The sequence below is a fragment of the Moschus berezovskii genome, chromosome 12, assembly GCF_049115385.1.
Source record: "Moschus berezovskii isolate FMDL1 chromosome 12, NW_MosBer_1.0, whole genome shotgun sequence".
NCBI lineage: Eukaryota > Metazoa > Chordata > Mammalia > Artiodactyla > Moschidae > Moschus > Moschus berezovskii.
The window spans coordinates 84,933,378-85,005,055 of record NC_142471.1 but is presented as its reverse complement, the minus strand read 5'-3'; the positions used below and the strand labels follow the sequence as shown (position 1 = coordinate 85,005,055).

The 71,678-nt window shown below is 47.3% G+C and overlaps 2 pseudogenes; both read right to left on the bottom strand.

Moving 5' to 3' along the window:
- Window positions 1–38,516: 38,516 nt before the first annotated feature.
- LOC148776036 (microtubule-associated tumor suppressor 1 homolog) lies at window positions 38,517–39,756 on the bottom strand (annotated as a pseudogene).
- A 20,904-nt stretch (window positions 39,757–60,660) lies between these two features.
- LOC129555312 (glycine cleavage system H protein, mitochondrial pseudogene) lies at window positions 60,661–61,181 on the bottom strand (annotated as a pseudogene).
- Between the last annotated feature and the right edge of the window lie 10,497 nt (window positions 61,182–71,678).

Here is a 71,678-nt window from a genome sequence, read left to right as displayed (position 1 = left end):
AGGGAGATTTTAACACACCTTTCTGGAAAATGAAAGCTCTGGTGGACAGAACATTAGAACATTGTTATCAATCTTGATTGGATGAGTACATAGAGAACCCTAACCCTGTATTTATCATTTAAACATGTATTTTCAAGCCAACGTGAGACATTTACAGAAATCGATCACTTACTAACCCAGAGCAAGTCTCAACAAATACCAGAGAACTACCATCATACAAACCACATTCTCAAGCCGCAATCAAGAAAATTACAAATCAATAGTGAAAAGCGAGTCAAACAAGGAGAAGGATTATTCTCAGGATTTCCAACCACACTCACAACATCGTGACATCAGGCATGGGAGCTGGACTGATCGTTACTGCTGTGGGTTGATACCCTCTGTTATTATGAGGCAAACCATCCCTCCCCGGGCTGGTGTGTGTGTCCAAGGACAGAGACTGTGTTGTCAGCATAACTGAGCAGGCGCACTGGTTGGTGTGTTAGTTTCTGAGGTTGACCCTGCAGCAGCAGCAGCTGAGTCAAGGCACAGACTAGGGGTGACACCTCAGGAGTCTTATCTTTGGCTTTCTCCCTGGTTGCCCACTGACTCCGGATTCAGGTCTGAATGAAAAACCCATCTTCAGGCTGGGAGCGGCCTTTAACCTGAGTGCTATGCGGGTGGCTCTGTTTCCACCTTTGTTTGCCTGTGAGCCAGACCCTACCAGTTCTTGTGAAGCGGGTGGGGAATTGCTGAAGGAGCATCTTAGTCCGTATGTTGGCTTTCAGGTGGCTTTGGGTCTGGTCCAAAGTTGGGACCCCAGATGAAGGAGAAGAACAAGGCAGTGTGTCAGATGGAGGATGGTCTATGAGTCAGGCAGCTGGTCTTGGCTCTTTTACTAAGCAGCTCCACAATCTCAAGCAAGTTACCACCACCTTGAATCCCAGTATGTCTCTTTTTGAAGTACTCAATCAACCAGAGGGAAGTCTGGAATCTGGAAGTGTTATCCAGGACTCCCTGATGCGAGTGAGTCCAACCAGGACTCAGACTGGTGCAAACTGGCTCAGAAGCCTGTTTCAAACTGGCTCAAAGAGAAAGGGACTTGATTGACGGATGAAACTGAGACGCTCAAGAGGGGGATTCTGGCTTCATATGTGGCTGGATCCAGAGCTTCAAACAAGATCATCAGTACTTTGCTTTTCTCTACATTGCTTAGCACTGCTTTCCTCTGAACTGGCTTCAGCCTCAGGCACTGCTCTCCGTTCTTAGCGGAGATGGCCAGCTCCAGATCCAGGCTTCCATCCGATCAGCTTCAGAGCCCCTGTGGGAAGATCCATACCTCTTTTTCAACAGTTTCAACACAAATCTCAAGATTGAATCTCATTGGTCTGACTTAAGTCACATGCCCATCCCAGAACCAATCACTAGCCAGACCAATGGACACCCTGGTGGACCAGGGCTTGGTTATGGGCTGACTGCTCAAACGGATAAGGAGTGACTTCCCAAGACTTCCAGGATTTCAGCAAAGCAGCATCCTCCCCTTCCCTGCTCCCCACCCCCACCGAGGTAGCCGAGGGGGCTACCCTCCTCCCTTTCCACACCGTGGTTACTGGGCAGTTGGGCTGGGATGCTGATGTGGATTTGGATCTTAAATCACTCACACTCTGGGGAAGGCAGAGAAGTACACAGCGAACTGTAATATCAGCCAGGCTGTTTCAAAGGCTATAATTGCAGCACACGTGATGTGCTGCCAGAGTTCAAATGAGGCAGGAATTAACTGTGCTGGGGGGCCCAGGAAGGCTTCTCAGAGGAGGTCACGTCAATTTGTCCTGCATCTCTCCCTTTTCTTTACTTTCTGCCTGCACTTGTGGGCAGCCCAGACAGGCGGTGACTCAGAGCTGACCCTGGCACAGGATCCAAGCCTCCTGCCACCTTAGGAAATCGGTGGCAGCATTGCAAATCTGATTATTGGGAGTCGAGTGGCTTCTAAGCACTCCTTGAGGACCCTGGCTTCACGCGTCTGAATATGGAAATTTAATAACCATATTTGATATAACCCTCATCTCTGTCTGTACCATTCCAGAGAGAAAATTAGTCTTGGTGTTTGCAATTTTATAGACATTAGGGAATTGGTGCAAAAAAATACTAGTTTCTGAGTTCATGGGCCTGAAGTGATAGAACAGGCTGGTTGGGTTGCTGATAGAATCACAGAATGTGAGAGATGGAAGCCTGAGAGGTGATTCAGTCCAGGGGTACTTCATGCGGAGGCTGTGAAGTCTTCAAATGTGGAGACAGAATTATGCCTCCGTGTGTGTGTGTGAGAGAGAGAGTGTGTTCCCTAGGGAAAGCGTTCATAGCTCTCATCAGATTTGCAAAAGGATTTGTGACCACCAAAAACTAAGAGCTTTCAACTGGGGCCCCAGTCCTCATGTGACAATGGAGAAGAATGGAGCCCTGGGGCAAAAATATTTCCCAGAGCCCCGCAGGTCAGGGTCCGAGTTGATGATGAAGCTACTGGCCTGGGGGTGGGGGTTGTAGTTGCTTAGTCACTAAGTCGTGTCCAACTCTTCGTGACCTCATGGACAGTAGTCCACCAGGCTTTTCTGTCCATGGGAGTCTCCAGGCAAGAATACTGGAGTGGGTTGCCATTCCCTCCTCTAGGGGATCTTCCTGACCCAGGGATCGAACCCATGTCCCTTGCATCTCCTACATTGGCAGGCAGGTTCTTTACCTCTAGCCCCACCTGGGAAGCCCAGAAGAGCTCATAGGATGTGGCATATAGTTGTACTCGTGGCTGAGATCTATCAGAGCAGAAACATACAAAGTAGAGGGCAGAAGGAAAGGATGAAGCTGTGTGGGATGAAGTCCAGAGGAAGCCGGGTACCAAGGTCCAAGAGTCTCTCCCATTCGAGAGTCTGGGACACGCTAGAGTCCTCTAGCCTCAGATCTTGAGCACTGTCCACTAGGGGCACTTGTCTGAGCCTGGGAGTCTAGGGTTTTTATTGGGGGTCAGTTGCGTGGGCACCCTGTGTCTAGCACACACCCAAATCCCAAACCTTCAGAAGGAAAGCAGGTGTTCAGCATATACCACCGTTTGTACAAACATTGTGGTCATTGCCTAACTGTAAGCTGCTGAGCTCCTCTTCTCAGGGGGCCATGAAAACTGCCAAGGCCTTTGTAAAGGTAGCAGTCTCCTGCACAGTGGGGACACCAGCTGGCTTGACCGTGATGATGCACTGTGTCATTGGTGTTCTAGGGGAAGCACCAAAGGGTGACCAGGTGCATCAGCGCACCTGCGTCCCCAGCAGACAGATGGTCGTAGCAGCTGTGTACTAGGCAGTGTTCCTATGACCTCACCGACCTGGAGCCTCTGCTTCTCTGTGTCACCAGCGCCCACCTAAAGTCCCCGGGGAGGCCTCCATTAGACCGATTGAGGACTCGGATCTGGCATGTTCTGCTTCCGCAGTGGGGGTTGATCTCGGTGTCTGGTCTAGGCTCACAGATCGGTGTATCCACTTTCTTAGGCTGCCATAACAGGTCTTACAGGCTGCGTGGCTTAGACAGTAGAAAGTTCCTCAGTTCTGGAAGCTGGAGGTCTGAGATCAAAGTGTCTGCAGGGATGGATTCTTTTGAGGCCTCTCTCCTTGGCTTGTAGACAGCTGTCTTCCCTGTGTGTGTGTGTCCTACTCTCCTCTTCTTATAAGGACACCAGTCAGATTGGATTGGGACCCACCCCCATAACATGAATCCCCTCTTTAAGGACCTTATCTTCAAATATGGGGCTTCCCAGGTGGCGCTAGTGGTAAAGAACCTGCCTGCCGATGCAGGAGACAAAAGATGGAAGGTTCAATCCTTGGGTCGGGAAAATTTCCTGAAGGAGGGCATGGCAACCCACTCCAGTATTCTTGCCTGGAGAATCCAATGGACAGGTGAGCCTGGTAGGCTACAATCCATGAGGTCACAAAGAATCTGACATGATTGAAGTGACTTAGCAGCAGCAGCAGCAGCAGCATGCATGCATGTATCTTTAAATACAGTCATCTTCCTAGGTAGTCAAGGGGTAGGATTTCATGATATGAATTTTGGGTGGACACAATTCAGCACACAACTGTAGGGTTTTCCCCAAATGCAGGCAGGAGGCTTGGAAGCTGGGTGTTTCTTCTTGAAGGATAATACTGGTTGTCCTTCAAGGGTTTTAACGTCTGGGGGCTTCTGTGGTCAAGAGCCTTTCCCCTTGGTTAATGTAAATGACTTTCCTCTCACTGGAGTTTCACTGTAACCAGCCCTGGTTTACAGAAGAAGAAAATGCAGACTAGTTTCTGAACAATGAAGACAAATCCCTCATCAAATCTCCACAGCTGGCCAGGAGATTCTGAGCCTGCAGTTCTGCTCTCTGGAGTCCCAGCCACGGGGGAACTGTGGAAGAAGTCAGTGCCCCTCTCACCACCATGCTCACTGGCTGGTCCCTCCTGTTGCAGGTGCCCTGGGCTCTGACCTGCAGGTAAATGAGACAAGGGTCGGCACTCCCAGCCTCCACACAGTGCCATTTCTTACTTGGTTTCTTGAAGAAAGCACCCTGGTTATGTACATAAAAGTCCCTGGGGGTGAGTTAACAGCCCCAGAGGCATTTTAGGAGCAGTGTGTGGGGCTGCCTCACGGTCTGAGCCCAGGCCAGGGACTTCTGAGAGCCTGTGGCTACAGAGAGAGATACCATCAGGGAGGACACAGGTCTCCCCCTGCCCCTCCCAGACTTGATTCTGCTGTGTCAGAGGTCCCACAGCCTGCTGTGACCAGGAGACCCTCACCTCCTGGGTAAGTAAAGACAGGACACCTTAGTGAAGCCTTGCAAAGAGGCGATAGCTTCAGCTGCAGTGGGAGATAAGGGGATCATGAGGTCCCAGGGGAGGCCTGCCTGGCTCCATGTTCTCAAAGTTACATAGTGGTGACAGCTTGAGCATCCACCCTTCCGCACTCTGGCAGCTAGGTATCTCCCCTTTACCTTTGGCTGGGGCCCCAGGTCAACTCAGCTGGGCTCTGCTTACGTCTCTCTTCCAGAGGGCAATACTGCTGTAGGGGAGGAAAAAAAGTTTTCCTCTATCCTCTTAGGTTCAGTCCCCGAGGCCTGCAAACTAAACTGACAACTGCCATGTGAACGAGAATTCATACAAATATGAATCAGTGTTAATATTTTATCTTTTTGTGGAGAATCAGAGTCTGGGAGGAGCAGGGTGAGACCTGTGTCCACCCTGGTGGCATCCCTCTCTCTTTTTAGCCACAGGCTCTTCATAGAAAAGAAGTGAAGACTCAAGAAACAGTTAGACCTGACGACTTACATCCCATTTATATAAATTGTGTAGAAGATGAACTGTAGAAAGATAAATTTTATTGAAATGAAGGGAAGTTAAGGGTTATTTTGGTCAGGTTCGTTTGTGCAGATGTATCTCAGTGATGAGTGTCTCCAGTGATAGACTTGGTCTCCTGGTACAGGAATGGGGAGGGGGAACACCTTCACAAAAGGAAACTTCTGGGCTGCTTTTAGGCAGAAGGGGGAGGGCAGAAGCTTCTTTGTTTTTGCTGTTCAATTGCCTTCAGCTCAAAGTTCTCAGCGCAAAGTGGCAAATTTGGGGGTGGCATTTTCTGATCCCTTTCACTTCCCACCCTTCTCCCACCTCAGGTTCATGTATGTGTCCACACTTACGACTTTAAATGATGTAATCATGCTCCCACCGAACCTCCTGGAAGCTGGGATCCCATGAGCTGCATGAGATAAGCTGACAGAGCAGGGAGGTGGAGGAGGGCCTCCTGGGCACCAAGCCTGGCAGCTGGCTCTGCTGGTCACTGGCTAAGAAGCTTCATTTTACTTAACTACTGCCTTGGGCTTCTCTGGTGACTCAGAGGATAAAGAGTCTGCCTGCAAGGCAGGAGACCTAGGTTCAATCTCTGGGTGGGGAGATCCCCTGGAGGAGTGCATGAAACCCAACTCCAGTATTCTCGCCTGGAGAATCCCATGAACAAAAGAGCCTGGAGGGCTACAGTTCATGGGATCCCAAAGAATCGGACACGACTGAGCGATTAACACTTTTCAACCACTGCCTTATCCACAGTGCGGGGTAGCCCCGCTTGCGGGCAGCCCCCGCCCCGCCCCCACACAGCTGGCGTGAGGATAGAGTGTGGGTGATGGCATTCTGTAAACCGTGGGGTGTTGTGGGGGCACAGTGGTCCCTCAGTCTTTGCTCCTAGTTGCTGACCTCTCTGGGGAATTCTGATTCCGTCCCTGGGACAGCCGGGAAGCGAAAGGCTTGATCCACTCCAGCCTGCGCCGCTGGGCCCACTGTCTGAAGGGCGCCCCCTGGTGCCCATCACCTCAGCGCCTCGGGCCCTGTTTGGGAATGTCCTCGGGATGGTTCTCCCTTCCCTGCGGTTATAACCTCTTTCCCAGACGGAATTCCAAACTAAAATGTGAAGTGGGACTGCATCTGATGAACAAGCTCTTCTTCAGTAGCCTCTCACCTTCCCTGCCTACTGAGATAGTATATACACAGGAAAGTGAAGTTGCTCAGTCATGTCGACGCTTTGTGACCCCATTGAATGCAGCCTACCAGGCTCCTGGAAAGCATGGGATTTTCCAGGCAAGAGTCCTGGACTGGGTTGCCATTTCCATCTCCAGGGGATCTTCCCAACCCAGGGACTGAACCCAGGTCTCCCGCATGGCAGGCAGATGCTTTACCCTCCGAGCCACCAGGCTGGATAGGTAAATGACACCTGCTGCTTGTTCTGAAGTCCAGCCATATTTGTGTGTCCTGCTTTATTTTCATTGCCTAGGCCAGGGTCATGAAGATATTCTCCTAATTACTTTCTAGGAGATTTTGTTTTACTTTCCATGTACTTTCCAAGTACTTTTATATACTTTCTATACTTAAAAAAAAAAAAGCCTAGAATTTGCTTAAAGATTAGACATTGATTACTGAGGAGTGAAATTCAGTTTGGGGAAAAAATAGGTAATAACACCTAAGCTTTGTTTCCTTTGCCAGGAAATGAGGATAAGAATTTTCCCAGGGTTGTTGTGGCATTAAAAGAACATTTATTTATTTATCTGGCTGCATCAGGCCTTAGTTGTGGCCTGTGGGCTTCTCTCTGGTTGTGCCCAGGCTCCAGAGTGTGTGAGCGCAGTAGCTGAAGTTCTTGGGCTTAGTTGCAGCAGACATGTGGGATCTTAGTTCCCCAACCAAAGATCCACCTTGTGTCCCTCGAATTGGAAGGCATATTCTCAACCACTACACCACCAGGGAAGTCCCCTGTCCATTAAATGAGACAATGTGTGTCGAGTGCTCACAGTAGGAGTGGGCACACAGTAAGTAAAACAATGTTTTTGTTGTTCAGTCACTCAATTGTGTTTGTCTCTTTGCGACCCCATGGACTGCAGTATGCCAGGCTTCCCTGTCCTTCACTATCTCCTGGAGCTTGTTCAAACTCATGTCCATCAAGTCAGTGATGCCATCCAACCATTTCCTCCTCTGTCACTCCCTTCTTCTCCTGCCTTCAATCTTACCCAGCATCAGGGTCTTTTCCAGTGAGTTGGCTTCTTGTATCAGGTGGCTAAGTATTGGAGCTTCAGCATCAATCCTTCCAATGAATATTCAGATTGATTTCCTTTAGGATTGACTGGTTTGATCTCCTTGCACTCCAAGAGACTCTCAAGAGTCTTCTCCAGCACCACAATTCAAAAGCATGAATTCTTTGGTGCTCAGCCTTCTTTATGATACAACTCTCACATCCGTATGTGACTTCTGGAAAAATCATAGCTTTGACTATATGGACCTTTGTCAGCAAAGTGATATCTCTGCTCTTTAATGTGCTGTCTAGATTTGTCAACATAGGCTTTTATTATTGCTCTGGGCCCACCCATTTGTTTTTATGACTCTCCAGTATTCTACTGAACTTGACTGTGATGGTCATGGAGGTAATTTCTGATTTTCCACTCCTACAATCCACGCTGCATAAATAAGCTTGTAAACAGAGGTGCTTATGAGTATTTCTGCCAGACAGATTTTTGATTTCTTGTGCCTCCATCAAATGTCCCCACTAAATGCAAGAGAGGAAAAGACTATGAAGATTTTCCCAGGGTCCGTCTCTGTCCCTTTGGAAAGGATAGGTGAGGAGCGGTCTGCTGAGAAGCCGCTAGAGAGAGAAGACAAACCTGTACCATTTGCCCTCAGAAGAGGGGGAGCAGTTAGGATGCAGGTGTGCAATAAGAGCCATTTGCTACAAACGGTGAGAAAAATAGCTTGTGGGAGCCTTTGTTCCTTCAGAGGCGTAATTGCCTTTGCTGGGCTGTTAATAGGAGTCATTATGTGGTTATTAAGAAGGGAATGTGATGAGCCCAGCTCTGAATAGCTAAATTCAGGGGGCTCCTGGTTTAATCTTGTTTTTCCTCTGCACACAGGGAGTCCTGCTACTTACCTGGAATCCCCTCGAATCAGGGAATTTGAACTTTGAGTCCAGTAGGTTGGGACAATTCCTGAGGGTAGCAATTACTTCCTGGGGCAGCTAATGGTGGCGGGGAGGGGAAAGCGTAGGGCAGGGGAAAGAAAAGGAAAAGGAAAGGAAGAGATGAGAAGGGAGTTAGGAAGAGTGATCAAGAGATGGAGTGGAACTTCCCTGGTGGTCCAGTGGCTAAGACTCTGAGCTCCCAAGGCAGAGGACCTGGGTTTGATCCCTGGTCAGGGAGCCCATATGCCACAACTAAAGACCTGGCCCAACCAAATAAAATGCTTTTAAAAAGACAGAGCTGGAATGATGGAGAGATGGGAAGACAGAAGGCAAGGGGAAGAAAGAGTGGAACAGAGTGACGTGAGCAGAAAGAGAAGTGGGCGGGAGGTAGGCAGGGGGAAAAAAGGAAAATGAGAAGAACATTCGCCCGTAGGGTAAATTCTAGAGCCTGAATTCTGGCTCATGACCTGGAAATGACCTCCAAAGGCTGATCCTTGGGCCCACCCAGCCCTGCTGATTTCATTTCTATATTTAACAAGATCCCTGGTGATGACTCTGCAGGTTCAAGTTTGAGAAGCATTGATTTGAGTGTGGGGCTTGGAGTGGCTCATGCCAGGGCCTCGGGGACTTGCCAAAGAGGAGCAAGCTGGGTTTGATCTTGCTGAGAAGCTATGTTAGATGGAGAAAAGTGCCCAGGAGAAAAATGAAGCGGAAGGGGGTTTGGTGAGGGCTGGGGGTGATGGTGACGGTGGTGGGGGACTCTGGGGCAGGTGTTCAGGGGTGTTGCCAAGTCACACTTGCAGGAAGACCTAAAGGAAGCCTGGGGGATCTGGAGAAGCCATGTGGCTCTTGCGGGTCAGACACTGTTCCGAGTTCTTCACTGTGTTGGTTCATTTACCCTTGCACCCCCTGAGAGGGAGGCTCACACCTCCACCCCCGGGTGTTCGGTGGCAGCCACACCGAATTCAGAGCTAGGAGGCTGGTTGCTTGAGCAGTTCTGGCCTGTTATCCACGAGCGTGAGTCTCTGCCCTTCTCTGGTTCCGTCTGTAATACTTCCCAGTCTTCACCTGCGTCGTCAGGGCCTCAGCCTGACGCCCAGTCCTGGAAACTCTGGCTTTCTTCTTGAAGCCAGAGACACCCTTACACATCACCTAAGAAGGTGGCTGAAAACGGTTGGGGTGGGTCCAGGGCCTGGTGGCAGGACAGCTAAAACTTCTTGCACAGCCTCCCCCCACCCCCACTTTCATGAGCCCTGGCCAGGAGGGTGACCCGCTCAGGGTTCCTTGGAGACCAGTCAGCATGGATGAGATAGGCTGACCTCTGGTCCCACAGCCAGAGCCTGCACTGTCCAGAGATGAGTCCACAGCGAGCACAGTGGTTCTTTGCCTGGCGATTTGTGATGCCAGGTCACAGGAGTGACCGAGTAAGAGCCAAGTTGTTGGGGACTCAGGACTGGGGTTGTAGTTCCAACCAATGCCACTGACAAGCTGTGTGACCCTGAGCAAATTAGCTTAACTCCCTGGGCTTCAGTTTGCTTCTGTGTAAAATGGAGAGAATAAAAATAGTGCCTACTTGTAGGGTCGTTTGGAGCATAAATGGCATCAGCTGTCAATAATAAAATCAGTAGGAATGCATTTAACCTGTATCATCTTGTTTTTATTACTTCTCTGACTTCTGTCTCTTCTCTGACTTCTATCTGTGGCTCAGCAATTTGGTTCTGGGACTGTTTTCTGCCTGTGGAGGAGTCAGGGTTGCCTGAAGAATACCTCACCTGAGTTTGAGGAGTTTGCAGCCACTTTCAGGCCCAGGAGGAAGTCACTGGTCTCCTCTGCAAAGTTACAAAGTTCCCAAGCGCCTGCCTGGCCAGACTTTTCCTGGCTGCTCCTGGAGATGTTTGCAAATAAATAGCAGGTGTTGCGATTGTTTTGCAAAAGCACCTTGTGCAGCCCAGAAGAGAATCTTTACTTCCTCCACACCTTCCAGTCCAGGGCCATGGCAGTATGTGCAGACGATGCTTGGTGGGGACTGACCACAGACTCAGTCCCACACAGCTTTAAGTGCATTCAAAAGGTCATCTTGACCTTGGACCTGGGGATGGTTCAAAGCCTCTGCCATCTGTAGGGGGCTTCTCAGGCATCCATGGTTCAACTGACACAGGCAAAGTCCAGGTTCTTCCGTGTGGTGCCCTTGGCCTGGACCTGGACTGCCTGGCCTTCAGACCTCCCTGTACTGGCCTCAGAGGCCCTCTCTTCCCCCAGCTCACTGCCGCAGCCCCCAGGACCACAGTGTGCTGCGTCTCCAGGTATCCGGGAGAGGTGGCCTCCCTGCCTAGCGAGCCAGCTCCACCCCTCGCCCCCCTGAGCCCACCATGGGGCCCACGACTCTCATGCAGGTCTTTCTGTCCTGTCATTGTCCTAGTGGGCACCTGCCAGCAACTTACCACCCTCCTCCGAGAGGCTGCTGTAGGCTCCGGGTGTTCAGCATCTTTAGTTTCCGGAATATACAAGACACAGTGAGTGAAGGAAACTTCCTCCTTCTCAAAAGTCAAAGGGCTCCCTCCAGTCGTTTCCTAGAATTCAAAAAAAAAAGTATTTATTTGGCTGTGTCATGTCTTAGCTGCAGCATATGGGATCTTCATTCCATGAAGTCCGATCTTTCGTTGCAGTGCACCAACTCTAGTTTTGGCGCTCCGGCTCCGTAGCTCCGAGGCATGTGGGATTTTAGTTCCTGACCAGGGATCGAACCCAGGTGCTCTGCATCGCAAGTCAGATTCTCAACCACTGGACCACCAGGGAAACCCCTATTTTCTAGAATTCAGTCTTTCCCATTGCAGTTTTTGCTCCTGCTTTCGACCAAAACGTCTAGGAGTTCCGACTTCTTCCAGTGAATGGGGAGGAGAGAGGAAATGAAGTCCTGTGTTTGTCTTGTGTGATGGGCACGAAGCCGTGCTTTCTCAGACCAACGTTATCTCAATGAGAAAATCTGGCTGAAATTCTGTTTTTCTCTTTCTGCTCCTCTCCTCTCCCTATTCTGCCAGGGCTGCTCTACCTCACACTGAGGGAACCAGAATTTCTGGTGGGTGGGACCAGGTCTAGGTATTTTTAAAATTTGCCCCAGATGATTCTAATGGCAGCAGGGCTGAGAACCACTGCTGCTGCTAAGTCACTTCAGTTGTGTCCGACTCTGTGCGACCCCATAGACGGCAGCCCACCAGGCTCCCCCGTCCCTGGGATTCTCCAGGCAAGAACACTGGAGTGGGTTGCCATTTCCTTCTCCAATGTGTGAAAGTGAAAAGTGAAAGTGAAGTCGCTCAGTCATGTCTGACTCGTAGCGACCCCATGGACTGCAGCCTACCAGGCTCCGCCGTCCATGGGATTTTCTAGGCAAGAGTACTGGAGTGGCTTGCCATTGCCTTCTCCGGAGAACCACTACTTCAGGGTAAATATTGTCGTTACGACTAGAAATCTCAGAGGCCAGAAACATGGATGGGGCACAGTAATAGCTACAGTGTTATCGCTGGGACGTGACATGTCTCTCTTTCCTTTTTCTTATTGTCCTTCACAGTGGCTCCTATTTCAAGCCCTAACCTCAGAGGCATATAATGGCTGCAGTAGCTCCAGGTTTCACATCCCCTCAGCTTCAGGTCCTGAGGAGAGAATGTCCTGCTCATGGCCTACTGCATCTCACTGGTGCTTGCCTTTTCTCTCTCTGGTTAGTATATCCCTGGTTGTTTTCATTCTACAGAGAAGCTTTTTCCAGCAGATAGACTGGTGTAATTTTGGTTTGGGGGCGTGTGTGTGTGTGTCTTCAGAATGGGGGAACCTGTGAAGGAGTGTGGGAGCACAGTGAAGCTGAGGCAGGAGGCAGATGGGCACTCCAGGGTAAAACAATTGGAGATTCATTCCCTGTGGACTGAAACTCCAAGACAAGAATAGCAGGGCAATTAAGGAAGGAGCCTGGGCCCTACCCAGACCACATATTTCTTTTCTCCAACTCAGGAGACCTTCCTGATCACGCATGTGCAGAAAAGGCTCCTTGGAGGCCCAAGGGGAGTTATGTCAAGAGATGTTCCTTACCTAGACGCCTTTTAGGTAAAATCCACCTTGGCTAAGAGGTGCGTATGCACACATGGGAGAATCCTGAGATATACACAATATGGACCGTAAACTAGGCAAGCCGAAATGATTGTCCAAAGGAAACCCAGACGAAATGGCCCATAAATGTGATTCAAACTGCCATGAGGGTGCGACTCAGGGACTTTCCCTCTGAGTCAGCCGTATGCCTATCCACATGCTCTGTAGTCTTTTCCTCTTAATACTTGCTTCACTACTTTCCATCTTTGTGGAAATTCTCCTCTGCAAAAGCCAAAGGGCCAGGGTCTAGTGGCTAGGATCTGGTTCTTTCACCGCTGTGAGCCAGCCTCAGTCTCCAGCTGGGAACCCAAGCCCTGCTCCCAGCCGCTGTGGGCTGAGGTCACCCAAGATCAAGGTTACTGGCTGGGAGAGGGGTCAGGAACAGTTAACGGGAGGGCTAGAGGAGAGAGTGTTCCCAGCTGAGGAGCCAGCAAGATTTATATTAAGAAATATACAGTTAGTCTTCAGCCTGTTCCTGGCACCTCCTAAAACCCTTGGAATTTCTTAAGTGGTAAGGGGATAAAGGTGTCTTTTGTTATTTATAACAAGCCCCTTTCAACTGCAGCTGAGTTTATGTTAATGAGGGGCCTATTGGAAAGCCCCTAAGGATGGAGGTGGGGGTTGCCAGGGGAACCAATCCGAGGGTTGGAATTTTGAGTCTCTCCCATACACTACACCTGTTTCTCCTGGGGAGGGAAGAGCGGGATGGAGGATGAAATAGTCACCAATGGCCAATGACTTAATCAATCATGCCTATGTATATAAAACTCCTGAATAACAGGGTTCTGAGAGCTTTGAGGTTGGTGAACACGGCAGGTTTGGGACTTCCCTGGCAGTCCAGTGGTTGAGCTTCTGCACTTCCAATGCAGGGGTTGCAGGTTCAATCCCTGGTTGGGGAAGTAAGCTCCCACAGGCTGCATTTCATGACCTAAGTAAATAAATAAATAAAAAGAACACAGCTTGTGTCAGAGGGTTTCACACCCCAAACTCCCCTGAGATAGAAGCTGCTGTACTCAGGACCCTTCAGGAACTCACCCTGTGAATGTGTTTATCTGGCTGTTCATTTGCATCCTTTGTAATAAACCAATAGTCTAGTAAGTAAACTCTTCCTGAGTTCTGTGAACTACTGTAGCAGGCTTGTGCCGCGACACTTCAGTCGTGTCCGACTCTGCGACCTCACAGACTGTGGTCCATCAGACTCCAGTCCATGGGACTCTCCAGGTAAGAATACTGCTGTGGGTTCCATGCCCTCCTCCAGGCCATGGGGACCTCCTATTTACTGGTCTGTTAGAAGCACATGTGGCAACCGGGACTTGGAAGTGGTGTCTGAAGTGGGGGCGTCCCGTGGGACAGCCTTCCACCTGTGGGGCCTGAGGCTACTCCAGGTAGACAGTATCAGTATTGACTTCAAGGACACCCAGCTGGTGTTACCGGCTCGCTTGGTGCAGGAGACCACCCCTGACATTGTCAGAAGTGTCCCAAGTGTCCTTTAAGTAGAAAAGTGAAAGTGGACAGAACACAGGGGTGTTTCTGTACAGGAGGTAATACATGTGCGTAACTTAAAAAGGTTTTATAAGTTAAACGTTAAATAGTGCCCTGTGAGGCTTCCACTGTAAAAACGGCAAAACTGTCTCCCATTCTCGCTGCTCAGTGATAACGTTTTCTTTGTTCTTCTAGAAATGTCTTCTGGTTCTTACTTCCACGTTCCAGTGTTTACGCTGTTCTTTCATGATCTTTCCATTTTAGACACTAATGACTTCCTACGCTGGAAGATGGAGATTTACCATTCTTACATCTTTCTTGCCACAGTAGGCTTAATGCTGCACCCCTCCCCCAGATGTCCCTGCCCTAACCACCCCCCAACCTGTGAATGTTACCTTATATGGCAAAAGAGACTCTGCAGATGTGATTAAAGTTAAGAACCTTGAAATGAGGAGATTATTGTGGATTATCTGGGTGGGCTCAATTCAATCACGAGTCCTTAAAAGTGAAAAGCAGTCCAGTAGGTCAGAGAGGTGGAGGTGAGGCAGGAGAGGGTGGAAGCCCTGCTGTTGGCTTTGAAGGTGGAGGAAGGGGGCCGCGAGTCAAGGAATGTGAGTGACTCCGGAAGGCGACCTGCTCTCCACCGATAGCCCACAAGGAAATGGCACCTTCAGTCCTGGCCATGGCAAGGGGCTGAATTCTGCAACGACCTCCGTGGGCAAGGCGATAGATTCTCCCTGGAGCCCCGGAAGGCATGCTGCTTTGCGCACACCATGACTTAGCTGAGCGAGACCCACATCTGACTTAAGACCTAGAAAGTGAAAGCGTTAGTTGCTCAATCGTGTCTGCCTCTTTGGGACCACCAGGCTCCTCTGTCCATGGGATTCTCCAGGCAAGAACCCCAGAGAGGGTTACCATTTCCTCCAGGGGATCTTCCCGACCCAGGGATCGAACCTGGGTCTCCTGCATTGCAGGTGCATTCTTTACTGTCTGAACCACCAGGGAAGCCCAAGGACCCAGAGTGTTAAGATAATAAATATCTGGGGAATTCCCTGGTTCAGGCTTTGCACTTTCACAGCCGAGGGTGTGATCAATCCTTGATCAGGGAACTAAGAGCTCACAAACCTCATGGTGTGGCAATAAATAAATAAATTTCTGTTGCTTCAGGCCCCCAAGTTTGTTCAGCAAATAGCAAGAGAAAATATACCTCCCACTCTGACGCACACATTTCCTCATCACCTTTCCTTTCCTTCTGATACATTAATAACTATAATTCAAGTTTCACTGTTTATGTAAGATGAAACATTGTTCCCAGCTGATCTATGTAGAGTACCAGAATTATGTTTGTCGTTTTTTGTTTTCTTGGAGTTAATAATTGCCTTTTTTTTTTGGTTTAATTTCCTGTATATTTGTGAATTCAACCCTAAATATTTGACAACACTCTGTCAGGTGCTTAGTTGCAAAAAACAGATCACACTCTAGCCAGAAGTTGTTACAGGACGTTCACATGCAGTCACAGTGCTCAGACCACAGGGCTGGAGGTCAGGGAGAGGTCAGGCTTCCACCTCTGCTGTCCCTGAAGGTTAGATGCCTTCCCCTCTACCTGCTCTTGTAAAGCAGGGGTCTGTTATTGACACCTGCTTCTTACATTACTTTCCCCAGAAATGAAATGTCACATGGATCCGCTGGTCACCAGGGCTGAGGTCACGTGTCTACACTCTAGCTGTGAAGGAGCCTGGAAAGCTCCAAGTTCATCTGGGTTAGTTGCTCTCTGGATCTGCGGCATCCTGGAATCTCCCCGCCGCCTTTTCTGGATTTCTTCCTTGCCTCTCTTCTGGACCCTCTGCTTCCCCATTGGAGTGGATCATCGCTGGCTGGACTCTAAATGAGTGGGCTTTTCAACTGCAGGCTCCACTTCTTTAGTGTTTTTCACTTCAGTGGTTTTCAATTTTTGTTGCACATTTGAGTCACCAGGGAGCTTTTCCAATGAAGCTGTCTGACCCCTCCCTAACTAATTGAATCACCGGACGGCGGGGCTCTGGGACTGGTGTCTTTCTAAGGCTCCCCAGGTACTTCTAATTGTAGGTGAACTGGAGAACCCTGCTGTAGGGTGACTTGGTTCAGCTGTCTTGAGAACCAGTCATAGCTGACGTGGAAGTAGACTCTGTCAACTTGCAATCATTCCCATCAAACCCTGAATACGGCGCCCTCCTCTACAACAGAGACGGGGGGAAGATAACAGGAGGTGCAGGAAATCCTGTTTTCTCTGACAGAAGTTAATTCTAAATCAAGTATCCCTGAAAGAGAAGCAGGGAAAACATTTTTACCTGTCATGCCTCCTTCGAGGACACAAAACAACCATGTCAGCACCTGGAGCTCTTTTTCTCTTGAGTTGGTCAGACTCTCTCATCAAGAATTTTCCATTCTCTTCTTTTTATTTTCTTGCCAGCATCCTGAGATCTGAGTCAGGGAAGAAGACCGTGGGGGGTAGGGTCTCGATATCTGACAGGTAAACTTGGATTTAATTTCCTGTTTTGGGCATGGGTCCTCCCTCCGCAGAGGTCCTTGGTGTACCCCCAGTGTCGAGGTCCTGTTTTGCTTTTTCTAGAGCATCAGCCGGAGAAGGCAATGGCAAGCCACTCCAGCACTCTTGCCTAGAAAATCCTATGGACGGAGGAGCCTGGTAGGCTGCAGTCCGTGGGGTCGCTAAGGGTCAGACACGACTGAGCGACTTCACTTTCACTTTTCACTTTCACACATTGGAGAAGGAAATGGCAACCCACTCCAGTGTTCTTGCCTGGAGAATCCCAGGGACGGGGGAGCCTGGTGGGCTTCCGTCTATGGGGTCACACAGAGTCGGACATGACTGAAGTGACTTAGCAGCAGCAGCAGCAGCAGCAGCAGAGCATCAGCAGTCAGTCTTCCACCAGGGCAGAAGGGGCGTTTGGTTGACCGTGAGGAGAGGGAGAGGTGGTCAGGCATCATCTTGTCAACCCCAGCTCCACCCCCGCTGCTGCGGTGATGCAGCTGCCTGGGTGGGGTTCTTCTGTGATTACCAGGCTGAGCCCCGGGGCTCTCCGGGGCTCTTTGGGTTCTGCTCTCTCAGTTAGAGCTTATCCATTTGCTTCCTAGCTTCCAAAATCTTGTTCCTGCTCTTTCTCATTCTTCTTTGTTCCTGTGAGCTTATTCCTTTAAAGCCGCCCTTTACTACTTCAGTCTTAACGAGGTGTGGGGAGGAATCACGGGTGAATGCGTCCCATTTATCATCTTCTGTCAGAGGTCTTCACCACTGCCATCGTGTGAATTTACTGTATGGCTTTGTGAGGACAGGTGAGTTATTTTAACTTCAGGGGATGGCTAGTTTAACGATTGCAATGTGAACTGTTCAAATGTAAGTTATTTTCCATGAGGCCCAGATTTCACTGTGAACCATAGGTGTTGTGGAACCTTCTGGGGTGATGGGCTGCATGAGAGGAAAGGCTCTGTGTTGAACATCAATGGGACAAACTTTTATTTTTTCCAGAGACGAGCTGGTTCCCGCTTTGCACGGCGGTGTGGTGATGTGTATCGCAGATGCTGCTGAGCACCGAGCTTGGGAATTGACCCTGAGTTTCTGACTCTGTGTGGCTTTCCCTTCACAATTGCTGCTGGAAAGTTCTACAGACTTTCTTTCCCAAGAGCTCGACTTGTGTGTTTGATTTTGTTTGGATAGTAACATTTCTGCCTTTGTTGCCAAATGCCAGGATTTGTAAAGTTGAACTCTGAGCTGTGAACCAAAATACAGGAAGTCAGCGTTTCTAGGTGTTGGATTTCCAGGGAGAGGTCTTGAAATAGGAATCCATGAGGTTCTATTTTTGACCAGGTAGTTCAGGAAGGAGTTGGAAGTGAGCTGAGGGGTTAGGGGTCCCTGGGAGAGGCTGTGGTTTGTCTGCTAGTCAGGGAGGGACCAGGCTACTTGAGTCAGACCCCAGACAGCAGGTGGGGAAGGAGACGTCTGGAAATCTGGACTCTGGGCTGCAGGCAGGTTGCCAGCTCCACTGAACTTCGGACGAACTGTTTCAATGTTTTATCCTCCCCAAGGTGGAGGCAGCTCTGGGGAGCAGAAGGAGTCCATATTACAAGGAAGGAACCCAGACCTTGCTGGTTAAGACAGGCCCCCGCTTCCCGCTAACTCTCAACAGGAGTTGGCAAACTTCTCTTGTGCAGGGCCAGAGAGCAAACATTTTAGGCTTTGTGGGCTGGTCGATCTCTGTTGCATAAGCCTTTTCGTTTTTGTATGTGTGTGTGTGTGTGTCTCTTCAAAAATGTCAAACTGTTCTTAGCTTGCTGGCTTACAGAGGCCAAAGGCAGGCTTTGGCCCACCGGCTGTCGTTTGTGGAGCCCTGAATCACATCACTCTGTTTACTTCTCTCATAAAACCTCCCACAATTTGAACTATTTTGTTTATCTTCTCTTTCCTCTACTATGAACTTCACTAGGGCAAAGGAGGTGGCTACTTTATTCTCCGCTCTGACTTGAAGGCCCAGAGCTGTGCCTGGCACGGAAGGGGTGCTCTAGTATTGGTTGAATGATTGAATGCATTGTGAGTTCTAATTTCATCTCTGGTAACTCATCTGTAAAACAAGGGACGAGACCTTGGGGGTCCCTGAGGGAGCTTCCAGAGTTCAAGCTCTGAGATTCTAATTCACTGAGCAGTGTGGGATTTGGGTTCACATTATAGCTGTATGTGGATACTCCAGCTGCCTCCGGCTGCTCCTGTGTGCAGGGCAGAGGTAAAGCAGATAGGTCCTAGGAGCTGAGGGTGACTCTTGCCTCTCACCTGCATCTTTCTGCAGACGTCGGATCAGTCCGGCCTGGGCTCGAAGCAGGATTTTCCTCTGAAGATGACTCTCATTCTATTAATCCCTGTTGACAGTTTGCTGCTCCAGCCCTTGTCTAACAGACTCCATAGTCAAATTATGTAACAACTGATAAAGTGCAGATGCTGACCAGTCAGGGCAGGTGTTGGATGCAAACAGTGGGAGTTGTTATGGCAACGTGTACCGCCTTTCTCTCCACCTCCTCCCTCAGCCTAGCCCCCACGATTCTCCCCCTGGGCATGAGCATTCCACAGTGCCCTTCTTTGTTCAGGCTTTTTCTTGCACCTGGAGTGAACTGCCCTGAGTTCCATTTCCTTTGCCTGGCAAACTCCTATATGTCCTTTATGACCCAACTCAGCTATCTGCTCCTCGGTCCCCAGGCACACTTGCTCCCTTTCCTTCATGCCTATAGCACTTGGATGGCATTATTGTTCTGGACGGGTTTGTCTCCCCTCTGGACTCAGTTCTCAATGTCTGGCTCCTAAAAGCCTCAGAAAATATTCACAGAATGAAAAGGGATTGAAATCAGAAGAATGAAACTTATATGATGGATTTTAAACCATTAGTCGTCTCCTGGGTTTGGGCAGTTGGCTTCATCAACTGTTGCAAGAGAGCATTTTTGTGAGGCTCTTACACACTGAATAAATTGGGCAGCTGGGTGTTTAAGAATTGGCACTTGTCCTAATGTGGGTTAGCCTCAGTCAAGAAGATCCCCTGAAAAAGGAAATGGCAACCCGTTCCAGTATTCTTGCCTGTGAAGTCCCATTGACAGAGAAGCCTAGTGGGCTATCGTCCATGGGGTCGCAAGGAGTCAGACATAACTTTGTGACTAAACAACAACCACCTATCCTAGCGGTGTCCGAGGACATCAATGGTGTCCCAGGGTGGGCCATCTGCGGGGGGGGAGGGGGGTGAGCTGAGAGGCTGAGGAGGTGGGCACAGCCTCTCACCAGGGGTCCTCTCATGTTCTCTGTGCCCTGGTTCCCTTTTTTATTTTCCTAAGGAATCACTAGGTTCCCTCTGAGGTCCCTTCCAGAGGAAAAGTGTCAGGGGTACCATGAAAGAAGTATTGGGTTATCAGATCAGATCCTTTATCAAATATGACCCATTCTCTAAATACCTCCTTCTCCGGGAAGTCCCCCAGGTGTCAGATCCCTCCACCGCAACATCATGGGCTGTAGTCCTTGAAGCGGGCTGTCTGAGTGCCAGCACTTGACGCCTTCTGCTGCTCAGCCACCCCACACTCTGTGCTCATTTCACAGTGAGGCTCAGAGAGGCCAAGGGAACGGTGGAGAGTATGCTCAGCAGCCCATCCCTGTGGTCACCGACAGACAGCTCCTGCCTCTCTTCTAGGGATGTCCTTTGGTGCTGGCCCACGTGCATGGCCAGTCTGAAGGGTCAGGGAGTTGATACCCTAGAGCGGGGGAAGGGGGTTGTTAGATAAATTCCCAGCTTCCGAGCCCTAGTGGGACACCTCCAGGCTGCTCTGCCTGGGTTTTTGGGGCTCCCCCGCAGGGGTCCAGGCTCATTAAGGCACCTTTGGTTGGCTTTCATCCCTTCCCTGCCACACCTCCCCACGTCCAGGAACCAGGGCTTCCTGAGATCCTGTCCCAGATCATCTATAAGCTGCACCCAAATCCTCGCCTCATGGTTGGCTTTTGAGGATCCGTTCAGTGGTAAAGCCAAGATTTGACAATGTCTGGCTGACTCTGCATTCCCTTCCCCATAGGGGTGGTGTTTGCTCTGCATAAATTGTGGGGTTGAGGCCAGAAGCCCAGCCAGGGTCCAGATGCTGTTTGTTTAAGGCCCTGATGCCTGCTTTTAGCGTGGCTTGGATAACCTTTCAGTGGATGCTTGCTGATTGAATGTGCTTTCTTCCAGGAAGCAGGAAGTTGGAGCTTGAGGAGAATGATGTCCCCACTTTGGGTCTGGTTGTTGCCCCAAGCCAGGAGAGAAGGAGCAGGTGGTGGAGAGGAGGATGTGGGGGTGTCACCTCCCTACCTCACCTCTGGTTGCTCAAGCTCTGTTTCTCTTTCCCTGGCTTGCCCCAGCCCCACCTGGCCTCTTGGCCACTGCCCTTGGGTTCCATGAATTTGGCAGGGAGACAGGGATCTTCTGAAGGTGTGACTGGCCTAACCAGAGAACTGCTGAGCAGGCATGGCGTGGATAGAGGTGATGTGTATGGTGTGGAGGCTCAAAACTGGTTTGGCAAACCAGACCAGCCTCCAGAGAACAGTTGTGTTTATGGCAGTTCAAGAAAGGATGCTGGAGTTGTCCAAGGACAATTTCTGGAGAAGGTATGATCACTTAGGTCCTCGTAGGGAATAGAGGGGACCTTAAGTGGGGTCCCCGAGGAGAGAGAGCTCTGGGACTGCTCACAAAGGAGAGGGCAGAGACGAAGAAAGTCCCCCTAGGAGGGGACCCTTACGCTTGCTGGCTAGAAGGGGCAAGAAAGGAAGGGATGGCAGCCTGGAGCCAGAGCAACCCGCCCCAGCTAGCGCTGTTGGCCAGAGGTGGTGACTCTGGCCCTGCTGATCTGTGGCTGAGGACTCGCTTCTCTTCTCCCATCTCTCTCTTCTCTCCCTGCCCCAACCCCTTGCTGGGATCTTCCATTCGATGAGCCCAACCGGAAACTGAGTTGCTGGACCAGGTGGAGAGGCTGAAGAAAGTAACCAACCAGTGGGGCTTCTGTGGATGCAGCCTGCATTTCCCTCTGAGCAACGTCTGGTACAAAGCCCACTAGCCCATTTTCACGATCCTGCTGCCTCTGTTTAATCAGGAAATGTCCCTGTCCTGGACATCTTGGTGTGTGGCTCTGTTTCCATCTGGATGTCTCCTTTTCTCTAACGTGAAGCATCTGAACAGCCCCACATTTGGAGTAATTGTTCCTTCTTGCTCCTTTGCTTGTACTTCTCTGACCTTGAAAGAGCCATTTTCCAGGACCGTCACTAATGGACCTTCACGCGATGACAATAAAATATCCCAGCGCTTAGAGAAAAGAAAGGAGACGCTGTCTTGAGTGACTCCTTGCGTTTTCGATGTCATCTTGTGAGATGGCCAAAGTGCCGATTCCGCGCTGCGCTCCCACCCTGCCTTGGCCGCGTCGGCCTGGTTCCTCTGATTCTGGAAATGACACTGTGTTCTCTGTGAAAATTCCACCTTCTCCGTTGAGTAATGTGATGGCCGACAGCTGACCCACTGGGAAGGCCAACTGGATGCCAAACCCCAAGAGCTGAAGGCATACCGGCCTCTTACATACCTACCGAGAGGGGAGGATCCGTCCAGTAGCTGATTTCGGAATGTTCTGTGAGTCTTCTGAGAACTGAAAGGTGACTTACACTTTGAAAGTGGATCTCAGGGCTCTCAATATTTGTTCTTTCCTCTGCTTCCAGCTTGTAGGCCGCTTCAGGACTCATTGCCTGCCTTTTTGTTGTTTATTGTTCAGTTTCTCAGTGCTGTCCGACTCTCTGCGACCCCATGGACTGCAGCACACCAGGCTTCCCAGTCCTTCACCATCTCCCGGAGCTTGCTCAAACTCATGTCCATTGAGTTGGTGACACCATCCAACCACCTCATCCTCTGTTGTCCCCTTCTCCTCCTGCCCCCAGTCTTTCCCAGCATCAGGGTCTTTTCCAATGAGTCAGCTCTGAGGGACTACTATTCAGACCCCCAGCTGACCCTGCTCACCCTCTGCTGGTTGGAGGGTAGAAACAAATCCTCGAGCAGGACCAGGCTCCAGCCCGACCTGGGAACCAGAGACTGATTAGCTTGTGGCTCTAGCAGTGGTCTAACTGCCGTCTGGCAGAGGCAGGTGACTTCCTTGGGATGGGGTGGCCCTTGGTGGGGAGTGCCCAGCGAAGTCATGAGCTGCCTCTAAGCCAGATCTCCAGAGGGTGCAGTGCAGGATGGGCAGTTCTTGTGGGGTCTGAGCTCTAGGCTTAGGCAGAAGACCAGGTTTAGAAAGCCCAGCTGTGATGCGGGAGCCTCCTGCTAGGACAGGTCCCCAACTTCCGGGCTGGACATTAGGAGGCCTTGGTTCTCACCCTGGCTTTGGCCTCGACTTCTGGTGAGGCCCTGGACAAGCATCCTTTCTCTTCCAGCTTTCTCATCTGCAAAACCAGGCGTCAGGTAGTGACGTGATATCCCTTTTGGCTTGGACAGCCCAGCTTTGTTGTCACCAGGGTCCCTCTGCCCACGTCACAGCCCCAGTTCAGTAACCGCAGCTCCGAGTGCCTGAGTCCTCGTCCACCACGAGTTCATGGCTCTGGCAGTCCCGTGGTATGGATGCTCTGCACTCCTCCCTCACCAGGAGAGACAGAGGATCTTTGACCTTCTCTGAGGTCCCCTGGTCAGACAGTGGGAACCAAGGTCAGACCCTCTGACATAAACCTCACCGGGATTTTACCTCCTCACACTCCTGTCTGAGCCTGTCCCCCTCCAGGACCAAAGTGTCCAACCTGACCCTCATGAGTTTTCTGAGTTTTAGAAACTGCATTAAACTTAGTGGCTTAAAACAATACAGATGTATTTTGTAATAGTTTTGAGGGCAGGAGTTTGAGACAGGTCTTACTGGGCCGAAATCAAGGTGTTGGCAGACCTGCTTTGCTTCTGGGGCCCAAAGTGAGTCTTCTTTTCCAGCTTCTAGAGCAGTGGTCCCCAACATTTTTGGCACCAGGGACCAGTCTTGTGGAAGACAACTTTTCCATGGACAGGGAGCAGCGATGGTTTGGGATGATTCAAGTGCATTGCATTTATTGTGCGCTTTATTTCTACTATTATTGCATCAGCTCCACCTCAGACCACCAGGCATTAGACTCTAGAGGTTGGGGACCCCCGCCCAGACCTTTGTCTAGATGTTGCCCACATTCCTTGGCTTGTGGCCCCTTCCTGCGCTTTAGTCTCTCTCTCTTGCTGACTTGGTACCTTCTCTACCTCTTCCTTTATCACATCTCTGACCCACTCTGTCTCCTCGTCCCCTTTTTTAAGGACTCATGATTACATTGAACCCATCTGGATAATGTCTCTTTCTAAATGTCCTTAACCTCATTTACATCTGTAAATCCCGTGGCCACCGAAGGTAACATATTCTCAGCTTCTGGGGATTAGGGTGTAGTGTCTTTGGGGGCAGGCATTATTCTTCCTTTCACCCTGCCTCCCTCTGAGGCTTGACCCACAGCAGATTTCCTGTGTGAAGAGGCACCTCTTCCTTGGAGCCCTCCCTGACCACACCAGGCAGAGGTGGCTGCTCTGAAGTCCGCACTCCCATGGCCCCAGGTGCTCTTTGCCATACTTGTGTGGCGGTGCTTAGGTAGGTCTCGCTCCCTAACTGAGAGTGTGTGGGCAGGGACCTGACCTTCTTCTCCCTGGGTCCCTGGTGTCTGGCGGTGACAAATAAACACATAGGGCCGGTCTGGGGAGCAAGTGCTGGGCGGGATGGAGAGCTTTCCCAGGGCCCCTGGAACACAAGCAACTGCCCTAGGTGGAAGCTGATCCTTTTCTTCAATCCTGGGATCTTTTGATGGCAAAGTAAAGCACAGGTCATAAGATCTATTTTACAAGGGAGAAAATAGAGGCTCAGGACTTCACCCTGGTAGCTCAGTGGTGAAGAATCTGCCAATGCAGGGGACACAGGTTCGATCCCTGGTCCGGGAAGATCCCACATGCCTCAGAGCAACTAAGCCTGTGTGCCACAGCTATTGAGCCCGTGCTCTGCAACAAGAGATGCCCCTGCAGTGAGAAGCCTGCACACCACAATGAAGAGTAGGCCTGGCTCACTGCGACTAGAGAAAGCCTGCACGCAGTAGTGAAGCCCGTGCAGCCAAAATTAAAAGTAATAGAGAGAGACTCTGAGAGGTTAAGTGACTGCCTGGACTCCCCGGGGAAAGTGACGGAGCTGAATTCTAACTCAGTTCTTGTTACCTCTCCCCCATCTCACTCATTTATTTTTCAAATCATCTGTTATGGGTTGAGTCGTGGTCCACATGTGAAAGCGAAAGTGAAAATGAAGTCGCTCAGTCGTGTCCAACTCTATGCGACCCTGTGGACTGTAGCCCACCAGGCTCCTCCCTCCATGGGATTCTCCAGGCAAGAATACTGGAGTGGATTGCCATTTCCTCCTCCAGGGGATCTTCCTGACCCAGGGATCGAACCTGTGGATTTAGACATTTAAGTTCTAATCACCAGTGCTTCAGGATATGACCTTATTTGGGAACAAGATCATTGCAGGTGTCATGAGTTAAAATGAGGTCATACTGGGTAAGGGTGGGCCCCCAATCCAGTGTGACTAGAGTCCTTCTAAAAGGGGGAAATTCAGAAGAAGACTCATACACACACACACACACACACGGAGGAGGCTGTGTGAAGATAAAGGCAGAGGCTGGGATGATGCTTCTAGAAGCCAAGGAATGCCAAAGATGGCCAGCACATCACCCGCAACCAGGGGAAAGGCTTGGAGCAGATTCTGTCTCACATTTGTCTAAAAGGAATCAAACCATCTGACACCTTGGTCTTGAATTTCTAGCCCCCAGAACTATGAGAAAATGCATTTCTGTTGCTGAAGGCATCCAGTTTGTGGTACTTTGTTTCGGCAGCCTTGAGAATTGATGACACTGCCTGCCGCTGCAGGCCCAGGCCTCAGAGATGTTGAAGCCTGGCTGAGCTGCCCCTCCCAGGCCTCCAAGCTCCTCCCCTCCCCTCCCCTCCTGTCTCTCTGTGAGCTGCAGTCAGCCTGGCCTTCCGCGTATTCACTTCTTAGCAGCTGTGTTAGGGTATAATGGACACGCAATGTAGTGTGCGTTTTGACAAGTTTTGACATATGTATGTACCATGCAGCTGTCACCACTATCAAGATAATGAACAGATCAGTCACCCTTGGCAATCTCTCCACCCCGCCCCACCTCCTAGCCCAGGAGACAACTGTCACCATAGATTAGCTTGCATTTTCTAGAATTTTACGTAAAGGGAATCTTCCGGTAAGTGTTCCTTTTGTTTTGCATCCTGGCTTTTTCCAGTTTCTTAGAACTCCTAGTGCCCTCCTGCCTTGTGGTTTGACCTTCCTCTTCCTGTCCTCCTTCTCACCCCTTGTTCAGTGGTGTCCAACTCTTTGCGACCCCATGGACTGCAGCACACCAGGCTTCCCTGTCCATCATCAACTCCTGAAATCTGCTCAAACTCATGTCCATCGAGTCGGTGATGCCATCCAACCATCTCATCCTCTGTCGTCCTCTTCTCCTCCTGCCGTCAATCTTTCCCAGCATCAGGGTCTTTTCCAGTGAGTCAGTTCTTCGCATGAGGTGGCCATATTATTGGGAGTTTCAGCTTCAGCATCTGTCCTTCCAATGAATATTCAGGACTGATTTCCTTTAGGATTCACCCCTTGTTAACATCCCCCCATTCTCATCAGTTTATCAGAGAAGGCTTCCTGAGCCCTCAGACCAGAAGGCCCCCCCATTTAACAGTTTGCCAGCCCTGGGTCCGCCACTGGACACAGCACGGGGCTGTTTTACATCACGTGTGTGACAGGTTCATACCTGTCTCGCCCACCGGTCTTGACAAGGGACAGGCCTGTGATGGGTTCTGCTCACCTTTATCCCTGGCTCCTGGTAAAGGGGTGAACAGAGGAAGTGATGCGTGCCTGTGACGGGAGAGGCGAAAGCATGGGGCTAAGGAGCTGAGTCTCTGCAGTCAGCTCACCAGTGATCTCGGGCAAGACCACCAAGCCTGCCTTCCTCCCACTCCAGTTCCCCATCTTTTCTTCCCCTACCTCCACCGCGCTGCATGGCTGGAGGGATCTTAGTTCCCTGACCAGAGATTGAACATGGGTCGTTGGCAGTGAGAGGGCATCATCCTAACCACTGGGCCACCAGGGAATTCCCTCCAATTTCCCATCTTCTCTACCCACCTCCTGGGAAGCATTTGGGCATCCCTGATGGCTCAGATGGTACGGTAAAGGATCTGCCTCTCAATGTAGGAGACATGGGTTCCATCCCTGGGTTGGGAAGATTCCCTTGGAGTAGGAAATGGCAACCCACTCCAGAATTCTTGCCTGGGAAATCCCACGGACAGAGGAGCTACAGTTCATGGCATTGCAGAGTCAGACACAACTGAAGGCCCAACACTACCCGTCTCCACCATGCTGTGTGGCCTGAGGGATCTTAGTTCCCCGACCAGCTATCAAACCAGGGTCCTTGGCAGCGAGACGGCCTCATCCTACACACTGGATCACCAGGAAATTCCCTTCAATTTCCCATCTTTAAAATGGGCGAAATAACAGTACCCTCCACCCTATGTGGTCATGAGGTCTGAAGGATGTCCTGCCTGGAAAGAAGGAATTTCTAAAAGCACCTGACCCGTATAGTTGGCCCTCAACTATAGTGATGGTCAGACATTCTGGGGGGGCTACCAAGGAATATGACAGTTGTGTGGCTCCAAGCTGAACTCGTCTTCTTCTGGAGGGTGGGTCTGCAAGGCTTGTGCTACCACCGTCCCGCTTGCTAACAAGCCCCCTAGGTACAAGCCTCTTGTTGGATCAGTGGTGCTGAGGAGTTGACCGAGCAGGGATAAATCACTGGTGGGAACTTGTTCCTGTCTGCTGTTGGGATTTCACTGGCTGCTGACGGTGCTACGCTGTCCTTGAGTCTTCTTGCTGGGGTCTCAGGCTGGATTCATTCAGGTCGGATGTTTATGCAGCGGACATGGAATAATGGGTCTATGGGTACTTTGGAAGGCAGAGCCAACGGGTGTACAGGCGATGTGCAGCTGTGGGTGTGGATTTCCCCCCAACTCAATGTCAAGAAAGCCCCCCAGGCTCTGGGACCTTTCAGTCTTCTGGAGAAGTCCCTGTGGGGGTGTGCCCTGGTCTCCACCGGCACCTGGCTTAGTGTGACAACAAGTTAGGATGGACTCTTGAGTGGCTAGACTACTGTGTCTAGCTAGATACTCTATCTAGGCTACTGTGGCCCAGTTGAAGGAGCCTTTGAAGACAGGGCAGGGTAGCATCAGGCTCCTTGGAATCGAGGAGATGCTGGACCAGGCCCGGGTGGGGTCTGGGCTCAGAGAACAGCTCCAGACATTATAATGCATGTGAATAGCGCCCCCTGGGGTTGTGCAGTGTGTAACCTGTGTGACTGTACATGGCTGCCCTGTCCAGGGTCCTGGTTTGTGGATTAGCATTTCCAGGCAAGGACCTAGACCCTTGGAAACATTGAGGAAAGCAGTGAGGAGTGGAGGGGGACGCTAGCAATCTGTGGGCAGAGTAGATAATTTGTAACCAGGTCTACCACTGAAGTTTGGGACCTCGGGCAGAGCCGCCTTGGAGCCTCTGTTGCTGCATTGCAAACACAGGATTCATCTGACAAGCCTCACTCGCTGCACGGGGTTATTGAGGATTATGTGAGCTGGGGCATGTGGAATCATTGTAAGCTGCTGAGCAGGCTGGGCAAGTTATTGCTTAGCTTTTTGTGCCCTGGAGTGGGCGCCAAGAGTGGGTTAGGGGTCTTCCACATCACTGCTGTCCCTGGGAGAGGCGTGGGCACAGTCACTGCTTCTATGTGAGATTTTGGTTTTCTGGGCCTTTCTGGGGTCTGGAGCCAGTATGAGACCCAGCTCTATGTGGGTGGATGTTGAGGGCTTAAGGGGGAATCTCAGAGGAGTCCAGAGGAGCAGCAGAGCAGAGCCTTCTACACACTGTCCTGCTTCCGGGGACTGTGCAGCTGAGAGCAGCTGTGGAAGCTTACTGGGTGGTCTCTGAGCACCCAGGGCTTGGGTCCCATCCGGCCACTGTTTCCTGAGGCCCAGGTAGCCCTCTGCTCGGTGTCGTCACCACATGCTGGCCGTGCGCCACTGTCCTGAGTGTGTCTGGGTGGGTGTGTTCACGTCTCCTGTGGCTTTGGGTGGAGGTTCAGAGGGTGGGCTCTGGAGGAAGCAGAGTGTAGTTTGAATCCTACTCCATCCTTTGCCACTCTGGGGTCTTGGAAAGAACTGCTTTACTTCCTCAGACCCCACTTTCTCCACCTGCAAAGTGGGCATAGGGCTTCCCCGGTGACGCTAGTGGTGAATAACCCACCTGCCAATGCAGGAGATGTAAGAGATGCCAGTTCCATCCCCAGGTCATGAAGATTCCCTGGAGGAGGGCACAGTGATCCACCCCAGCATTCTTGCTTGGAGAATCCCATGGACAGAGGAGCCTGGCGGGCTAGAGTCCATAGGGTGGCAAAGAGTTGGCCACAACTGATGTGACTTAGTATGCATGCACGCAAAGTGAGGATAGTAATAGTATCTTCTCCTGGAGTCAGCTGTGAGAATTCAGAGAGCTCAGAGCTCCTCCCATACAGACAAAGCACTCAGAGCAGGCAAGCGAGAAAATGCACCAATGGATGCGACCTACCTGGGGATGGGCACTAATGGTTTAGTTGAGCTGAGGTCCAGTTACCCACAGGGGTCTCTGGATCCTGAACACAGAGAACTGGGTGTGGCTCCCTGCACATCCAGGGCTTGGGGTTGGTGCGCTGCCTATGTGGGAGCCGTGCTCTGGCCCTTAACGCATGGGGTGGGGAGCAGGGGTGACCTTGTCTGCTCACTGCCCCAGGAACAGCTGGGATATTTTTTGGAGGGAAAAGTAACAGCAACAGAAGTCCCTCGAACAAAACCCAGTAATCTCAAAGACTCACAAAAATGAGGTGGTCTCAGAATACTGATCTGCCGTCACAGACCCCAGGGCAGACACGGGCAAAGAAAGCCCCAGAGATCTTCAGGTTTGCAGGGCTCTACTGTTCATGAATACGCTCATTTGTTCCTCATTGATTTGCACTCCATCCTGAGCTGTCTGGGTGAAAGGGCGGCAGTAAGTGAGGGAGCAAGGTGTCCTCGCGTTCCCCGCTTTGTCTGCTGTTAGTCAGCTCTGGCTGCCACAGCAGAACTCTGCAGACCCGGAGGATTCAACCCCAGAGGCTCCATTTTTCTGCAGGCTGGAAATCTGAGATTGAGGTGTCGACAGGGATCGTTTCTGGTGAGGTCTCTTTTCCTGGTTTGTAGTCAGCCACCGACGCAATGGACATGAGTTTGAGCAAGCTCCTGGAGTTGGTGATGGACAGGGAAGCCTGGCGTGCTGCAGTCCATGGGGTCTCAAAGAGTCGGACACGACTGATGGACTGAACTGAACTGAGGCAGCCACCACCTCGCTGTGTCCTTCTGTGGACTTCACTCAGTAGGTTTGCAGAGAGAGGGAAGGAGGGAGGGAGAGGAGGGTAGGAGAGGAGAGATGGAGGGACGGAGAAGGGGGCAGGCAAAGAGGACTCTGGTGTCTCTTCCTCTTCTTGTAAGGACACGAGTCCTATTAGATTAGGGCCCCACCTGCTTGACCTTATTTAACTTGAAAGATTTCTTTACAGGTCCTTTGTCCAAATATAGTCACATCGGGAGTTAGGACTTTGAGTTGGGGGATCATAATTCATTTCATAACAAAAGCCCAGCCCAGGGAGGTGAGTGCTAAAGGGACCGTGATGGGACGAGGCAAAAATGAAGGAGGGAACCCTTCCAGACCATCAGAAAAAGAGCAGTCTGGGGCAGGGGCTGCTCATTTGGCTCAGGGAACATGGAGAGAACAGTGGGTTTGGGGGTATCCTGTGTTGCAGCTCTTGGACCCTTACTATGGCATATGGCCTTGTATCTGTGACTTAACCCCTCTGAGCCTCTACTTCCTCATCTGGAAAATGGGAATAATAGTATCCGCTCCATGAAATGGCTTGAGGATAAATTAGGAAATTTACCTAAAGGGCTCAGCCCTGTCCCCAGAGCACTGTGAGACAGGGGAGTGGCAGTGATGGTCCCTGGAGCAGATACGCTGGGTTCCAGCGTAAGGCGTGAGCTAGGGTGGTGAACGTCCCTCATTTCATAGGCGCTAGTCTCAACGATGGATTAGAGAAGAGCTGCTGGGTGAGGCCAGGCAAGGGGGGCTTTGAGGCAGACAGGAGACAGATATGACTCGTCCCAGGGCTCCTCAAGGTTGAGGAGATGCAGGGGCTGGCAGGCAAACGGGGTGAGCATGCAGTGAGCTTCATCATCACTGGATGGGACAGATGCCAGAGGCAGGAACAAGCCTGGTTGGGGCAACAGAGTCCAGCCTGAGGGGCTCAGGGACCCAGTCTAGACACGTCTCACCTTTCAGCTCAGCAGCCCGCCCTTCCCTTCTGATAGAGAGGCACGATGCCAAAACAAGGTACTTCCAAATGTAGTTGGTGACATTCATGAGTCAGCAAGCTGTTTTATTTCATCAAAGAATATTAAAACTTTTTTTTTTTTGGTAAAGTGCAAAGTTTCTTTTATATGATTTAGTGTGATCAGGGTCATTTTAAAGGATCGGTGCTTGGAAGCAGGGGCTCCAGAGTGTTCTATAAATCAGAACAATGTGTGCTTTCTCTTCGTGGGGGCCGGTACTTACACAAGAGCCCCTGATGACTGAGTCTGAAAGGCAGAGGGGACACTGAGGTCACAGGTCACGAGCTGCAGCTCCTGCATCGGTTGGCATGTCTCATCCAGAGTGGACATGATCAGTTCTGGGAGCCTGTGTTAAAGGATCGAGGCACTAGCCTTGGCTGGCTCACTGTACCCTTAAAGTTCTCCAGGGAGATGACCGGAGTCTTTGCGGGAAACGATGCAGCCCTAGCCAGGATCTGTCTGGATGTTATTACGGGTTGAACCAACTGCATCCTTTCCAAATACTCCAGGCTCGGGGAGAGATGACCCCTGTCACAGCCCCCTCTGCCCTCAGACCACTCCACTGTGGGGGTGGGGAGAGTGCCACGTCCACCTCCTGCCATCTTGCCCACACACACCTGGCCAGATAAGAGGCAGGCATTGTGATGTTTTCCATGTCGGTGGGCTTCTGGGTTTCCTTTGTGCTGTGTGTGTGCATGCGTGTTGTGTGTTTCTAGTTAGGACTGGGAGAAACTCAAAGTGAACTATCTTGGAATCTCAGTGGAATTTATTGGCATAGTCTTATCTTAGGAAGGAGGCTGCTGCTGCTGCTGCTAAGTCACCTGAAAGTTCACTGTCAATGGTGGGAGGGTGGGTTTTCCTGGGGTCTCGCTGGCTTGAAGACTTGTTCTTCTCCCCCTCTGTGGGAGCCCCAAGCCCACCTTCGTGCTCTGATGGACCCTGTCTGCGGGGCTGAGTAACCCAGTCCTTTGTCAGCTGTGTGGCTGACTCTCGCCAGCTGATAGTGGTGACACCACTGGGCAGGGCTTCCTCTGTCCAGGTGAAGTGCTTGACACCTGGTAGGTCATTTCTCCCTCCCAGCAGCTGTCTGTGGAAGGTACTGCTCCATTCTGCAAGTTCCAGATGTGTAAACTGAAGCCCAGAAAGGCTCTTTAACTTGCCCAAGGTGACACAGCTAGAAATAGAGTCAGGGTCCAAATCCAGACTTTCCAGCTTAAGGTGTGCCTGTGGGTCAGAGAGCTTTCTTGACTCTAATTGGCTTTAGTCTCTTGCTGCCCCTCCTTCTGCCCAAGTGCCCCCAAAGGCCCTCGTTGTCTTCTGTTCTCTAAACTCCCCCCACATGTGCTTCCTTGAGCTGACACACCCTTCCACTTGGCCATGTCTCACTTCTTAAGATTTGGCTCAGTGACCATCTCCTCCAGGAAGCTCTCCCTGACTACTCCTGAAGTCCAGGCTGGATGCCCCTCCAGGTGGTCTCATGGCACCCTGGGCTTCCTCCCAGCAGACGTTGACCCCCATCGTCCTAAGTAGGGTTCTGTTTGTCCAACTCCTCTAGTAGTGCAAGCATCTTCGGGGTGGGCCGGCTCTCAGATGTTTGATGAATGAATAAATGGGTGAATGAGTGGTAACCTGAGTCTCTTGCTACAGTATCTTGTCAGCAGGGCAGCCTGGTTGCTGGGTTTCCACTCCTTCTCACCTCCCTGTGCCTTGATTTCATATGAAAGATTGAGAGGTTCGCAGTGTAAACAAGGGAGCCCTCATGAAGCCCTCAGAACAGCCCTGCCCACCCCCCAGCCCCCCCAGCACCCCCCCTCCGTGAGCTGGCCGTATTCTGGCGGCGCTTCTCCTCCTGGGGGTGGGCAGGGAGGCTCGCCCCAGGCTGACCTACTTCTCCCTCAGGCGTGCTCCCTGGGATGAGTGACTCAGCATTTGGAAATCTAGCTTCTTTTTTAAGGAGCCACATCATTCCCCCATCAAACTGAAGATATTGGGCGAGGTCAAATGCCTGCTGATGGGTGGGGTGGGGTGGACAGTCAGAAGATTGTCCTGGTAAAACCAAGAGACTACGTGGCAAGGAGGACAGAAAATACGAGGTGGGCGTGAGAACGAGGGGAGGTGAGGAGGGGCTGAGGCAGGAGATGCAGGGACTGGGGTCAGAAACAGGCCTGGCATGCGAGACAGCCAAAGGGACACAGCTGTATGGAGCAGTCTTTGGGGCTCTGGGGGAGAGGGCGAGGGTGGGATGGTCTGGGGGAATGACATTGAAACATGTATATTATCATATGTGAAACGAATCACCAGTCCAGGTTCGATGCATGATACAGGATGCTCGGGGCTGGTGCATGGGGATGACCCAGAGGGAGGATAAGGGGAAGAGGGAGGTGGGAGGGGGGTTCAGGATGGGGAACATATGTACACCCATGGAGGATTCATGTCAGTGTATGGCAAAACCAATACAATGTTGTAAAGTAATTAGCCTCCAATTAAAATAAATGGATTTATATTTTTAAAATTGGAGAAGGAAATGGCAACCCACTCCAGTGTTCTTGCCTGGAGAATCCCAGGGACAGGGGAGCCTGGTGGGCTTCCATCTATGGGGTCGCACAGAGTCGAACACGACTGAAGTGACTTAGCAGCATATTTTTAAAAAATCCAAAAAAAAAAAAAGGAACCTAGGAGAAAAAACAAAAAAAAAGAAATGAGACTGGAGGCAGTGCTCATGGCTACAGTTCTGTGGATGCCACAGCCCCCAGACCCTGAGCTCTGAGGACACCCTGAGGTTGCCGCCACAGGGATACAGTGCGGCTGGAACCCTAAGGGGAAGGTCCTTTCCTCCTTCACCTCGATATTGTCTCTTGTAGACTTTTCCAAATTCCACTCTGTACAAACGAGTCCCACCAACAGCTCTGAGAAGAGAGTTCTGTGGTCACATACATGAGCCCACTCCTGTGTCCCCTCTGGGGTAATCATGAAGAATGTTCACATGGGAAGAGCCTCATAGAGTCCTGCAATCGAGAAGTCCTCCGAACATTTAGTCCAGTGTTTCCCTGACTGTTTGACCAGGGAACCCTCATCACAGCGTCTTTTCACATGTTGTTATTGTTCAGTCACTAAGTCGTGACCGACTCTTTGTGACCCCATGGACTGCAGCACGCCAGGCTTCCCAGCTTCACCATCTCCTGGAGCTTGCTCAAACTCGTGTCCATTACGTCGGTGATGCCATCCAACCATCTCATCCTCTGTCGCCCCCTTCTCCTCCTGCCCTCAATCTTTCCCAGCATCAGGATCTTTTCCTGTGAGTCAGCTCTTCCCATCAGGTGGCCAAAATGTTGGAGCTTCAGCTTCAATCTTTCCAATGAATATTCAGGCTTGATTTCACATATTACCCCCACTTCATGTATTTCTAGGAACCCCTTTCCTGGAAGGGGACCGGTACACTGTTCATAGCATTGTGATTGAACTGACTTTTATTTGCAAACTTCAAAATGAAAAGTCAGTTAAAATCTATCTTAGTTTCTCAGGGCTGCTGTAATAGGTTCTATAAACAGGGTGGTTTCAAACAACCTCTGTTGTCTCAGAATTCTGGAGGCCAGAAGCCTGTCGCCGTGGTCTGGCTCCCTCTGATGCCTGTAGGGCAGGCTCCATCCTGGTCTCTGGTAGCTTCTGGTGGATGCTGCCTCGTGGCAGAATCATGCATCTCTTCCTCTGTGTTTACATGACCATCTTCCCTCTGTGGGCTGTCTCTGTGTCTCTTCCCTTCTTATAAGAATGCCAGGGACTTCCTGTCCAGTGTCTAAGACTCCACACTCCAATGCAGGGAGCCTGGGACCCCTGTTCAGGGAACCAGATCCCACATGCTACAACTAAGAGTTTGCATGTTGCAACCAAGATAAGAAGATCCTGCCTGTTGCAACTAAGACCTGGAGCAATTCATAAAAGGAAAATGAAAAGCCAGCTGGATTGGATTAGGATCTCAGCGTGACCTCATCTTAGCCAAGCACATCTGAAAGGACCCTGGTTTCACACCAGGTCACATTTTCAGGTGTTGGGAGTTGACTTCAGTATATCTTTATGGGGGACACAATCCAACCCATAATACAACGCGTTTGCAGCAGGTGGTTCTGGGCTGGGAATTCACTGCAACCATCCAGAAAGGTGCTTTCTCCATCTTCCGAGACCTTGGCAATGATGTTGTCATGTGCAGTTACTGCCTGCCGGTCACTGTGCAGAGTCTGTTATGAATACAAACAGCATCTCGCTGCACCTCACCACAGGTGAAATGGAGTCTGAAGCCGGTTCTCTGTGTTGGCACCATCCTGGCTTTTATGTTCTCTGTTGTGCAGTTTCTGGTGGGAATCAATAGCTGGCCTCAGATCAAGTCCCCTTGTCTCCCAGATGCTTCTTCCGTGTGCTCACTTTTTTTGGGCCTTCATATGTTAATTGGCCATTTAGATTTGACATGTAGTGAATTTATGTTGAATTGATGTCTCTACCCTTTGCATGCTTTCCCTTTGTCTTCCTATTATCAGTTTGTGAGAACTTTTTTTTTTTTTTGTAATTTTATTTACTTTTGGCTGTGCTGGGATTTTGTTTCTGTGTGGGCTTTCTCTAGTTGCAGGGAGTGGTGACTACTCTCTAGTTGAGGCTCAGTAGTTGTATCTCACGGGCTTAGTTGCCCTGAGGCATGTGGGATCTTCCCGGATCAGGGATCGAACCTGAGTCTCCTGCGCTGACAGGCAGATTCTTTACCACTGAGCCGCCAGGGAAGCCCCAGTTTGTGAGAACTCTTTATCTAGGACAGCTACTAACACTTTCTCTCTCAAATGTAAATATTTTCCCACTTCACAGTTTGTCTCCTTAATTTATTATATGTTTTACTATTCAAGAATTCAATATGTTTTTGCCAAGATGTCTTTATTTTCTTTTGTATGCTTTGAATTTCCTATCTCTATGAAAAAAGATTCACCAATACAGACTTCATATTTTCTCGTCTCCTAAATTAAATCATTTTTCTTGTTTTACTTTTTTGCATGTAAACATTTATTCCAGCTGGAACTTACTTTTGCCAGCAGAACTTAAGAGTCTGAGGTAGGGATCCGACATTATTTTCATCCAGAAAGATACCCACTTGGGCTAGCACCATCTGTTAAGCTATCCTTTCCCATTGAATTTCCACTCGCTCCTGTTGAATTTTCTCCAGGGAGGACAAGGCTGGGAAGCTGTTATGGAGGAGGTATGGTTTTGGGAACTGCAGGAGTGTTGGGATGAGGTGCTTTGATGAGGGAGGAGCCTGTGGAAGAAGGGAAAGGAGTTGAGGTCTGAAGGGTTTGACTGAGGATAAGAGGTTATGGGGTCAGAGAGCTGAACAATGTCAGGTGCTCCCCTGTCACCCTTGGGGGAGCCACCCCGGAACCAGAGCTTCCAGCTGCGGTGGGGCCAGCACTCCTGGGACAGGGAACCCTGTGTGGGTGCAGCGTGCCCTTGTCCACAGGGTGTGGTCCCAGAGGAGTGGCCGTCTGGGGTGTTGATGAGAAGGCAGAGGCACATGGCCTGGGACTTGAGGAGACAGGTCAGAGGGATTCCTCAGAGGCTGGAAAGCAGCAGGAGCCCAGGAGTCCAGTTTTCTTGATGCTGGCCATGGATGCAGCCTCCACTGCTGTGTCCTGCACACACCCCCGCCCCCCTGCCCCACCCCACCCCAGCACTCACCTTCCGAGGATGCCAATGGATTCTTCCTGGAAGCATCTCGTACTTTGTATGGGCTTGCCCTGTGCATGGGGCAGTCCGGAAATGCTAATTAATTAACTACTGGCTTCAGGAGCAGACCTCAATGCAGGATGGGTGAGATTTAGTGGACAAACCCCCAGCTTGTTTGGTCCTTAGGTGGGCAACTCTGATCAGTGGTCTGCACCCTCCCTAGAGGTCCTCACCAGGACCCAACTCCAGTTGCCCATGGCAATGATCTTGGGAACACACCTTTCCCTCTCTCTTTCCCTTGCTCCCCTACCTGAGCTTCCAGGGACCACCTCCCAGATCAACTCCTGGCACTCTCATCCTTATCTCAGAGGTTGCTGCTGGGGCAACCCAAACTCCAATGTTAGGTCAGCACCCCAGAGGGCTGGTGGAAACATCTCATCCCTCTGGCTTCAAGCACAGTTGGTCCCAGGGTATGGGGGAGGTGAGTGTGAGCCTCTGGGGAAGGGAGGAGAGGCTTGCAGAGTTTGCCCCCAGGGAAGGCTTAGCATTGTAGGTTGTGAGCAACAGAAACTCCATTCTAACTAGTTTAATCCAAACCAGGCTCCTATGTCCATGGAATTCTCTAGGCAAGAATACTGGAGTGGGTAGCCGTTCCCTTCTCCAGGGGATCTTCCTGACCCAGGGATCGAACCCAGATCTCCTGTATTACAGGCGGGTTCTTTACCGTCTGAGCCAGCCAGGGAAGCCCACAATATTGACTTACAGAGCTGAAAAACTCTGATGATGGCACTAGTCTGATGATGGCACTATCCTGAGACAGGGCTGAGCCCAGGAGCTCAAACCAAGTCAGCAGTTCTCTCTCCGTGGCTCACCTGCTTCACTTGTGATTGGTTTCATTCTGGAAGGGCGGCTTTTCTCTAGCCCCAGGTTTATACTCTGCTAGCTTAACAACCCCATTAGAAAGAGTCTGCCTTTCCTTCAGTAATTTTAGGGAATGTCCCAGCCCCAACTCTCACTCACTAAAGTCCCGTGAAAGACCAAAGTCTGAACCAATGCTTGAAGCCAGGTGGAGGGGATGACTGACCTCCCACCCTGGGGAGTGAGCTCAGCCTCCTAAGATGGGGGGCCTTGTCTCTCCCTGAAAAGATGGGCTCCATTCTCTATGGAAGAATGAACAGGAAAGTGGAGTCAACAGATGAAGATGGGTGGGCTGGGTTGGTGAGGGACAAAGAACAGAACAGCTGGGAGAGGAAGGCAGGGGGAAAGGGGAGAATTTCGGTGACTTTCTTGCAGAGCTCAGGACGCCCTAGTTGTGCACGCTGGCTTAGTTGCTCTGCGGCGTGTAGGAGCTTAGATCCCTGACCAGAGATTGAGTCTGCATCCCCTGCATTGGAAGGCGGATTCTTTCTTTTGTGTGTGTGGTGAAGGTTATATAAATTACAAAAGTTATATAAATCTTTATCTTAACAGGCCCTGAGAGTTTTCTCTTTACCCGTAGGTGAAAAAGGCAATGACCAAGGTTTTCCCGTTCCATAAGTGCTTTGTGCAACAGTGTCCGTGTAGATCCGTTCCCATAGTATCTTTGGACCGGGTCGGAAGCCTTCCTCCGGAGTCCAGTCTCATGTATGAAGAGCCAGTTTGGGAAGCCATGACTTCCCACTTCTAGGGCAGGTGGTGTGCAATTGCGGGCGGGGTCAGTCCTGTAGAGACTCCGTCAATCTGTCTCTGGCTCCCAGGAAGGTCATCTGAGTGAGACTCGCTGGGGCTGGGGAAGGAGCCAGAGTTCCGAGGTGACTGGAAGGGGATGACGGGGATCTTGGGAGACCTCTTGGGGCTGTACAGGGTCCCATTGTGGAGCTTCCAGAGCAGCTACTCGTCCTCCAGGGAGAGGCGCTTCTCCAGCGACTCCTGCAGGACCGCCTGCTCCATGGAAAGTTGCCTGGAAACTGCCACGTGCTTGTCCAGCCGAGCTTTTAAATCCTCAGGCTTGTCCACCAGTGCTGTGTTATTGTCCGCCACTGTCTCCATCTTCATTCACTTGATGTCCCCCTGGCGCAGCCTCTGATTCTCGATCTCCAGCACAGCTTTCAGGCTTTCTAACTCTTGCTCCAGATACATGATCTGGGGTTTTTTTAAAATTTGCTTTCTCTCTTGATATTCTTTTCTGTTCTTCCGATTTCGACTTTTCATTTAAAGCATCATTTTCACTCTTCAGATCATTGATTTTGTTTCTCCAGTGATTCCTGCTTCTTGTAAAGCAAATCCTCAAGGGATTTCTTTTCCATTTCGTGGCTTTTCTTGATTTCTGAAAGAAGGTGGATTCTTAACCACTGGACCACCAGGGAAGTCCCGAGGGGGTTTTATTTTCAGAACTTTTAATTTGGAAGTGGTTTTAGATTTACCCAAGATCTAGAAAGATAATACAACTTTGTTGTGTGTTCCCATTCAGTCTTGTGTGAACAGCTTATGTGCCCACAGTGCATTTACCAAACCTAAGAAATCGTGTTACTATTGATGAAACTACAGACTTCACTCAGATTTCCTCAGTTTTACCCACTGAGTCCATTTTTCCTTTCTAGGATCCAGTCCAGGGTCCTAGTTTGCTTTCAGTCATCGCATGCTTTTATTTATAGTCATGTGTCTCCTCCAGCCTGTGACTGCTTTTGCCATCTTTCTCTCCCTTTCATTACCTGGACAAACTCGAGAGGAGCTATCAGCTGTTTCATAGAACATCCCTCAGCGTCGGAGTACCTGACGTTTTCTCCTGAGGACTCTAAGCTCACGGATTTGGGAACGAAGACCAAAGAGGTGAAGTCTTATCGGTGCATCGTACCCACGGGCTCAGGGTACCAATGTGATTTTCCACTGTGCTGCCCGCCGGGCTCTCTGCCGTAAGGTTCATATTTCCCCCTTTTCCACACTCTATTTGGGATTCCTGGCTTTGGACAAGCTTTATCCTGGAAATGGGGAGCAGGCACCCTCTCTGTCCTCCTGGGTTCTCCCTCCTCTGGGACCAGGCCTCTTCTTACACCTGCCAGAGTGGAGGCTGGTGCTGCGTATCCCAGCCCCCTTCACTCTCCAGAAAGGCCAGTGATGGCTTCTTCTCCAGCTTCAGAATCTTAGGGCCATCCCGTCTGCTGGGTCAAAGGACCACTGTGCTTCAGAGGTGGCTGGTTTGGGGCTCTAGCTGTGTACATCTGGATTCTAATTGGTAAACTTGGGCCAACGCCAGGTATGGCTCTGCTCCAGCTTCCTGGAGAAACCGGGTGTTTTCTCTGCGACAAGGAGGGTTTTCTCCAGGGCAGTAAGGAGGGTTTGCTTGCAAAAGCAGGACTAGGAGGCCAGCGGTGCCTCTCACCTATTGGGAGGAGATGGATGTCTCTACTGCAAAGAAGGAGATGGAGGATCTCCTGGTGGCCTTAGAGTGAGGCTCACAGAATTGGGGAGGACACCAGCTCTGGTCCGAGCTGCTGGTGACAGCTGGTCTGCCAGGGTCTCTACTGACCTGCAGCTGCTCTCTGGAATCAAAACATTTTGTAGATTCAGTCGTTTGGGTCTTGTTGGCAATTATGTTCTGAGGGATAATCCATTGCTGGAGCAAGTAAGACCCTGTGCTTTGAAAGGAGGCCGAGCCTATAAAAATAAGCATGGTTGGTGACCCAGAAAACTCGGAAGTTTGTCCGATTCCTGTGCATGTATGGAATTTGAGCACTTTAGCTCCTCCTGGCATCCAGGGACAGGCTGGGAAGACGCTGGGTTTGGACTTGGTGTCAGCCTTGTGAGATGCAGGCCTTGGCTGCACCCTCCATTAGCTTGGGGTGACCTCGGGCAAGCCACCTGGCCTCTGGAACCTGGTGTCTCCTCTGAGAAATGGGGATAATAATAGTGCTGCCATTGTGTTTTGCAGCTCAGGGGCTGTTTGGATTTGAGGTCATTAGGCAGGCAGGAAATTAAAAATACATATTTGCATGAGAGCTATTTTCTGCTTGGCCCAAGAAGGAGAAACAAGATTTGGGTGCTGTGTGCCTGGGGCTGAGAAGGATACTAGGGTGGTGGGGAGGACCCCGTTTGCCTCCCTCACCTTTGCCCAAAGGACTGGCTCTGAGTCCCGTGAAGCAGGAAACAGAAGTGGCTGCCTTGGGGAAACTTTGCAAGATGTGGGGCTCAAGTGGTGCTGCTTGGGCCCCAGGAGGGCCCCTGGGCCATTTGAGCCTGGATACTGCCAGGGCTGGGGGAACACCACGGGTACCTGGAAGATTTCCTGCCCTGGGAGATGGTGTCTGAACACCAGCGCCAGGGCAGGGTGGGATGTGTCCCCAGAGGGGCTTGTGGGCAGCACTGAAGAGTCTGGAATAGAGGAACGTGAGCAGAGATCATGCCTGAGCCCATGGGAGCCCCAGGAATATCTGGAACAAGGGCCAAGGAGGCTGAGATCCTGAGGGTGGTGGACTTGAGCTGGTAAGATGCAGGCTCAGTGGTCACGGGGCCCCCAGATGGACCTGCAGGGATGGTCGAGGACACTGGGCTTTTATAACACCTACTTCTTAAGACTGGGGGGCAGGAGAGAGCACCAGGGACAGGCATTGTCACAGCACTCGAAGTGTTGTGACAAGCTCCAGTGCGCCACACCCAGCCACCTTGTCATCACTCTGAGCCTCAGTTTTCACACATGTGAAATGGAGATGATGGGAATGCTCTCTTCCCCCAGGATTGTTACAAGGATATCTCTGAGTGTGTGTGTGTGAGTGTTCAGTCACTCAGTCGTGTCCGACTCTTTTGTGACCCCATGGACTATAGGCCACCAGGCTCCTTGGTCCATGGGGATTGTCCAGGCAAGAATACTGGAGTGGGTTGCCATTTCCTTCTCCAGGGGAATCTTCCCAACCCAGGGATTGAACCCGTGTCTCTTGTGCCTCCTGCATTGGCAGGAGCCATCTAGGAAGCCGTTATGGGGATGGAGTGACAGAAATGTGATTTCTTCTCTGAGGCTGAATGACAGGCACAGTCTCACAGCTGCGCATCAGGGTCAGATTCTGTTTGTGTCATAATAAGCAACATATCCCTGAATAGCCGATGCTCAGCTGGTGTGGTTGAAGGAAGAAGCGAATGCTGTTCCCATATTCCACAGTGTCCCATTAGAGCCCGAAGTGCTATTTGCAGAAGTCCTGTTACGGACACACTCCCACAGAAACAAGCAGAACCTGAACCCTGAGCAATGAAGGCACCTGATGGTCACTGAGACCTGGCCCCAGACCTATTACAATGCTGCTTTCTTTAATCCTCGTAATGATCCCATGAAGTGGGTCCTATGACCAGAACCCAATTCCCACTGAATATAATTCCCATTGTGCAGCAAAAGGACCAAGTCTTGGAGAGGCCAGGTGATTTGTCCGAGTTTCCAAGGAGGTAAGAGGCCAAGCCAGGATTGGAGCCAGGTGGCTTACTCCAGTGTCCAAACGTTCCAGCCTTTCCTTTTGCAGCTGATGGTGGCAGAGAACTTGGTCCCAGGTATCCAGCGGGCAGGCCATCCCTGGACCCCCTCTCTGGTTAACCAACCCAGGCCCCCCACCGCACCACACCACTAATGAGCAGTTTCTAGTCAGTTGCTGCCAGGAAACACAAGACCCCAGGTTTCCTACAGGAATTACATTAAAGGCTTAAGAGGCAGAGAATGTTTCAGAATAGCTATTGGAGCCAACAATTATTATTTTTTTTTGGTGCAATGGGTAAAATTTCTCTCTCTATTCTTACTCCCTTGCTAAACCACTCAATTGAATAAGTAAGAGAAACAGCAGCATGTGTTATTTGAAAACTGTTTAGTGCAATTACCTCTGCAGACTTTACTGAATTTGAAAATGATAGATGGCAAATCTTAATTTCCCAAGCTCTCCATACTGGCAAGCAGTTTGTTAAAGACTAGCAGTGCAGCTAATCGCTGGTGCATAATGCCCGCAAATACAACGTTTTTCCTTTTTATATAACACATTATGCTAATCATCCTGTATTCCATTTTTCAATAAAAGGTCAGCAGAGCACTGTTTGTTCAGAATGTGCAATTTAAACTTCATGTCTGTCATTAGAGATAATCTAGGTTTGCTGTATCAAGTGGGGTTGTCATAGAAACCAGACCCGCAAGCTCTGTTTACGGCCTTTGGAGAATAAACACTTTGCATTTATTTCTCTGGAAAGGGAAAAAAAAAACCCCACATCAGAAATCATCGAACGATTAAGTGAGGTTTGAAAACAAAGCAGTGATAGCCTAGAAGAGAGAACTATGTCATTCATCAAAAGTCAATAACTGTCAGGCAGTTGGGATACCGGGGCATTCTAGCAGGTGACTGGAGGAAGTGGTCGAATATTTCCCCTGGGAAAAACAAGTAAGGGAGAGTGAATGTGTTATTATGCCAAGTACAGAATTAATTTAAGTGTGCTAATGGGCTTTATCCAAACTAATATACCCTTGAAAAATGTTTTGTATAATTTGCATCAAGTGCCTGATTAGGCTTTTTTGTGCCATATATTTGGATATTCATTTGCCAGCCTCACAGCTGAAATGATTCCACAGTATGGTTTTTCTGATCTTTCTCTCCTCATTTATAATGACCCTCCCTGGAAGCAGTTCAGAGCTTCTGGGCTTAAGCATTTTAAGACCCTGCTTGAGTAGCTTTACCATATTTATCAAACAGAAATGCAGGATGCATTAAATTTGAATTAAATGTGAACACTTTCAAATTTGAATACTTTTTAAAGCGTAATTATGCCCCAAATATTTCATGAAATATGCTGAAGTTATCCATTGCTTATCTGAAATGCAAATTTAACTGGGCGTCCTATGTGAAATCTGTCTTCCTGTGTCTGGGGGATCCAAGGAGGCGAAGAGGTAGTTCTCTGGCCTCCTCTGCCAGCCCCAGACCTGTGATTCCTTTTATAGGCGAGTGAGAAACTTGTGCATGGGATGCACGTGGCTGTTACCGTTCAGTCGCTCAGTCGTGTCCGGCTCTCTGTGACCCCGTGGTCTGCAGCATGCCAGGCTTCCCTGTCCTTCACCATCTTCCAGACTTCGCTCAAATCATGTCCATTGAGCTGATGATGCCATCCACCCATCTCATCCTCTGTCGCCCCATTCTCCTGCCCTCAGTCTTTCCCAGCATCAGGGACTTTTCCAGTGAGTCGCCTTTTGGCATCCGGTGACCAAAGTATTGGAGCTTCAGCTTCAGCATCAGTCCTTCCAATGAATATTCAGGGTTGATTTCCTTTAGGATTGACTGTGCATGACGAATCCTGTTATGTCACAGTGTAATTGTGGCTCTAATGTGCCGGAGGCACCAAGCAGAGTCAAGTGCAAACAATCACCCACCTGAAAACAACCAAACACCGCTTGGCACCGCCACCCCACAGGGGAATGCTTCTAGGGGTTTTCCCACTGAAAGAGGACCTCCTTCCCAGGGCTGGGAGCTTGCTGCCCTCAGTCCTTTCTGGATCTAGTCTCTCGCTTTTTTGGAGCTGGGCCAGAGGAAAGACCTGAGGCTAATCTGTGGGGTGTGATGCTCAGTTCAAAGGGTGGGGTTCTGTGAACTGTGGCCCTGGCTCTGGGCAACTTCACTGTTGTAACCTCCCTGCCCTCTTCCTCCCCGCCCCCCTACCCTGATGCAGGAGCCGCAAGAGACACCGGTTTGATCCCTGGGTCGGGAAGATCCCCTGAAGAAGGGCATGGCAACCCACTTCGGTATTCTTGCCTGGAGAATCCCCATGGACAGAGGAGCCTGGTGGCCTGCAGTCCATAGGGGTGCAAAGAATAGGACCAGACTGAAGCGACTTACCATGCATACCACCCATGCAACACCATTCGCAGAAATCTGGTAATTGGCAGAAGGTGCAGTCGTTAGACCATTGGATTCAGGTTGATGGAGTGAAGTAAAACCCAACACACATTTCAGCATATGGGAATTCAGTATTTGCTGCCCTGGCTCAGGCACCCCAGGGCACCCAAAGCCAGAAGACAGCCAGTCCTCCAGGCGGCTCTCGGTCAGCAGGGTCTCAGCCCCCGAGGTCGCTTGAGAACTAGCAGACAGTCCAAGTGCCAGAGCAGAGGCAGAAACAAAGTGCCAGGACAATGCGTGGGAGGAAGAGATGGATTCTACCCGGGGCATCTGGGGAGCCTTCTTGGAGAAGGGGGATTCACAACTGATTTTTTGAGTACAGAGTATTAAATCACATTTAATCTTTGATCTTCGAAGACAGAGTATTAAATCAGATTAGTTAACACTAAAAAGTATGTCTCTTACAAGGACATTCTCACTGGTTTTGGGGGCCACCCCAATTCAGCACCATCTCATCTTCATCCTTAATTACCTCTGCAGGGACCCTATTTCAAGAGAAGGTCACATTTTGAGTTCCTATGTAGTTACGAATTTTTGGAGGCGGCTACACATTGGAGAAGGAAATGGCAACCCACTCCAGTGTTCTTGCCTGGAGAATCCCAGGGACAGGGGAGCCTGGTAGGCTTCCGTCTATGGGGTCACACAGAGTCGGACATGACTGAAGTGACGCAGCAGCAGCAGCAGCAGCAGTGAAGGCAATGGAGAAGGCAATGGCAACCCACTCCAGTGCTCTTGCCTGGACAATCCCATGGATGGAGGAGCCTGGTAGCCTGCGGTCCATGGGGTCGCTAAGAGTCGGACACGACTGAACATCTTCACTTTCACTTTTCACTTTCATGCACTGGAGAAGGAAATGGCAACCCACTCCAGTGTTCTTGCCTGGAGAATCCCAAGGATGGGGGAGCCTGGTGGGCTGCCATCTATGGGGTTGCACAGAGTCAGACACGACTGAAGTGATTTAGCAGCAGGAGTGAAGGCAATGGCAACCCACTCCAGTACTCTTGCCTGGAAAATCCCATGGATGGAGGAGCCTGGTGGGCTGCAGTCCATGGGGTCGTGAAGAGTCGGACACGACTGAGCGACTTCACTTTCACTTTTCCCTTTCATGCACTGGAGAAGGAAATGGCAACCCACTCCAGTGTTCTTGCCAGGAGAATCCCAGGGATGGGGGAGCCTGGTGGGCTGCTGTCTATGGGGTTGCACAGAGTCAGACACGACTGAAGTGATTTAGCAGCAGCAGTGAAGGCAATGGCAACCCACTCCAGTGTTCTTGCCAGGAGAATCCCAGGGATGGAGGGAACCTGGTGGGCTGCCGTCTATGGGGTCGCACAGAGTCGGACACGACTGAAGTGACTTAGCAGCAGCAGCAGCAGCAGTCAACCCACTACAGTTGCCAATGATGAAGTCTTACAGATTTCACCAAATGTAGAGATTCTGCTTTCTCTTGGACAGTCAGATCTGACCCTGGTGGTCTGCAATAGGCCGGTAAGAGGGACAGCCGGCCTTTTCCCAGGCCCGCCCTCTCCAGGTCCCAGGTGCCCTGCTCAGTTCTTCACCTGCCCAAGCCCTGCTTTAGTTCAGGTGGAGCCGTCACAGGGCCTCTGTGTGGCTGGAATCTGCTTCCTCTTCTCCCAGCTCCTTCCTAATGCTTTCTTCATGATGCACACTCATTTATTCTATGCATGAACTACTGGTTAACAGTATTTATCTCCAGAGTCACAAATATTTGATTCCAATTAGGGACACCAAATTGAGACCCACGCAGCATCAAAAATGCAGTGTGTGTGTGTTAGTTGTTAAATCGTGTCTGACTCACTGCAACCCCATGGACTGTCGCCCGCCAGGCTCCTCTGTCCATGGAATGCTCCAAGCAAGAATACTGGAGTGGGTAGCCGTTCCCTTCTTCAGGGGATCTTCCAGACCCAGGGATCAAACACAGGTCTCCTGCATTGCAGGCAGATTCTTTATTGTCTGAACCACCAGAGAAGCTGCAGGTCAGGTGATTGAGAGCCCTGGGACACAGGACAAGGAGGAAGGGTGTAGGCTCCCAGACCAGGCAAGCCATGCAGCTCCTGCTCTGATCCCTCTGTGGTCTTGGATGAGTAACTCAGTTTTAGCTAACCTCAGTTTAACACCTGTGAAATGGGTATAATAATAGTTCCCTTCAATGTTGTGAGAACTTGAAATACTTGTGTAAAGTGCCCAGCACAGTGCTGGCATACAGTAGAGGCTTAATAACTGTCTGGTAAATAAATGATGCATGAACTAGTCTGAACTTGGAATCCCTTCCAGCTAAAATTGGCTAAATAGTTCAGGTGCAAATAATAGTATACAAACCACACTAAAGAAATCAGAAAAGAAGGTGATAGAATATTCCAAGAAAGATGCTTCTTGGCTCTGCAATGCAATAAACTATGCAGTTTTTTCAGTCAAAAGGGAATTCCCTCCAAGATCAGTAACTAGTCATTCCAGAAATAGTAATAATGACAAACCTCATTGGTTATCCCAATAGATGTAGCCTTTATGTAATTAGGGAGCAAAGATATTTTTCAAACATCTAGGATAGCATTTCCAATTGTGTGTGTTCTAAAAGCAGTTAATATTAATAGGTGTTCTGTGAAAAAAGAGTTTCTGGTCAAACAATTTGGAAAAATATTCAAGTATTAAAGTTTTCTTTGCAGCAGGAATTTCTAGAGCCTTTACTCTGTTAAAGACCTTTTAGAACTAACATCCAAAAAAGATGTCCTTTTCATCATAGGGGACTGGAATGCAAAAGTAGGAAGTCAAGAAACACCTGGAGTAACAGGCAAATTTGGCCTTGGAGCATGGAATGAAGCAGGGCAAAGGCTAATAGAGTTTTGCCAAGAGAACGCACTGGTCATAGCAAACACCCTCTTCCAACAACACAAGAGAAGACTCTACACATGGACATCACCAGATGGTCAACACCAAAATCAGACTGATTATATTCTTTGCAGCCAAAGATGGAGACGCTCTATACAGTTAGCAAAAACAAGACCAGGAGCTGACTGTGGCTCAGATCATGAACTGCTTATTGCCAAATTCAGACTTAAATTGAAGAAAGTAGGGAAAACCATTAGACCATTCAGATATGACCTAAATCAAATCCCTTATGATTATACAGTGGAAGTAAGAAATAGATTTAAGGGTCTAGATCTGATAGATAGAGTGTCTGATGAACTCTGGATGGAGGTTCATGACATTGTACAGGAGACAGGGACCAAGACCATCCCCATGGAAAAGAAATGCAAAAAAGCAAAATGGCTGTCTGAGGAGGCCTTACAAATAGCTGTGAAAAGAAGAGAAGCAAAAAGCAAAGGAGGAAAGGAAAGATATAAGCATCTGAATGCAGAGTTCCAAAGAATAGCAAGAAGAGATAAGAAAGCCTTCCTCAGTGATCAATGCAAAGAAATAGAGGAAAACAACAGAATAGGAAAAACAAGAGATCTTTTCAAGAAAATTAAAGATATCAAGGGAACATTTCATGCAAAGATGGGCTCGATAAAGGACAGAAATGGTATAGACCTAACAGAAGCAGAAGATATTAAGAATAGGTGGCAAGAATACACAGAAGAACTGTACAAAAAGATCTTCACAACGAAGATAATCACGATGGCGTGATCACTCACCTGGAACCAGACATCTTGGAATGTGAAGTCAAGTGGGCCTTAGAGAGCATCACGACGAACAAAGCTAGTGGAGGTGATGGAATTCCAGTTGAGCTATTTCAACTCCTGAAAGATGATGCTGTGAAAGTGCTGCACTCAATATGCCAGCAAATTTGGAAAACTCAGCAATGGCCACAGGACTGGAAAACGTCAGTCTTCATTCCAATCCCAAAGAAAGGCAATGCCAAAGAATGTTTAAACTACCACACAATTGCACTCATCTCACACGCTAGTAAAGTCATGCTCAAAATTCTCCAAGCTAGGCTTCAGCAATATGTGAATCGTGAACTTCCAGATGTTCAAGCAGGTTTTAGTAAAGGCAGAGGCACCAGAGATCAAATTGCCAACATCCGCTGGATCACGGAGAAAGCAAGAGAGTTCCAGAAAAACATCTATTTCTGCTTCATTGACTATGCCAAAGCCTTTGACTGTGTGGATCACAATAAACTGTGGAACATTCTGAAAGAGATGGGAATCCCAGACCACCTGACCTGCCTCTTGAGAAACCTGTATGCAGGTCAGGAAGCAACAGTCAGAACTGGACATGGAACAACAGACTGGTTCCAAATAGGAAAAGGAGTACGTCAAGATTGTATATTGTCACCCTGCTTATTTAACTTATATACAGAGTACATCATGAGGAATGCTGGGCTGGAAGAAGCACAAGCCAGAATCAAGATTGCTGGGAGAAATATCAATAACCTCAGATATACAGATGACACTACCCTTATGGCAGAAAGTGAAGAGGAACTCAAAGGCCTCTTGATGAAAGTGAAAGAGGAGAGTGAAAAGGTTGGCTTGAAGCTCAACATTCAGAAAACAAAGATCATGGCATCTGGTCCCATCACTTCATGGGAAATAGATGGGGAAACAGTGGAAACAGTGTCAGACTTTATTTTTTGCGGCTCCAAAATCACTTCGGATGCTGATTGCAGCCATGAAATTAAAAGACGCTTACTCCTTGGAAGGAAAGTTATGACCAGCCTAGATAGCATATTAAAAAGCAGAGTCATTACTTTGCCAACCAAGGTCCGTCTAGTCAAGGCTATGGTTTTTCCTATGGTCCTGTATGCATGTGAGAGTTGGACTGTGAAGAAAGCTGAGCGCTGAAGAATTGATGCTTTTGAACTGTGGTGCTGAAGACTCTTGAGAGTCCCTTGGACTGCAAAGAAATCCAACCAGTCCATTCTAAAAGAGATCAGTCCTGGGTGTTCATTGGAAGGACTGATGCTAAAGCTGAAACTGCAATACTTTGGGCACCTCATGTGACGAGTTGACTCACTGGAAAAGAGTCTGATGCTAGGAGGGATTGGGGGTAGGAGGAGACGGGGATGGCAGAGAATGAGATGGCTGGATGGCATCAGCGACTCTGTGGACATGAGTTTGAGTGAACTCCGGGAGTTGGAGATGGACAGGGAGGCCTGGCGTGCTGTGGTTCATGGGGTCACAAAGAGTCGGACATGACTAAGTGACTGAACTGAACTTACTCTGTTAATATGAAGTATGGAATTCCTAAATGAGTGTAGAGCATGGAGTATTTCCCAGATGTATTTGGGCAGAGAAAAACCACCTCCTCCCATCTCTTTTTTGGGACTAGCAAGGCATAGAGCCCAGCACCAGGAAAACACACCATGCTTTCTAGTGAGTGCTGTCCCCCCACCAAATTCTAGATATTTTTGTAGGTTTCAGGAGGGCTCTAGCCCTGGTTAGAAATGGCTGGCTGCACAGTCCGGGATTTTTGGTTATTAGATGACAGGCTAAACAAAGGGCTGTGGGAGGAAACAAACTGGGCCCTGAGCCTATCTGAACGAAGTCACCTTTAAGGCAACCGGTCAGAGACTCCTGAAGGCAGCCTACAGACTGCCCAGATAGGAAGGGATGGGGAGTCCAGCTTCCCCATATGGATTCCCACCTCCAGGAGTCCAGGAGGTTCCAGGACCTCCAGGCCCAAATCTCATTTTCAGAGGAGCTTCCAGCTAAAGTGCTGGAACACAGATAGGGCTTCCTGGCTCTAGAGGCTGGGGATTGCCTGTTCCTGAAGTCGTCACCTTCAGGTTCCTTATTTCTGTGCCACTCAACCCCACCGGCTGACTCTGCCCGGTAACCCCCGACCCATCAGGACTCGAGGACCCAGCAAAACTCATCAGCCTTAGGGTTTAAGTCTTAGGTTCACCTCTAAGTCACTCTTTTTTGCTGACTAACTTATTTTTATTTGTTTTTGGCTGCACTGTGTCTTTGTTGCTGTGTGCACACTTTCTCCAGTTGCAGCAAGAAGGAGCTCCTCTCTAGCTGTGGTGCTCAGGCTTCTCATTGTGCTGGCTTCTCGAGGTGTGGGGCACAGGCTCTAGAGCACGGGCTCAGCAATTGTGACGCGTGGACTTAGTTTCCCCCTGGCATGTGGAATCTTCCTGGACCAGGGATCGAACCTGTGTCCCCTGCATTGGCAGGCAGATTCTTAACTTTTGGACCACCCAGGAAGTCTTCTTTAAGTCATTCTTTACAATTCCTCTGCTCATATCTCTTGGCAATTCAGTCACATGTCTCTCCTAGCTGCGCAGGAGGCAGGGAAATGAGTCTTTTACCTGAGTGCCCTTGGGTCTGCCTGAAAAATCAGTGCTGTCCTAAGAAAAAAGATGGGGACACTGGGAGGATATATGCATGCTAAGTTGCTTCAGTCATGTCTGATTCTTTGCCACTGTATGGACTGTAGCCCGCCAGGCTCCTCTGTCCGTGGGATTCTCCAGGTAAGAATACTGGAGTGGGTTGCCATGCCTTCCTCTGGGGGATCAGGATCCATCACAAGGATCAAACCTGCGTCTCTCACGTCTCCTGCATTGGCAGACAGGTTCTTTACCACTAGGGTCACCTGGGAAGCCCTCTGGGAGGATACTGGGAAGTAACTAACAGTCTGCTGGAACATCCTTACTTAACTTTGAACAAGATACTCTTTTTGTTTATTTTTTTATTGAAATTCCATACATGCTCATGGATGAAAATCTGAAAAATGTTGGCAATTTTCAAAAGCAGAAGCGCTATCAGTGACACTAATCCTGCTTCTTAGAGATAACTATTATTAGCTCTGTATATAAATGTTCCCTCCCCCTGCTGCCCAATTTTGTGGTCATATCTTAAATTTGATCTTCCATCCTGCTTTTTCACCATATTTTTGCATGTCATTGAAAACCCTTCACAAGTATTTTTTTTAAACAATGACGAGAGATGTATCATATGGCTGTAATTATATGTACCATCATTTACTTAGTTAACCTCTAATGGTTATTGAAATTGTTAGCAATTTTTCATTATTAACAATAAATAACATTTCCTGGGTTTTGACCTCATTTTGGATGATTTCCTCAGGGTTTATTCCTAGAAGTGAAGTTACTGGTTCACATGGGCTGAACTTTGAAAGTTTCTTGAAAACACAATGTCAAATTGCTTTCCTGAAAGCTGATTCACCTCACTTTCTCCAGGACTGAGAAGATATATAGGTTTTAAAAAATGTGTTGGCCTTACTTTTGTGATGGTGGTGATCAATTGATTATTGAAAAGTCCTCCTCTCTGCCCTGTTATCTAACTGGCGTTCTGCCACACAGCCGACATCTTTGTGTTGTAGAGAGGATGGGGGCCGTGGGTACTGTAGCCCGCAGAGCAGGAAGCTTCCAGGTTCTCACTAACATTTCAGAGAGATCTATGGCCACAGCCCTGTGCCCCATGTGTGGGACGATGCTGATCGTCTCTTCGATATGATGGTTTCCACCCTTCTCCAAGTTTTCCTGCCTCTCTTTGTTCCCCGGCTGGTTCTTTGAGAGCTCTGATTACCATAGGAGAGGTTAAAGACGACCGCTGTAATCCATTCTGTCCATTCAGAAGGGTCAGTTTCGTGGTCCTTAGTTCCTTCTGTCACCAGTTGATGATGTGGTCACCAACTCTTTAGGAGGTGGACTTGAGGCCAGTCTTTGGGGCCATAACAGACACAGGATCAGTTCCCCATTCATGACAGCAGTAGCAGCTGTCAAATAAACCTGGATATGAGACAATCAAAGAAAGCTAATGCTTTGCCTTCTGCAAGTCTGGAGAAGAGAGCTCTCTGCCTTTCCTTTTCAAAGAAGAAAAAATTAAAAAGATCTTTAAAAAAAATTTTAGAGCAGGGCTTCCCTGGTTGTTCAGTGGTTAAGGATGCACCTCACAACGCAGGGGACACTGGTTTGACCCCTGATCTGGGAAGATCCCACATACCGTGGGGCAGATAAGCAAGCTGCAACTTCTAAGCCTGTGTGCCACAACTACTAAAGTTCACACTCCTAGAACCTGTGCTCCACATCAAGAGAAGCCACAACAATAAGAAGAACAGCAATGAAGATCCAGCACAGCCAAAAATAAATAAATAAAATAAAATAACATTTTTTAGAGCAGCTTAAGATTTACAGCAAAATTGCAAAAATAATAGAGTTCCCATATACCCACACCCAGTTTCCCCAATTGTTAACACCTTACACTTAACAGCCACTCTCCACTTGCTCCCAATCCCCCTAACTTTAGGTAACTAATCATCTACTTTCTGTCTTCATAGATTTGCTTATTCTGGACATTTCATATTAAAAGAATCATACAATATGTGATCTTTTGTGATAGACTTCTTTCACGTTTGTTTTCAAGTTTCATCCATATTGTAGCTGGTATCAACACTTCATTTCTTTTTATTGCCAATTGTATTCCATTGTATGGTTATACCACATTTTATTTTTCAATTCATCAGTTGATGGATATCTGTGTTATTGCCATGTTGGGACTATTTTTAAAAATTTATTTATTAGTTTTATTTGGCCTTGCCAGGTCTTAATTGGAGCATGTGGAATCTAGTTCCCCAAACCAGGGATTGAACCGGGACCCTTGGCATTGGGAGTGTGGAGTCTCAGCCACTGGACCACCGGGGAAGTCCCCATTTTGGGGCCATTTTGAGTAATGCTGCTATAGCCTCTCATGTACAAGTCTTTGTTTGGATACTGGCTTTTAATTTCTCTTGAATATATAACTGGGAGTGGAATTGCTAAGAAGCGAGTGTAAACAGGCATCTTATTGTGGTTTGGGTTTGCATTTCTCTGATGGCTAATGATGTTGAGCATCTTTTAATGTGCTTATTGGCCATTTGTATATCTTTGGAGAAATGTCTATTCTGATCTTTTTCCCAGGTTATAATTGGGTCAGTTGTCATTTTATGATTGAGCTGTATAAGTACTTTGTATATTCTAGATATAAATCACTTCTCAGAGATATGATTTGCAAATATTTTCTTCCATTCTGGGGACTGTCTTTTCATTTTCTTGATGTTGTGCTTTGAAGTATGATGTTTTATACTTTGATGAAGTCTAGTTTATCTTTTTTTCCTTTTGTTGCTTGTAGTTTTGTCGCCATACTTAACAAACTATTGCCTAGTTCAAGGTGATGAGGATGTATGTCTACATTTTCATCTATGAGTTTTAGTTTTAGCTCTTACATTTAGGTCTTTGATTCCTTCTGAGTTAATTTTTGGTTATGATATGAGGTAGGAGTCCACTTCTTCCCTTTTGTATGTAGATATGCTGTTGTCCCAGCACCATTTTGTTTGAAGGCACTAGTTTCCCCATTGAATGATCTTGGCACCCTTGTCAAAATCAATTGTCCACAAACAAAAGTGTTTATTTCTCAACTCTCAATTCTATTCTACTGATCTAAACATCCATCATTATGCCAGTATCACACTGTGTTGGTTATTGTAGAACTGTAGTAAGTTTTTGAAATCAAGAAGTCTGAATCTTCAACATTATTTTAATTTATTTTTATTTTTCAAGATTGTTGTGACTCTTTGAGGTCCATTTAATTTCTGTATGAGTTTTAAGATATGCTTGTCAATTCTGCAAAGAAGGCAGCTGGAATTTTGATAAGAGATTGTGTTGAACCTGTAAATAACTTTGAAGAGTATTCAAAGTATTATCATCTTAACAGTAATAAATCTGGTCCATGAACATAGGATATCTTTCTATGTTATATATACAATATATATATATAGTTGTGACGATGTCACATGACTTGTGGGATCCTAGGTCCCCACCAGGGATTGAACCCAAGACCCAGGCAGTGGAAGCATGGAGTCCTAATTCTTGTCCCACCAGGGAATTCTCACAGATTATATTTTTATTAAAACATTCTTTCATATATGCATTTGGTATTTTATAATTGTCATCATTCACATGTTATAATTTCTAAAATTGTTCCCTTTGATATGAATTGAGAATGTGAGGTGTTATTGTAATTGTGAATATATGAATATTTGTACTGTGACACCAGCTGGGAAATCACACAAAAAGAGTGCACAACAGCATGCATATATCCTTATAGTCTACCTGTTTGATTCAACATGATGTAGCACAAGAGTCAAAAGGCATCTCCTATGGCAAGATTCTTACCTACAGAATTATGGAGCCAACAAAACTGAAGTGGCCCCTTATGTCCTGAAAGCACATTACATGGCTTCTATTGTCTGAGGAAAAGGCTCAATTGGAAACAGTTGGAACTTTACCAAAATTGTATTTTCCCTAACACAAGAGTATTGCCTTGAGTCATCCTGCTTGCTGCACTGTTGAATTAAAACCCTCGGTGAAGCAATAAGCCCTGGAAATTGTTAAGCTGTTTTGTGACTTGGAAGAAAATTTAAGAACTAAAACATTGCCTCTGTCAAGTGTCCTCATTCACTCCAGAATCATTAAAATCTATTCCAATGTTTGGAAGCAGATTTCACAGAAATTGCCGTTTCCCATTGCCTTGCATTGGGGTGACAGTATTGGTATCTTTGAGTAGAGCCAGGCCCTGATTTGCATCTGTTATCTGTACAAGGACAGCATCAAACAAAGATTCCTATTTTTCGAGCCTGTTTGGAAGGTTCGAAGACCTCCTGTGCTTTTTAACTTTTTTTAAATCAAAAATTTAACTTTGAGATGAAGGTAGATTCACACGCAAGTTTTATTGTTGTTTATTTTTATTTATAACTGCTTTACAATGTTGTGTTGTAGTTTATGCTGTACAGTGAAATGAATCAGCTGTGTGTGTACATGGGTCCCCTTCCTCTTGGACCTCCCTCCCTCCCCTCCCATCCCACCCATCTACGTCATCACAGAGCATCGAGCTGAGCTCCCCGTGCTAGACAGCAGGTTCGCACTAGTTATTTATTTTACACATGACAAAGAGTCAGACACGACTTAGCAACTGAGCAACAGCAACAGCAAACTGTATATATGCCAATCCTAATCTCCCAATTCATCCCAGTGTTGAGAATTAATAGAGTGATTCTTCTACACTTTATATATTTTCCCCCTATGGTAACGTCTTGTAGAACCATAGTACAATATCACCACCAGAATATTAAGATTCATATTGGCAAGATACAAAATATTTCTATCACCCACAAGGAGCTCTCGTTCTTGCTCTTTTATAGTTATATACACTTCCCTCCTACCTGCATCCCTTCCTGGACCCCAAGCCACCACTAATCTGTTCTACGTTTTTATATTTTTGTCATTTTAAGAATGTTATATAAGTGGAAACATGATAGTCTGTAACCTTTCAGAATTGACTTTTTTTTTCACTCAGAATAATTCTCTGAAGATTCATTCATTCATGCTGGTTATATTCATATTTTGCTCCATTTTATTAAGTAGTATTCCATACTGTGTACCATAGTTTGTTTAGCCATACATCCGTCAAAGAACATCTGGATTGTTTCTACTTTTGGCAGTTATGAATAAAGCTCCAATAAACATTCATGTACAGGTGTAAGTGTTGCCATAAGCCTTCATTTCTTTGGGATAAATGCCTAGGAATGCAAATGTTGGGTCACATGGTAGTTGCATGTTTAGCTTTTAAGAAATTGTGTAAGTGTTTTCCAGAGTGACTCTACCATTGTGCATTCCTACCAGCAACATGGTGTAAGTGACCTATCTCTGTATCCTTGTCAGCATTTGGTGGTGTTATTATTTTTTATTTTAGTCGTTTGATAGGTTTGTAGTGATGCCTCGTTGTTATTTTAGTTCCATTTTGACTAATGATAATGAACATCTTTTTATGTGCTCATTTACTACTGTATACTCTCTTTGATGAAATATCTTTTTTTGGCCTTTTTTCCATTTAAAAATTAGATTGCCTTTTTAACCCTAGTTTTTTTTAAAAAATATATTTACACACTGGTCCTTTGTGGAATATGTATTTTGCAAATATTTCTTCTATGGCTTGTGTTTTTATCTTCTTAGTTTAGTTCAGTTCAATTGCTCGGTCGTGTCCGACTCTTCGCGACCCCATGGACTGCAGCACGCCAGGCCTCCCTGTCCATCACTAACTCCCGGAGTTTACTCAAACTCATGTTCATTGAGACAGTGATGCCATCCAACCATCTCATCCTCTGTCGTCCCCTTCTCCTCCCACCTTCAATCTTTCCCAGCATCAGGGTCTTTTCAAATAAGTCAGTTCTTTGCCTCAGATGGCCAAAGTACTGGAATTTCAGCTTCGGCATCAGTCCTTTCAGTGAACACCCAGGACTGATTTCCTTTAGGATGGACTGACTGGTTGGGTTTCCTAGCTGTCCAAGGGACTCTCAAGAATCTTCTCCAACACCACAGTTCAAAAGCACCAATTCTTTGACACTCAGTTTTCTTTACAGTCCAACTCTCACATCCATACATGACTACTGGAAAAATCATAGCTGTATTTTCTTAACAGGGTCTTTTATGGAACAAAAGTTTCAAAATTGATGAACTCAAATTTGTCAACTTTTCTCTTTTGGTATCAAATCTAAGAGTGGTTTGCCTAGCCCTACATTTCAAAGATTTTCTCCTATTGTTTAGTTTTATGTTTTGTACTTAAGACCATAATCTTTTTTTTTTTTTTTTTTGCAATGGAAACAGAAGCCTCCTTGTAATACTGTTAAAAATTTTTTTATTTTTATTTCAAAATTATTATTATATTTTGGATGTGCTGAACAGCATGTGAGTGAAGTTGCTCAGTCATGTCCGACTCTTTGTGACCCCATGGACTATAGCCTACCAGGCTTCTCAGTCCATGGGATTTTCCAGGCAAGAGTACTGGAGTGGGTTGCCATTTCCTTCTCCAGGGGGAACAGCATGTGGGATCTTATTAATAGTTCCCTAACCAGGGATCAAACCCACGTCCCCTGCATTGAAAGGGTGGAGTTTTAACCACTGGACCTCCAGAGAAGTTCCCCCACTATCCATTTTGAGTTCACTTTTATATAAGGTATATAAGATTTAATAAGATATTTATATAAAGTATATGAGATTTAATACTATTTTTGTAGAGATATACAATTGCTCTAGCATCATTTAAAAGACTATCAAAATAAATAAATAAATAAATAAATGGCTGTCTTCCCTTCATCAAAATGCTTTTGCATCTTCGTCAAAAATCAGATGGCTGTATTGTGTCAGTGTGTTTCTGGGTTTTCTATTTTGTTTATTAATTTGTGTGTTTATCTTTCCAATGTCACACAGTGTGGACTGCAGTAGTTTTCTTCTCTTTCAGAATTTTTTTTGTTTTTACAGTTTCTTTTCTTTTCTATATAAACTTTAGAAATAACCTCTGTATCTACAAAAATTCTTGCTGGGGTTTTGAAAGTAATTGTATTAAATCTGTATATCAGTTTGGGGAGAATTGATATCTTTTATCGTGTTGAGTTTTCCAGCCTGTGAACATGGTGCATCTCTCTTTATTTAGAGATTCTTTTACTTCTTTAATCAGCATTTTGTAGTTATGCACATTCAAGCCCTGTCAATATTTTGTTAGATTTATGCTTAAGTATTTCACTTTTGGGGAGCAATGTAAAATGATACTCTATTTTTTATTTCAGTGTCTACATGTTCATTGCAAGTATTTAGAGATAAAATAAATTTTTGATTTATATAGATTTTTATATCAATTTTGTAAAAGAGAAAATGCTTATGTACATTTCTTTAAAAAGATTTATAAGATGTAGCAAAGTATTGTTTCTATCCCTGATGAAATGTTTGGTGAAATTTTTCCATATTTTCTATAAGTATTCTTTTACTTACATACAGACATATATTTTGGCTTGTTGAAACAATGAAAAGTCATTTTATTAGGAAAGTAGGCTTTGGTCCCTAAATCACTTTAATTTGAAAATCAGTGTAAATATAACTTTCAACATTTTATTTTGGAGACTATTCAGTGATTGCATATTATTATTCATATTACTAATTTGATTATCATAAATATTGATTTAAGCCTGGTTCATTTGCATAGACACACAAATAATGTTCCTATGTTGCTTTTGTCTCATCTGCTTTTTTAATTTAAGTATGCATGAAAATATTACACACAAAAATGTTACCTGACACATCTGCCTACAATGTGGCAGATCTGGGTTCGATCCCTGGGTCGGGAAGATCCTCTGGAGAAGGAAATGGCAACCCACTCCAGTACTCTTGCCTGGAAATTCCCATGGATGGAGGAGCCCGGTAAGCTACAGTCTGTGGGGTCGCAAAGACATCTAAGAAATCCAATAGATTTTTATATATTTATCTCATATTCTATAACCTTGCTAAAATCATTTATTAGTTCTAGGAGTTTTTGTAGATTCATTTAGTTTTACTGTGTAAATAATCATGTCATTTGCAAGGAGAGACTTTCATTTCTTTCTTTCCTTCAGTGGACTTTTGTTTCTTTTTCCAGCTTTATTTCTTTGGCTAGGTCATTTTGCGGTGTGTTAAATAAGAGTAAATGTCTTTATCTTGTTCCCAACTTTAGAGAGTAAAGAATCACTCTTTCACTGTTAAGTATAATGTTCACTGTGGGGCTTTGTAGATGCTCTTTATCAAACCGAGAAAGTTCTATTTCTGTTTGCTGAGAGTTTTTAACATGAATGTGTTTTGAATTCTGTAAAATGATTTTTTTTGCATCAAGATGAACATGTGATTGATCTTAATTAGCTTGTTAATATGATGGGTTATAGTGATTGGTCAAATCAATATCAATATCAAATCAATATATTAAACCAGTCTTGCATCTATAAAATAAACCTTGGTTGGTCTTAGAATGTAATTCTTATTGAATATTGCTGAATTCTATTTCTTCGTATTTTGTTAGGGATTTTTGTGTCAATATTGAAGAGGGACATTGGTCTGTCCCACTGGACTGTAGCTTTCTCTTTTTGCATTAGTAACAGGATTATAATAGCTTGATAAAATGAATTGGGTGTTGTTCCCTGCTTTTCTATGGAATCTTTCCATAAATATATGTATTTTATGTTCTTCCTTCCTTCTTGATGTTCTAAGATTTTTTGTTTTATTGGGGTTTTTTTGTTTGTTTGTTTGTTTAGAGAACTTCCTTTAGCCATTCATTTAGAGTAGATCTACTGGAACCAAATTCTCTTAATTTTCTTTATCTGAGAATGTTCTCATTTCCCCTTCACTCCTGTAGGATATTTTTGCTGGGTATGGGATTCAAGGTTAATAGTTCTTTCTTTCACCACCTTGATAATACTGTGTCACTTCCTGCTCCATGGTGCTTCATAGAGTCTAATAGGAAATCCACAGTCATTCTAATTGTTTCCCTCAAAGGTAAGTTGTCGTTTTTTTCTGGCTGCTTTTAACACTTTTTCTTCATCATTACTTTTTAGAATTTTAATTATAATATGTCTTTATGTGGGTTTCTTTGGGTTTTTTCTGTTTGTGATTTACTCATCTCCTCAAATTAGTAGGTTTATGTCTCTTGCTAAATTTGGGATGTTTTCAGCCATTATTTCTTTGAGTCTCTTTTCAGTCCCACTCTATTTCTCCTCTGTTCTAGGATTTTGATGACAAGAATGTTAGATCTTTTATTGTAGTACCATAGATCCCTGAGGCTCTGTTCCTCTATTTGTTTTTTTTTCTTTTAGTCTATTTTCTTTCCTTAGTTCAGATTGGGTAATTCCTATTGTCTTGTCATCCAGTTCACTAATTCTTTGCTCTTTTTCCCATTTGGCTATTGTGCCCACCCACTGGGCTTTTATTTTAGTTGTTGCGATTTTCAGTTCCAAACTTTCTGGTTCTTCTTTATATTCCTTTGCTGAGGTTTTCCTATCTTTTAATTTGCTTAAGATGCATTTGTAATTGCTTCTTGAAGCATTTTTATCATGGCTGCTTCAAAAAAAAATTTTTTTTTTGTTTCAAAGTAGTTTATTTAGGGGTTCCGTTTTCACTCCTCAATAGATTTTATGTATTTCTCATATGCTTCTTCACTCATTAGTTCATCTAGTTCTGAAGGGTTACTGAATGGCATCTTGATCAGCCAACCATCTTCATAACAAGACTTGTTGACAAGTCCTGGATTTTCTGCTAGAGCTTTATTAATTTCAGTTACTTCTCCTGATAGAGGAGAATAGAGTTCACTAGCAGCTTTCACACTTTCCAAAGCACCAAACTCCTCTTGTTTGTTCAACTTTGTCCCAACTTCAGGCAGACCTCAGTAAACAACATCTCCCAAAGCTTCCTGTGCAAAATTGCTGATTCCCACTGTTCCAACACCGTTTTCTGTTTTTACCCATTCGTGTTTTTCTGTGAATTCCGCACCGACAGCAGAGCAGGGCCGGTGCGCAGCGCCCGGGTGGCACCCGCCTGCAGTCCCCAGGGCCGTGGCGAGCAGCGCGCGCTGGGTGCCGAGATGGTGCGCAGGCTGCCGACCGCGGCCCGCACGCTCCGCACCGCATGCAGCGCCATGTTGACACGGGTGCCAAAAAAATTTTTTTTAATTGGAAGGTACTTACTTTACAATGTTGTGTTGGTTTCTGCCATACATCAACATGGATTAGCCATGGGTGTTACATACGTCCCTTTCCTCGTAAACTTCCCTCCCACCTCCCTCTCCATCTCATCCCTCTAGGTTGTTACAGAGCATTGACTTTGTGTTCCCTGTGTCACACAGCAAACTCCCACTGGCTCTCTACTTTACAGATCGTCATGTACACGTTTCGGTGCTACTCTCTCAAATCATCCCACCTTCTCTCTCCCCAACTGTGGCCAAAAATCTCTTCCCTATGTCTGCATCTCCATTGCTGATTGTGGCTGATTTAAAATCTTTGTCATGTAATTCTAACATTTCTGTTCGCTTGGTGATTGCATCTATTGATTGTCTTAGCTCGTTTAGTTTGAGCTTGTCATGGGTCTTTATGTGACGAATGATTTTTGACCGGAGCCCAGGCATTTTTCGGAGAAGGCAATGGCAACCCAGTCCAGTACTCTTGCCTGGAAAATCCCATGGACGGAGGAGCCTGGTAGGCTGCAAGTCCATGGGGTCGCTAGGAGTCAGACATGACTGAGCGACTTCACTTTCACTTTTCACTTTCATGCACTGGAGAAGGAAATGGCAACCCACTCCAGTGTTCTTGCCTGGAGAATCCCAGGGACGGCGGAGACTGGTGGGCTGCCGTCTATGGGGTCACACAGAGTCAGATACGACTGATGTGACTTAGCAGCAGCAGCAGTAGGCATTTTGTCTTGTGTTATGAGACTACCTCTTATTTAATCCTTTTGTTTTAGCTGGGTTTCTCTGACACCATTTCAGTAGGGGACGTTGTAGTGCTGCCTTGTTGCTGCCAGGTGGAGATAGAAGTCCAGGTTTCCTACAAGGCATTTGTTGACACCTGAGGTAGTGGGGGCTCCTGGTTAGTCCTGGTTATGAGTTTGGGCTCCCCAGGTGGTCTTCACTGACACTGAAGCGGTGGGGGCGCATTGCCACAGTGCTGGGGTGGGGTAAAAGCCCTGGCTCTCTACTTGATCTTCGCTGATACTATCTGGGTAGGGGTGCTGGGGCACTTTGTTACAGCCTTGAAAGAGTGGACTTCTAGGCTTCCCACTTGGCCTTTGCTGGCGTGAGTAGAGATGGAACCACAGTTTTAAGTGGAGTTTGACTGGAGTAGAGTGGTCATGGGCTAACAGTGTTCTTTCCTGGCCCTTTGGCAAGGCTTTTGTGGGAGCTTTCTGCTTTCATTTATTTATATTTTTGGTCTGTGTGTATTAGCCTTTCTAGATTGTTAGAGGGCTTCAATTTGATAGAGGGCTTCTCCCACTCCATGTGGTGGGGGGAGGTACATGGAGTAAAGAGAAAACTCAGGGAACTCACCCTGTTGTTTCGTGGACACCAAGGTCTACTTGGTGGTAGACTTTGTGAAAAGTGAAAAGTGAAAGTGAAAATGAAGACGCTCAGTCATGTCCAAGTCTCAGCAACCCCATGAGAGAGTAGCATTGAAACATATACATGACCATATGTAAAGTAGAGAAAAGTGAAAGTAGCTGGTCTACTTTCTTCCCTTCTGCATGCTTACGTGTGTTTTATGTATGTTTATGGTTTTTAGTTATACATAGTGGAAAGATCAGGGAAAAATATGTCTATTCCATCTTTCTAGAAGAGGAAGTATCTTCTGGACTCCTGGGTATTTATTTTATACTTAGGGTCTAATGCAGTGCTACTTTGTTTCGTTTTCTGCTCAAAAATTTTCAGCTACAGTCATTGGTTGTGGTTTTTCTTTTGCATCAGAATCCACTGGAGCTGCTTCAATGGACAGGGAAGGAAGAAAAACTATGGAAGGGCTAGGCCTCTGTTTCAATGTGGAAGGAGAGGCTTGGTTTCCTTTAAGTCCTTCTTTCATCCAAAAGCTTGAGTGGCGGTCTTACTTGAAGCCATTTCTGTGGCTCCCCAATAGCTGTCCAACATAAATTGGAGGTAGGCTAATCAACCGATTAGAGGGCAGAGGCCCTAGACCGTAGCCGCTCCCCCTTGGAGCCTTATCCTGTCCATTTGATTGTGACAATTCTTCCTCCCACCTTCGCTTGTGATGAAATGGGATGCAACCAGGTTGATCACTTATCTGGGGTGACAGCAAGTAAACATGAAAAATGTGCTGGGGAATGCAAAAGGACAGTGATCAGAAAGGCTTTTTCTTTTGACCTAAATCATGATGTTTTGGGCGTCAGTGAGAGTTTCCCAAGTTATTTATAACTGTCCATCCCTGTTAGGGGATATATGTTTTATCTAAATATAGGTAATCTTTTCTAATCAAATGACAAATGTGTGTGTCCCAGATGGAAGGCCCTAGTTAGCCATCTTGTTACAGAGGTTCAGGTGAATAATGGAAATATTACCGGCATGACATTGGATCAGATGCTTCAGAATACTCAGTGTTTGGATGTTAGGGCTCCTTAAGTTTTTTGGTGGAAGACCCTTCATGGTAACAGAGGTAAGCTTCAAAAGCCAAATTCTTTTAGAATGATACTCAAGGTACTTCTGTTCTGGCAGCTATTGATTGTGTGTGTAGGAGGACTGTTTGTGTCACTTTGGAATTTCTGTTGTGAACAGTCAGCATCTGGCTCCTTATCTCCCATTCTTCTTGAGGGATCCCACTGGGGCATTTCAGTTCCAGACTTAGTGGGTGTCTAGTACTCATTTCCTCTTCACACAAAGGAAAATCCACAGAGCATTAGAGCTGGCAGGAACCTAATTACTTCTCCTCTAGAGCAATCTTGGTTGCTATTTAGAAACATCTGGAAGAAAAGCAAAACCAGTAGTGTCTGGGCCCCACCTCTAGACATTCTAACTTTACACCAGCATGATAAAGTAGGTAGTGTTATTATCTCCATTTAGCAAATAGAGACCCTGTTGCCTGGATTAAGTTTCTCTTAGACCAATAGTTGCCCAGGGTGGAGCAGGATTTGAAACCAGTCTGTGTCTGGAGTCCCAGATTTGTGTGTGTGTGTGTGTGTATGTGACTGATGTTTCATTTTATCTTTTAACATTTCTCTGAATTTTTCTCTATTTTTTGAAGATGAACATGCACTGATTTTATTTATTTTTAAATTTTTAAATATTTTTATTGGAGTATAGTTAATTTACAATATTGTGTTAGTTTCTGCTGTACAGAAAAATGGAGCAGTACTGTATATACATATATCCACTCTTTTTGATTCTTTTTCCATATTGGTCATTATAGAGTACTGAGTAGACTTTCCTGTGCTGTATAGTAGGTTCCTACTTAGTTATCTGTTTTATATATAGTAGTGTGTAGTGTCCAGAGAAGGCAATGGCAACCCACTCCAGTACTCTTGCCTGGAAAATCCCATGGACGGAGGAGCCTGGTAGGCTACAGTCCATGGGGTTGCTGAGAGTTGTACACGACTGAACGTCTTCACTTTCACTTTTCACTTTCACACATTGGAGAAGGAAATGGCAACCCACTCCAGTGTTCTTGCCTAGAGAATCCCAGGGACAGGGGAGCCTGGTGGGCTGCCGTCTACGGGGTCACACAGAGTTGGACATGACTGAAGCAACTTAGCAGCAGCAATGTGTAATGTCAATGCCAATCTCCCAATTTATCCTTCCCCATTCCTTGGAGCCCCAGATTTTAATCAACACACTTCCTGGAGGTGAGCCTTCACACATGTTGGTTTTCTTCTCCACCAGAGAATGTTAGAATCATCTGAGAAGATTTTTACAAACATGGACACCTCTACCCCACTCCCTGGTTCTGGTTTAATTGGGCAGATGTGAGGTCAGTGCCCTGATGGATTTTTAAATATCTCCAGGTGATTTGAATGGGTGTCGGGGTCAAGAACCTTTGTTGAAACTTGATCATATGGATGATTCCTCAATGTCTAGAAACAGACCCCAATGCCCAGAGGCAGAAGTGAGCCAGAGGTTGTGCCAGAACTCACATGCTGCCCAATTTTCTACACACAAGGGGCATCTGGCTGAATCAGGTTCTTGATCTTTTAATTTATTTACTTATTTTGAGGGTTTATATTCTTTTAAAATGACTTTTAAACTGAGAATATTAAGAAATTGGAAAATTTCAGATAGATGCTCAGATTTCAGAATTCACTAGACATGTCAGAGTATCTGGTAACACTTGACTGGAGCTGAGCCCAACTGTCCTTTCCAGTTAGATGCTTTCCCACTGGCATTCCCATTGCTGGTCTCAAAGAGTGCTGGAGTTTATAACCATTGTACTCCAACTGTGGGGCTTCCCTGGTGGCTCAGTGGTAAAGAATTGGTCTGCCAATGCAGGAGACATGGGTTCAATCCCTGGGTCAAGAAGATCCCATGGAGAAAGAAATGGCAACCTGCTCCAGTATTCTTGCATGGGAAATCCCATGGACAGAGGCACCTGGAGGGTTATAGTCCATGGGGTCGCAAAAGAGTCAGAGACAAGTTAGAGACTTAACAACTTCTCCTGTGATGTCCTTCATCATAAAGATTTGTGTTGTTGTTTTAGTTACTTTTCTTGATTGCAAGCACCTTAACGTTTTCAACCTAAGGGCAATTCTGCCCCTGGGGAACATTTGGAACATCTGGAGATTTGTCTGAATGTCACACTGAAAGCGGGGGACAGCTCTCCCAGCTTCTAAGTGGGTAGAGGTCAGAGATGCTGCTAGGCATCCTACAATGTACAGGATGGCCCCACAACTGAGAACTATCCAACTCTGAAGGTCAGTAGTGCTGATGTTGAGAAACTCTGCCTTGAGGTTGTGTCTGTGCCTCTTGCTCATCTCTGAACACCCCAGGCTCTGGGTCTGACTGGTGGTACATAGTAGACGGTCAATTAAATGTCACTTGGTGGACTATGCTGGCTTCTCCGCTGCTCCCACTGGGTTTCGACCTGACTCATGGTTGTTCTGCTCTGTGGGCACCATATGGCCTCACCTAAATGAGTGAGTCAATACAAAGCCTTCCATATGCAAAATAAGTGATCTTACGAATGAAATCCAGAGTAGGGACATGGTGATGTCATCTGAAGGCAGAGACTATTAAAGACAAGATTGCAGCACGTGCATTTTTTGTGAGAATGGAAGGCTTCTGCAGTGGGACGATTCATCGCTCATTCCTAGAGAAGAGGAATAGGGAGGAAGTCTTAATCATGCTTTTACTGATCAAAGGTGTCCTGAAATCCCTTCATTAACTGGGTGAAGAATGAAACTGACCCACTGGGACTTCTGGGTGGCATAAATTAATTATAAATTGCTGCAAACGATCTGGTATCTAGCTCACATGCTTTTGCAGCAAAAGGTCAGAGGAATTCAGTTAAGACTCTGAAGGAGAGGCTATTAAATAATCAAAGCTGAAGCGTGCTGAACTAAGGCTTCATGTCACCCTTTCAGTGATCACTTGGGCGTGGGGACCATGCTGGACTTAGCCTGGCCACCACTGTGTCTGGCCTTGCAGCTCTGTCCAGGCTGAGGTGGCAGATTTACAGTTAACAACCATCTAGGTTTGTCTGGGACTGTCCTACTTTTAGTATGAAAATCCTGTGTCCTGGGAAATTCCTCTCAAGGATGTGAACATTTTTAACTATCAATTCAACTTCTTTAATAAATAAAGAGATATTCTAGGTATTTATTACTTCTTGGATGAGTTTTGGTAGTTTATTTTTCAAGGAATTTTTCCATTTTACATAAGTCATCACATTTATTGGCATAAAGTTGATTGTAATATCTCATTTATTATAACCTTATCATCTATAGACTCTATAATGATATTCTCATTCTTGTTGTTGGTAATTTGTATCTACTTTCTCCCTCTCTCTCTCTCTTTTTTTCCCTCCTGATCAAGCTGGCTCAGATTTATTAATTTTATTAATATTCTTTAAAAGCAGCTTTGGTTGATTTTTTATTTTCTCTGTTGTTTTTCTGTTTTTCATTGATCTCTAACCTTTCTGATTTTCTTTACTTACATTACATTTAATTTGCTCTGTTTATGTAGTATCTTAAGGTAGAAGGTGTCTGACTATGCTTGTGAATTTCTCTGTTTCTTCTTTCAGCCCTCCTTCTTTCTCCTCCTCCTCCTCTTACTCTTCTTTTTTTTGGCTTAATGTATTTTGAAACTCTGTTACTATGGGCATAAAGACTTAAAAATGGAGTATCATCCGGATAAATTGATCCTTTTCTTGCTATGAAGTGGTGTTTTTCATTTCATTTCATTCATTACAAAGAATAGTAATATTCTTTGCTCTTATATGTAATTTTTCTGATATAAATACAGGCAACCTGACTCATGAGAATTGTGAGTTAATTAACTTAAAAATTTTTTTTATTGGAGTATAGTTGTGTTAGTTACAAACTTGCTTTGTTATAAGCCTCCAAGCTTGTGATAATTAGTTATGCAACAGAAGAAAATCAATTCACAGGGTATAGAGTTCTAGGGTAAAGATTTTTTTCTATCTGTTCTGCAAAGATGTAATCCCACTCTCTGCTTGCTTGCATTATTTCTGAGGAGAAATCTGATTTCTTACATGCCGTGCTGACCAGTCCTCGGCTGTCTGCTCCTAAGGGACTCTATGCAGTTCTCTGGAGTTTTCTCTTGGGGAAGTTCTCTTCTCTCTGGCACTTTGTCAGAGAAGCCTAGCTGTTCTGTCTCCCTGGATTTCCAGTTTGTCTCCTGGGGGCTTCCCAAATTCTCTCTTGGTGCTGCATTCTGGAGCTCTCCCAAGGCAACCAGCCAGGCCCCTGGTTAATTGGCCCCTGGGCTAATTTGGTTTGTTTTCTGACTCTCTGGGAGCACTCTTTCATTGCCTAATGATCAATCTCTTGAAAACTTGTTTCAAACATTTCTGTCCACTTTTTTTGTTGTTTCAGGCAAGAGAGTAAATTTATCAACATTTTCCCACTTTGGCTGGAAGTACAAGCCTTCTGTGTTTTGTGGTCAGATTTCACTACCACTCTGTTTTCTAAAAAATATTTATTTTTATTCATTTAGTTGGCTGTGCTCAGTCTTATTTGCAGCACTTAGGATCTTTGTTGCGGCACGTGGGATCTTTAGTCACAACATGTGAACTCTTATTGTGGCATGCAGTATGTAGTTCCCCGAGCAGGGATGGAACCCAGGCTGCCTGCACTGGAGGCATGGAGTCTCAGCCACTGGACCACCAGGGAAGTCCCTCCTTTCTGATTTAAACTCACTCTTGGGATTGCAAGGATGAGGCATTTTGCTACCTTCCTTTGCTTATCTAATGTGCTTTCCCATAATGCTTTGATGACCCCTATGATTTCCCTCGGAGAAGGCAATGGCAACCCACTCCAGTACTCTTGACTGGAAAATCCCATGGACAGAGGAGCCTGGTAGGCTGCAGTCCATGGGGTCGCTAAGAGTCAGACACGACTGAGCGACTTCAGTTTCACTTTTCACTTTTTATGCATTGGAGAAGGAAATGGCAACCCACTCCAGTGTTCTTGCCTGGAGAATCCCAGGGACGGCGGAGACTGGTGGGCTGCTGTCTATGGGATCGCACAGAGTCGGACACGACTGAAGTGACTTAGCAGCAGCAACAGCATGATTTCCCTGGTGGCTCAGACAGTAAAGCATCTGCCTGCAATGCAGGAGACCTGAGTTCAATCTCTGGGTCGGGAAGATCTCCTGGAGAAGGAAATGGCAACCCCCTCTAGTACTCTTGCCTGGAAAATTCCATGGACGGAGGAGCCTGGTGGGCTACAGTCCAGGGGACTGCAAAGAGCAGGACACGACTGAACGCCTTCACCCCCTCACGCATGATCTCCCCTGCATTCTGTAGACTTAATACATTCTATTTTTACTCACTAATTTTGATTGACTTTCATCCTCTAATGGAGTCACTGTTTCTTCTGACCGATACTATCTGACATACACACAATGCATTTCTTCTTCACCCTCCCAACCATTAGCCAAGGAATGGCAGTACTGCCTTCCTGCAACAGACTGAATTGTGTTGCCCCAAATCGTATGTTGAAGCCCTAGCCCCCAGTAGGATGCTATCTGGAGGTGGGGCCTTTGGGAGGTAATTAAGTTTAGATGAGATCATGAGAGTGGGACACCGTGATGGGGTTAGTGCCTCATAAGAAGAGCTGTCTCTCTCCATGTACACATACTGAGGAAGCTCTGTGAAGACACACTGAGAAGGTGGCTGGCTGCCATCCAGCAAGAACCTTCACCAGAAACCAACTCTGCTGGATCTTAACCTTGGATTTTCCAGCCTCCAGAACAAGAAAATAAATTTCTGTTAAGCCACCCAGTCTCTGGTATTTTATTACTGCAACCCAAGTAGACTAATACACCTGCCATCTTTAGGTGAACATTTGTGCTCTGTCTTCTTACTTAGGCTGCTACTTTGGGTTTTTTCCTCCCCTTCAAGCTATTGTATGACCTGTACTCTAGTGTATTTTTTCCTCGCCTCTTTTTAACCCCTGCACTATTGGAGGCCAAACCCTCTTTATCCTGGTCCATAGGAACCTCTATTCTACACTTGACACAATGGCGTTTCTATAAAGCACAGTCCCCACCATGGCCTACCTCTTCCAGTATACGTCCATTGCCCTCAGAATGGTGTTCAGAGTCTTAGAGTTCCTTCCTCCATGATGCCTTTTTCAATATGTTGGATGTATTTTCTCCTCTCTGTCCTGATAAGAGGTTAGTTTTCTCCTCTGGTCATTGTACATATCACCTTCTTCCTTGTAATGAGCTGTGAACTGCTGTCTCCTTCAGTTCAGTTCAGTCACTCAGTTGAGTCTGACTCTTTGCGACCCATGAGTCGGAGCACGCCAGACCCCTCTGTTCACCAGCAACTCCCGGAGTTCACTCAAACTCATGTCTCCTTACTAGCCTGCAGACTCCGTGATGGTGCCCCAGGACCAGAGCCCTTCACAGAGTCTCATACAGATGAGGTACTCACTAAATGCCTACATCAGCATGTCCCAGTGTCTTAGAATGGTTTGGATTTGAAAATGACATTAAAGGTTTTTTAAAGAAAAGAACAGACAATCAAAATAATAATCATACCCTAATACAACTCTTCTTGTTTTTGCACCTCACCCCTCTGTCTCTGCATCTGCATTTTCAGAGCTAGATTCATAATGAATATGTAAATCAAAGTTCTTTTTTCTTAAATGTACCACCTTGCACGTTTTCTCCTGTATTTAGCATTATCAATTTTAAGTAACTGTAACATCCCACCGTGTAGAAGCACCGTAACTTACTAGGTTCTATTAGGATTCATTGGATTCACACCTGTGGAAAGGTTACTCAGTGTCAGGTTTCCCCTTGTTCAGGGAAGCTGACTCTGTTTTGGCCTCAGTTATGTTCCTCCGATTAAAATAACTAGCTTAGCCTTTTAACTGGTTTCCATGAGAAATAAAGCAGACCAAGCACTTTTGGGCCATTTTAACCAAAGATCTGGGCTTCCAAATGGTGATAATGGTAAAGAACCCACCTGCCAATGCAGGAGACATAGAGACTTGGATTCGATCCCTTGGTTGGGAAGATCTGTGGGAGGAGGACACGGCAACCCACTCCAGTATTCTTGCCTGGAGAAGCCTGGTGGGCTACAGTTGTCAGGATCACAAAGAGTCAGACATGACTGAAGTGACTTGGCATGCACGCATGCAACTCAAGATCTTTGAGCCTAGTCAGGGATCACCTTGCATAGTGCAGAGCCCTTTACTTGGAAAACCCTCAGTAACCACAATCTCTCCCCTACAGAGAACTCCTAATCCAACCCTGGCTCTGCTCTCTCCCATATCCCATGTCCAGTCTTCCTTCTCAGTTTTTCTGGAATTCAGCTTTTTTATCCTTGTGTGATTCAGAGCAAGTCACTTTTCTCCAGCAACCTCTTTTGGTAAAACAGAGTCCTCCAGTTATGGGATGCTCCCTCCTGGGCAGATACAATGCATAGGGTGTTATAAATAACATTCCATGAGCCACCTGCCACCCCCACCCCCTACTTCCCACTCTGCATGTGCTGCAAAAAAGAAAGTGGTGAGCATAGCGTGGGGCTTGCTCCATGCTCCCACCTCTCTTGGGGTGAAGCTTAGTCCGGGTCTCTCTGGGATGCTCTGTCTATAAGCCCCAGGCGCTCCCAACACAAGGTCTGTAAAGGTGGGGCGCTGACTCATCTTTGAAGATGTTGACAGGGCCTCGCTTTTGGCACATGAGAGGGGGAAATGTGGACAAGCAGGTGGGGTGAGGTCTTTGGAAGTTAATTAGGTCATGAGAGTGGACCCTCATGAAGGGAATTAGTGCCCTGATAAGAGAAGAAAATGGCCACCCACTCCAGTGTTCATGGGAAATCCCATGGACAGAGGAGCCTGGAGGGCTAGACAATCCATGGGGTTGCAGAGTTGGATAAAACTTAACAACTGAACAACAACAGCAACTACAAAAAGACACCAGAGGCTCCCTTGCTCCTTCCACCATGTAAGGTT